Genomic DNA, 72,089 nt, shown 5'->3' with positions numbered 1-72,089 from the left:
GGGCTGTGGTTGTACCTGTCCTTTTCTGCATATCGCGGCACAGTTTTGTAGCCCATTTGGCATAATGCGGTGGCCCGGCTTATTGCCACCTGTTCGGCCCTGTTTCGTGGCTGGCCCACCGGGAAAAGTCCCAGTTCTCCCTAAGGCCAGTCTGCCCCTGGGCTCTGGTAACCCCAAGTTTTAGACAGGGAAAGAAATATAATAAAATTAGCATAGATGCCATTTAATTTAAAGCAGGGTTAAAGAATAAGAGAAGTGTTTTCAGTTCCAGCAGACCTTATTTGTACATGTAACAAAACGTCCTGGTTACTTTCGTAACCTCCGTTCCCTGATGGAGGGAACGAGATGATGTGTCGATGTAGTGACACTAGGGGTCACTCTTGGGAGCCCCAAACACCTCTGATCTTTGAAAAAAGGCCAATGGGAATTGGTGAGTGAAATTTGCATGCCACTCCCCCGGACATACGGGTATAAAAGGAGCTGGTATGCAACCACTCAATCAGGTTTTGTGCTGAGGAGCCGAGACAAAGTCCCGGTCATTTCAGCGGGTAGTTCATTATTGTGGCAGGAGGGACACAACATCTCGTTCCCTCCATCAGGGAATGGAGGTTACGAAAGTAACCAGGACGTTCCCTATCTGTCACTCACTCGATCTTGTGTCGATGTAGTGACACTAGGGGTCCCTATACGAAACGCCACAATAAGCTGAACTGTGTTACGTGGACTGGTGGTGCGAGACGGGCAGACCGCTGTGTGCCTCGTAGCCAGTGCTCCAGGCCATCACGTAACCTCCCCCAATGCTCTTGTGAGTGTCAAACGGTCCTTCAGGAACAAGTCGACTGCCCAAAAAATAGGGACAGGCTAGCCCAGTTGTGGCCTCTTTTCGTCTCTTTTCTCCCCAAAAAGAGTGGAATTTGTTGGGCCATAAGTGTCTATGTCGGGGGGGGGATGTCACTCCCAAGGGGAAGACACCGTGGAGGGGGGGGGGCTGTCGACTGCAAATCAGCTGGACCACCTGGGGGTGGAATCTCCACTCTCCCCTCAGTGTAACCTGTTGTGACAGCACATCCGCTGAGGTGTTGCGGTCACTCAGGATGTGATTGGCTCGCAGCGACTTGAGGTGCTGCTGACTCCAGAGGAGGAGACAGCGGGCGAGTTGTGACATGCAATGTGAGCATAAGCCACCTTGGCGGTTGATGTATGCCACTGTTGCTGTGTTGTCTGTCCGAACCAACACATGCTTTCCCTGGATCAACAACCGAAGCATCCGCAGAGCGAGCAGTACTGCCAATAACTCGAGGCAGTTGATGTGCCAACGTAGCCGCGGGCCAGTCCAGGTGCCGGCGGCTGCGTGCCCATTGCATACGCCACCCCAGCCTGTCTTGGAGGCATCCATCGTAACCACGACACACCTGGAGACCTGCTCTAGGGGAACCCCTGCCCATAGAAATGCTAGGTCATTCCAAGGGCTGAAGAGGCGGCGACAGATTGGCGTGATGACCACGCGATGTGTCCCGCGGTGCCATGCCCATCTCAGGACTCAAGTGTGAAGCCAGTGCTGAAGCGGTCTCATATGCATCAACCCATGCCATATGCCCCAGGAACCTCTGAAAGAGTTTCAGTGGAACTGCTGTCTTCTGCCTGAATGCCTTCAGACAGTTCAGCACTGACTGTGAGCGCTCATTCGTGAGGCGCACTGTCATCGAGACTGAGTCCAACTCCAAGCTGAGAAAAGAGGTGCTCTGAACCGGGGAGAGCTTGCGTAGTTTTTTAAATGATGTGTTATAGTAAACTGGTTTCGATGTCAGAACATACCAGTGTGTGCTTGCCTGAGCACCAGGTCCCTGTGTGTGCAGAGTAACTCTCGAGAGTGAACTAGGATCAGCCAGTCGTAGAGGTAGTTGAGTATGCGAATGCCCACTTCCCTTAGGCAGCAAGGGCTGCCTCTGCGACCTTCGTGAAGACACGAGGGGACAAGTATGGGCTGAAGGGGAGGACCTTGTACTGGTATGCCCGGCCCTCGAAAGCAAACCACAGGAAGGGTCTGTGTCGAGGTAAAACCGAGATGTGGAAGTACACGTCCTTCAGGTCTACTGCCACGAATCAATCTTGATGCCGGATGCTTGCTAGAATGTGTTTTTGCGTCAACATCTTGAACTGGAGTCTGGGCAAAGCCCAGTTCAGTACTCGCAGGTCCAAGACTGGCTGCAACCCACCGCCTTTCTTCGGTACGATGAAGTAGGGGCTGTAAAATCCCTTCTTCATCTCGGCCGGAGGGACAGGCTCTATCGAACCCTTCCGTAGAAGGGTAGCGATTTCTGCGCGCAAGGTAGTGGCGTTCTCGCCCTTCACCGAGGTGAAGCGGACGATGCTGAACCTGGGCGGACGCCTGGCGAACTGAATTGCATAGCCGAGTTGGACGGTCTAGATCAGCCATCGCGATGGGTTGGAAAGCGCGAGCCACGCATCCAAGCTCTGAACGAGGGGAACCAAGGGGACAAACTCATTGGACATACCGGCGGGTGGGGCCTCACGGCGGGGTGGAGCCTGAGGCGCCACATCGAGTGGGCTTGAGCTCCATGGCCGTGCTGAGTCGAGGGACATTGAAGCACTTACCTGGCTCCTGATACCCACCATGGGATCGGTCAGGGAGGGGGAGGAAGTATATCATCCCCACAGTCCGTCGGAACCATCCTGGTGTGGACGTGCTTGTGCCACAGCTGGGCGCGCAGGGGTGGAGGGGCCGCTGCTGGAGTGCCAAACCTGCCGAAATGGAATGGTGGATGGTGGTTGTGTTGACGGCCATGCACACCGGATATGTGACCCAGGGAACAATAAAACCGCTCTTTTGTTGAACTTTTGGGTACCGCAGCCTCTTGGACATGCGGTGAAATTAAATGAAAAGGAAACAAAAGATTCTCCTCCCGGCCCTCCACAGAGTGGTCTGTTCACCATCTCCAGAGCAGCGGGTCTCCTCGTCCTCGTCTCAGGGGCGCATTGAAGCCTTTCTCGGGTTCTTGGCAGCCGGCCGTGAGACGGGTGGCGTCTGCTTCTTGCGGTGGGCTCCACGCCGGGACCAGGCCATGGGGGCGGGCTGCGCCGGAGCTGGTGTTGTTGCTGCAGGAGGACGCCCTTAGCAATGAGCAGATGGGGTGCGGGGTCTTGAGTCACGCCGGGGCAGAATATGTTGAATGGCCTCCGTCTGCTGCTTCACCGCTGAGAACTGCTGGGAAAAGTCCTCGATGGTGTCGCCGAACCGTGCCTTGTCAGCCTCTCTCATCACAACCAGGTTATGCCAGAGGTGGCATTCCTGGACCACCAGGGTGAACATCACCTGCCCGAGAGACAGCGCTGTGACCTTCGTCGCCTGGAGACCAAGGTCGGTCGCCGAGCGCAGTTCCTGCATCAATCCCGGGTTGGAACTACCCTCGTGCAGTTCTTTCAGTGCCTTGACTTGGTGTACCTACAGGAGAGCCATGGCATGCAGGGCGGAGGTGGCTTGTCCAGCGGCGCCGTAGGCCTTAGCTGTCAGAGACGATGTGAACCTACAGGCCCTGGATGGGAGCACCTTATCCACCTGGGGGATCCCCAAATAGCCCCTGGCTGCCCCACCATTGAGGGTAGTGAGGGCGGGGGAGCTGAGAGACCGGGATCTGGTCGTGAAAGGTGCCCTCCACGATCTTGTCAGCTCCTCATGCACCTCCGGGAAGAAAGCAACCGGGGCCAGGCACGGCCGTGAGTGGCACTCCGAGCTGAGGAATCAATCATCGAGCCGCGAGGGTTCAGGGGAGAGTGGAGGGTTCCACTCTAACCCGACGCTCAAGGCTGCCCGGGCAAGCATGTCAGCCAGTTCTGCGTCGGCCTGCGACAGGCGACCATACCAGAGGGAGGAAGCCAAGCCAAAGCCTCCGCATCGGACTGAACGAGCCCGCTCTCTGATGCTGCGCTCGAGAGCTCATCGTCTTCGTGGGCCCCGAATAAGAGGTCGAACTCACCCTCTGAGATGAGCTGGCGGTCTCATCCGAGAGACCAACCGGGGCAAGCGAGCATGCTGAGGAATGGGAGGTCCGTGGGGGGATACCCAGAGGAGGTGCTCCCATTCAGGTCCCCAAATTGCCCTCAGCGCTAACCGCCGTGGCCTCATACCCGTAGGTAGAAGGACCGAGGCGGGGAGCCGATGGGGTGGCTTGCTTTCTTATGAAGGCAAGCCGCGACCACAACGTTGCCATGGTCATGTTCTCGCAATGAGGACAAGACCCATCCACGAACAATGTCTCCACGTGGGCAGCACCTAGACACATAAGACAACGATCGTGACCATCAGAAGCCGAGAGATAACGACCGCAACCAGGAATAACACACAAACGGAAAGGCATCTTTAAAAAGACGTTCCGTGTGTGCCGCTCTTTTAGTGAAGAAAATATACTCTTGTTGTTTGTTTGTTTCTGCCAAAATGCCCAGGTGCGTTCTCTGCACTGCACCGGTGCAGAGGGGGAGAAGCTGCTGAAATGCGCCGTAAGAATCCAGCAGAGGAGGTGAATGAAAATCGTGGAGAATTCAGCTCAATGAATAGAACCGCTCGGCTCTGAAGAGAAAATCTGAATGAGTGGTTGCATACCAGCTCCTTTTATACCCGTATGTCTGGTGGAGTGGCATGCAAATTCCACTTGCCAATTCCCATTGACCTTTTTTCAAAGATCAGAGGTGTTTGGGGCTCCCAAGAGTGACCCCTAGTGTCACTACATCCACACAACGTCGAGTGAGTGACAGATAGGGAAACCTTGTTAGCGAGACAGTCAAACACTTTTATTATACAAACATATTTTCCAAGACAAATAAATATTTTCCCAGACATTTAAGCATTTTTCTTTTTTTCCATGACTGGAAAACTGCTTTGCAAAATTCTAAGTTTTTCAGGACGTGTGGGAACCCTGTAACACTTATGGCTTCACTGCCACTAAAGCCTTAATCAAACTGATACAGATCATATGAGCATTTTGAAAGCTTGAATTTTTTTCAGTGTTTTATGTAATGCACTTCTGTTCACTGTACAGTACATGTATTCCTGACAACAACAAAAAAAGTTATTCCCCCTTTTAACCCTTCAAAAAGTCCTGCGAATAAAGAAAGCAATTCTAAGTAATGAGACTATAAACATCCGTGCTACTGTCACCAAAGCTGACAGGTTGAATTATTATTTCTTTTATCAAGTGTAGAATTGTGAGAATTGTACTGAGTGCATTTTTTTTTTCTTTCAAAGTGACAGATGTGCCCCTGGCTGCACTACCATTTACAATTGGCAGTATCTGTTTTTATAACACTATAAATTAATTTATTGTCACAATTGCATCTTAAATTGCTGAGAGCTAACATAACTTTGGTAGGCTATAAAACACCACAACTGATCCTTTCAGTAGCATGACACTTAATATACATAAAATACATTTATCTCCAAACAATGAATGATAATATTCGCGGCCAAATTATCAATTCATACTATTATTATAAAAGTTATTATCAGTAAATGCAGAATTGTGTTGTATTTTACTGATTCGTTTTTACTTCCTCATCAGCTTTCAAGCTAAAAGCTCTTAATTCAAGGGTTTCCCAGTCAAAAAAGGTTTAGGGGTTATTTCTTCCTCATTTGACAACATATTATTTAGGCAAATAAGTAACCGACATCATGAGCTCATGATGTAACTGGCATCATTAGTTCATGAGCTAATCTGATAAGCAAAGCACTTCAGCGAATCACTTGGGGCTTTGGTAAGTAAGGCAAATGTATTTTAAATCAAACGTTAGCACTGAAGCACCGAAGCTTTTTATGAAATTCTTTATTAGCTGATCCTTGCATAGGAGATAGGCAGCCACCTAGGGCAGCAATGCTTTCTGGGGCTTCACGACAGAGTACCTGCCTGCCCCCGCAACAGAGCTCGCAAGATCGTGATGGGAGAAGGGTGCCCCAATTAGTGCCACCCCGCCCCTGCGCAGAGCTTGCAAGATCGTGATAAAAGAACGGTGCCTCAAATCGTGCCATCCCGCCCCCGCACAGAGCTCGCAAGATCGCGATGGGAGAAAGATGCCCTGACAGGCTTCTCAGCCTTAAAGGCTCTATGTGGTTAGGTTTATGGGTGTTCATAATGTATTCTTACATTCTAAACAAACATAAAATAATCATGATCAACAGTAGGCCTAGGCTGCACCATGACTGAGGATCTTCTCAGTGGTCTTGCCATAATTAGTATCATCCATGTGACAGCTGGGCAGATATGACTAACTAAGTCATTGATGATTTTGCATCATTTAAACTAGGAGGGGAGGATTAAATTTTAAATTAGGGTTTATGTTTAATAGTGCAGAGTAACAGCAATCTGTAAGAATTCTGTCATTGTCTTTATTTACTGACCCTACAATTTAGTTGTGCAATTTAAGTTATGTACTGTATATATAATGCCAATGTTAATAGAATGTGGCATATATATATATATATATATATATATATATACATTTAATTATAGTAATTATACTTAACTATTGTCCTTAAGTATTATTTTTTTTAGGATTTGTACTTTTACTTAATTACATTTGTAAAGAAAATATTGTACTGTTTACTCCTTACAATTTTATTTAGACTTGAAAATTACTCGTTACATTTTTGCAGATCATTTTCTTTTGTCTTACTCGACTGAAGCCTTCTTTTCACTGCATCTGACAAACACAAGACAGACCGGAAGTCAGTCATTTCTAATAGTGTCATACGGTGGCTGCATGAAATTTCAACCATTTGCGGAAGTGGAATTTTGGATCCAATTTGAGCTTCGTATGCATTGAAATATTTGTGCAACTGGTCCATATATGACCAACCGACCGACCAGATATAATGTATTCATTCAATCTATCAGCACAAAGTAAGAAATACAGAAGTTTTTTTGTACTTATCTTTATTGTAAGTGTCTGCTTCTTTGGTAGATCGGGTGGTTATGAATGTAGGAGTCAGAAATTATTATTCACATTGCAAATACTGTACATCACATAAGGCTTTTGTAATTAAATGTGTACAAGTGTCATTTATTTCTACACTTGCAAATCCTTCATATTTAAACCATATCTATGAATTTCTACTCAGTGGCATATCCAGGACATTTTTACTGGGGTGTCCAAGATAGGGTGGCGATATCGGGAGAACCTTTATGAATGGCACATGATCAAAATATGTAAATAGTGTAAATTGCTTTGCTTCAACATCTACACATGTAGAATAAATGAATTCTTAAACTCATGTTAGCATTCACTGAATTGTTTGTATTCAATATCAGACTGTTGTTTTGACATTTGACAGTGTTCTATTCCTGTTCTATTTCAACCTATTACAGTTTCTGGGAATCTCTGGTTATTTTAACATAACATCCATTTTTAAATCAGTAATTGTTTAGGAAAAGTCAGTTACACATTTTTAAGAGCTATTCTCATTGTAGAGAATTAATCTGCGTATAACATCAGGTATAGTGTATAACCATAAAAAAGATAGTCGTAGTCAACTCATTGGAAGTTGGAGGTAGACGATAGCTCGTGTCAGCTTCGTGCTTCTGACCGACCATTATACTCCAGACCTGGCGCCCGCTGCCCGCGACCTGCGGCACCTGCCTGGCCACCCACGGCCTGCCCCTCCCCCCACTGATCAAAGATCAGCTCACACAGCTTCAGTCCCACCACTACTATAATGGTCAGAAATATAAAACTGACCCTGGGTCAGTGTGGCTCTAAATCAACAAATGACCTGAGATGTCATCTTTGATTGACAGGTGTTTCTATTGGTTCTTCGTTCTTGTGTTGATGAACAAGATGAATTACCAATCAGTTCTGGGGTGGCCACAGGGTGGCCAATGAGATTTCAGGGGTGGCCCAGGCCACCACAGGCCACCCCCTAAAATCGCCACTGTTTCTACTTCCTATTTGCTGAATTATTGTTGTTGTTGTTAGGCAAGTATTATTTATAATAACTATAAAAACAGTAATGATAAATATAATAATGATGATGTGATAATAATAATAATATTAATTAATGCTTAAATATTATACATATTATTGAATTTTATCGGAATCTATCTATTCACACACAATAAATTCATTGCAAACAAACCTCAGAAAACAATTTACAAAACCAACAACATTACTAACATTCTTCAAAGCTTCCTTTTAATTTTTCTTCCTACATGTCTCAAGTGACTGGCTGCTCTGACATCACAATTTGTGAGTGTAACAACTTCACAGCAGAAGGGAAGGAGAACACAGGGAAACAGGATTTCCAGGATCAGGTAAGACTTTTAATCGGCCACTTCAGTGCTTTACAACTTCACAAACGCATCAGCTTCACAGGCACGTAGTTACTTAAACACATCAGCTTTCATAGGCTGTAGTTACTTAAACATATCAGCTTCACAAATACAACAGAATGAACGTAACATCTTTAGGAGCACCGTGGCCTTCCTTTTGCCAAACTCGCTCTCACTGCTGCTGGTGGCATGGCTGTTTATATGCCGCTCTTCCCATGCTCACTAGAATTAGAGACAGGTGTTAAACATAATCTAGCTCAGGTGCAAGCACCTTTACCGCTTTCTCTCTCTCCGGACGGATGCTTGACCACGTCCCCGCTGCCACATATCCCCACTGCCCGACTCAGGCTGGGGAGGCATCCGGCCTGCCTACCACTACCCCCCCCATTTCTGGAGAGGAAGTCGGCAACAGCCATCTGTGCTCCCGGGCTGTGGACCACCTTGAATTTAAACGGCTGAAGAGCCAGATACCAACGGGTGATCCATGCATTGGTATCTTTCATGCGGTGGAGCCACTGGAGTGGGGCGTGATCTGAGCAGAGGGTGAAGGCCCACCCCAAAAGTTAGTACCGGAGAGTGAGGACCGCCCACTTGATGGCGAGACACTCCTTTTCCACGGTGCTGTACTTAGTCTCCCTCAACGAGAGCTTACAGTTAATATACAGCACTGGGTGCTCCTCCCCCTCCACCACCTGTGAGAGTACGGCCCCCAGCCCTCTGTCTGAAGCGTCTGTCTGCAAGACAAAAGGGAGAGAGAAATCGGGTGAATGTAAAAGCGTCCCCCTGCAAAGTGCGGCTTTCACTTGCATAAACACCTGTTGACACTGCTCCGTCCACTGGATCGGGTCTGGAGCTCCCTTTTTAGTGAGATCAGTCAGCGGGCTGGTGACGTCAGAATAATTAGGCATGAATCTCCTATAATAGCCAGCCAGCCCCAGGAACTGTCTCACCCCCTTTTTGGTCTTGGGCCTCGGGCAGGCCGCAATCACCGCAGTATTGTCAATTTGGGACGCACCTGCCAGTGGCCTAAGTGGAACCCCAGATACCGAACCTCCACCCGCCCAATCGCGCACTTCTTGGGGTTTGCTGTGAGTCCGGCCCGTCGCAGCAATCTCAGAACCGCCCTCAGATGTTGCATGTTCCGCTGCCAATCATTGCTGTAAATGATGATGTCATTGAAATAGGCAGCGGTGTAAGCCAAATGCGGTCTGAGGATTCGGTCCACGAGACGCTGAAACGTAGCCGGGGCTCCAAACAAACCGAATGGAAGCGTCACAAATTGGTGTAATCCGAACAGTGTGGAGAAAGCTGTTTTTTCACAGGAAATTGGTGTCAAGGGGATCTACCAATAAACCTTGGTCAAATCCAGTGTCGAATAAAATCGAGCAGTGCCCAACCAATCGAGCAACTCATCAATGCGAGGCATTGGGTATGCGTCAAATTTAGACACCGCATTGACTTTTCTATAATCCACACAGAATCATACAGACCCGTCGCTATTAGGAACTAGAACATCTGGGCTGGACCAATAGCTGTGGTATTCCTCTATTACCCCCATATCGAGCATAGCATCCAATTCTTCCCAGACAATTTTCTTTTTGTGCTCGGGCAATCGGTAGGGACGGCTACGTACCACCACCCCTGGCTCGGTCTCGATGTGGTGCTGTATGAGGTTCGTACGACCCGGTAGATGGGAAAACACATCTGCAAATTCCTTCTGTAACTTGGCAACCTCTGCGAGTTGATACGGTGAGAGGTGGTCTCCGCAAGTAACTGGGGTGAAATGATTGTGCTTTGTATTCACCTCTGGCCCGAGATCCACCCTCTCCGGGACTACAGTAGCCAACGTCACAGGGACCGCCTCGCTCCACAATTTCAGGAGGTTGAGGTGGTATATTTGATGTGTGCCCCCTCTATCGGTTCGCTTTACCTCATAATCGAGATCCCCTACTCGTCATGTGACCTCAAAGGGTCCTTGCCACTTGGCGAGTAATTTGGAGCTCAATGTGGGAAGTAATACAAGTACCTTATCTCCCGGTGCAAATTCCCGCAGCCGAGTTCCTGTCATACAGTCAGCGCTGTCGTTCTTGAGCTTGGAGCAAATTCTCCTGTGTTAGTTGCCCCAAGGTGTGGAGTTTTGCTCTAAGATCAAGAACGTATTGAATTTCATTCTTACTGTTTGAAGTTCCCTCCTCCCAAGCTTTGTGCATAACATCAAGCACAGCGCACGGGCGCCACCCGTATAGTAGCTTGCATGGGAAAAACCCCGTGGAGGCTTGTGGGACCTCTCATAATGTGAATAACAGGGGATCGAGCCATTTGTCCCAATTTCTAGCATCCTCGTGTACGAACTTACGAATCATATTTTTAAGGGTTTTATTTAATCGCTCCACCAGGCCATCTGTTTGTGGATGATAGACGCTGGTGCGGATTGATTTAATGCCCAATAATTCGTAAAGCTTGCGTAGTGTTCGTGACATGAAGGTTGTGCCCTGATCGGTGAGGACTTCTTTCGGAATGCCCACCCGGGAGATTATTTTGAAGAGTGCCTCCGCAACACTGCGTGCTGAGATGTTACGCAGAGGCACTGCTTCCGGATATCACATTGTATAGTCCACTAGGACCAATACAAAGCGATGTCCGTGTGCTGACCACTCTAATGGCCCAACGAGGTCCATTCCAATTCTCTTGTAGGGGATCTCAATCAGCGGAAGAGAGCGCAATGGCACTTTTGGGCTGGCCGGTGGATTCACCAGCTGGCATTCGCGGCATGCCGCACACCACCTGCGGACATCGCCGCCAAAGCCCCACCAATAAAAATGGGCTATTAGACAGTTCAGTGTTTTTCTTTCCCCTAGATGGCCCGCCATGGGATTATAATGAGCCGCCTGGAACACCATTTCCCGACGGCTCCGTGGTATTAAGAGCTGGGTTGTATCTTCCATTGTTTGAGCATCCTGCATCACTCTATACAACCGCTCATTTATAATTGTGAAATAAGGATATGAAAGGGCGACACCCGGCTGGAGTTGTTGACCATCGATCACTCTCAAAGGCATGCTTGAGAGTTTTGTCTCGTGACTGCTCCAAAGGGATATCCCCTTTGGGAAATCCCCCGAGGATGGGAGGGGCTGCAGCCTCTCCCACCCTCATATCATCCTGACGTGGAGCAGATGAAGACGGCCCTGGCTCCGCCTCCCCTCTAGAGCATCACACATCTCAAATCTCGTGGCTTTAGTGCAGGACCCATCTGCGCATATTCCCTTTAATACATTTCTAAACTCAGGCCAATTAGTCCCCAAAATCAGCGGATGGGTGAGACAGGAACTAACCGCAGCCTCCACTCTATGTTTTGTTCCCCGAAATTTAATAACAAGGGTCACCACAGGGAAGTTGTGAATATTCCCATGCACACACTTCACCCTCACTGTTTTAGCTGTGCCCAAAGCCTTGTGTTGAACCAAGCATTGGTGGATAGTGGTTTGATTACAACCCGTGTCCACCAATGCTTGGTGAGTACCCCCCTTGACACTTACCGGTATCTGGTACGCTCCGGCCCAATCGGGGGCAGTCTGCGGAGTGTCGGGGATCCAGACCACCGTTCCCAGCTCCATGACAGGGCACTGATCCCAGAAGTACATCTACACAACTACAGCAAACTAGACCAGGCGCTACGCCCGCACCTGTGTCGGCAGACACTTCCACCTGAGGGGGAGAGCGGCGGGGCACTGTTCCTGCTGTGGCCGACGGGAAACCCCGCGCACGTGGAACTGTCTTTGGTGGCGGGACTCCTCGCCTCTGTGGGGCAGGAACGGGCTCTGGGGAGAGAGCAGAGGGAGAGAGAAGAGGGGAGGGGGAAGAGATCGGGGAAAACATAGGGGAGGGGAGAGAGAGTGGGAGGGCTCTTCTGCCCTCTGGTACGCCGCCAAATGGTCCTCTGCCAGTCGAACGGCTTCCTCCAACGGCGCTGGGTGGTGGCACTGGACACACTCCGCCATTCCTCTTGGCAGTTGATGGATTAGCTGCTCCAGTACCACCTGGTCGACAACTCCCGCGACGTCGTGATCCCCCGCCAGCAGCCATTTCCGGCAGGTGTCTCGGAGCCGTTGGGTAAAAGCGAACAGGTGGTCGGTCTTCTCCAGCTTCATGGATCGGAAGAGCTGCCGGCACTGCTCTGGGCTATGACCAACCCGCTGCAGGATGGACTTCTTCAGGTCTTCGTAGGCCAGGAGGTTAGCCGCCTGCAGTTTTTGTGCCGCAAGCTGGGCTTCTCCGGACAACAACGGGAGGAGGTGGGCCACCCACTGATCTCGCTGCCAGCTCCAGATCTTGACGGCCCTCTCGAATAAGTCGAGCAAGGCTTCCGGGTCATCTTCCACCCCATCTTTAGAAGTGTGGGTGGGGGCAGGGGGCTGTGGTTGTCCGGGATCATGGCCGGGGCTCTCTCCTGTCTGAGGAGGCTCCGGATCGCATGCCGGTCCTCTGCTTGAGCTCGTAGGATCTCAAAAACCCGGCGGTCTTGGTCTTGACGCAGCTCAAGCAGGGATTATTGTTGCGACTGGTGTAGGCTGACGAGGGACTTGAGAATCTCGGCCAACTGTGAGAACTCCATGGAGCGTACTTCAGATCTCCCGGGTTTCGGCACCAGTGTAACAACTTCACAGAAGAAGGGAAGGAGAACACAGGGAAGCGGGTTTTCCAGGCTCAGGTAAGACTTTAATCGGCCACTTCAGTGCTTTACAACTTCACAAACTCATCAGCTTCACTGGCACGTAGTTACTTAAACACATCAGCTTTCATAGGCACGTAGTTACTTAAACACATCAGCTTCACAAATACAACAGAACGAACGTAACAGCTTCAGGAGCACCGTGGCCTTCCTTGTGCCAAACTCTCTCTCACTGCTGCTGGTGGAGTGGCAGTTTATATGCCGCTCTCCCCATGCTCACTAGAATTAGAGACAGGTGTTAAACATAATCTAGCTCAGGTGCAAGCGCCCTTACCGCTTTCTCTCTCTCCGGACAGATGCTTGACCACGCCCCCGCTGCCACAGTGAGTGTTTTCTCCCATGCAACAAATACAATACGTTTTGACAGTTCATCACGAAAAATGTATGGAGTTAGAATTGTTTCTAATACAGAGACAAATGGAAAGAGATTCACAAATAGAAAGTTGGTTCACAAATAAATTGAATGAGATCCACTAATAAAAAGAATGAGATTTACAAATATATGTGAGGAGTTTCACAGAAATAAAGTGAATTCACAAATAAATAAAATGTATTTACAAATATCTTTTTTAACTCACAAACACAACTTTGTTCAGCATTCATTTGTGAATCGCACGCATTTATTTGTGGATTGCTTGCTGTGCATTTGTGGATGGCAGCTCACATTTGTGAATTCTGAAACATTTCTTACGCGAGAGCTGTGGGCAATCCACAAATAGGTGGACTTCCCCCATCATCTACTCAAGCCAATCAGATAACAGCTACATTACTTGGACCAATCGTAGCATGTTCTATCTTCAACCAATCATGCTTCGTTTTACTATCAGGGTGGGACTAGGGTCACAGCACTCTCATGAGCATGGAATCAAGCACTTACAGATATGCTCCAAGGCTGCAAACATTTAAAGAAATGGACGCCATCAGAGGAATACTGTGACTTATGGTTCGTATAATTTTCTCTCAGTTATAAACATGTGTAGTGTCTTGTTAAATGCTGACAGCTTAAAATTGCCCATTTGTCTTCAAAACCTTTACTCTTAATGTTACATGGCAGATCCAAACAGACACATTACTAGACACTTCAAAAGATCAGTAGTACAGATAGTGCCTTTATAAAACATGAATCATATTAGATGATCTTAGGAGCACAAACCATAAAGTAATACCCTATATTACACAGTATACAAAATCTGCTATGCAAATAATTTGGTTTCACATGTTAATATATATATTAAACAAAATCACTGATGTAATATTTCAAAGGATTTATATTTATTGCACTTAGTGTTACGGCAGATCAGTCCAATGTTACGGACAAGAAATAATTATTTTAACCCTGTACAACAATGCATGTTTCACTTATTTACTCAGGAAGTATATGGGCTGTGAGATACAGGAGAACAACAACAACAATAATAATAATAATAATAATAATAATAATAATAATAATAATAAAAGAGTTGCGAGGATACCGGAGAACTGGTGCTCTCTGCTCCACATTACAAAAAGATGGAAACAGTTGTGGGACTTTTGTGCTACTGGTGGTAAGACATCACAAAGCTCCATGGCCCAATCTTGTTTGTGTAGCATGTTCTTTTCTATACAGTAATGGACTTGTTTTTAACGTGTAACTGTTATTTTTTCCAATCATTTGTGCAGAATGCTCTTACCCTGACTCAGAGTATCCATCCCAGACAACTGATACAACACCATGCCGTGGCAATGAGTATGTTCATGTACAAAAAACCCAAGCAAAATGCAAGCACTCCAGTTGTAATGTTCAATTCCATTGTTTGTGTGTGTAAATACATGCACTCAAATGTATTGTCTTTTGTAGTTACATGCATGACAACCTGTAGTTTGTAACCAAAAAATCATACCGTTTAGCCAACAGACTTGCTTTAAAGTGTTAGAAAAACAGACACCCTTTAAAACCTATTTACCTCAAAATGCCTTGATAGACCTCAATAAAAGATTTGTCAAATAAATGACAAAAAATATTTTGTCAAATGAGATGACTCATCATTTATACTCATATTCATGTTGTTCCAAACTCAAATGACTGACTTTCTTCTGTGGGAGGAACTCAAAAGGAGATGTCAGGAATTATGATGGGGACTGACAGCCTCGCTTTCATTTCAGCCTCATTAGCAGCATCTACATTTTACAATATATTCTCATATTCTACAGAAGAAACTAAATAGTACAGGTTTTAAAAAAACATGAGGGTGCGTAAATGACAGAATTTTCATTCAAGTCAACCCAAAGACAATGTTACGGTTTATTTAAATTTTGTATTGCACTTTCATTTCAATACATGTCATTGTAACTTAAAAGAAATGTGACATAACAGAAAAATAAAGAGTCTCATATTATACATTTTAAAAGGTGTCTTGTATTGGAGCAGGAACCACTGAGTTTTGAAACAGTTGAGTCAAGTGCTTAAAATTGATGGGCAGTACACAGGGGAAACATCTGAAAAAGATGCCAATAACCAATATATTCAATTATCACTGTCAGAACATGATGCTGTATTTTCTGAAGGGATCCTGTAATAGTACCTCCTAAAACATTCACACAAAAGTGCTAAAATGCAAAATTCTAATAAATATTACCTAACAACTGCTTTTATTAAATACATTAACATAATGTGAAACTAAATTATTGGCATAGCAGATCTTGTACACTGTGTAATATAGGGTACTCACTTATGGTTTGTGCTCCTAAGATTATCTAATATGATTCATGTTTTATAAAAGCACTATCTGTACTACTGATCTTTTGTAGTGTCTAGTAGTGTGTCTGTTTGGATCTGCCATGTAACATTAAGAGTAAAGGTTTTGATGACACATACATACATTTTCCATTATGAAGCTAGGAGTTTCAGTCAAGAAACTTGGTTAAAATTAAAATAACAGGCTCATACAGTCAACCAGGTTAGCTATAAAGGTAATGATCAGAACACTCTACAAATGGGCAATTTTTAGCTGTCGACATTTAACAAGACACTACGCATGTTTATAACTGAGAGAAAATGACACGAACCTTAAGTCACAGTATTCCTCTGATGGCATCCGTTTCTTTAAATGTTTGCGGCCTTGGAGTATATCTGCAAGTGCTTGATTCCATGCTCATGAGAGCGCTGTGACTCTAGTCCCACCCTGATAGTAAAATGAAGCATGATTGGTTGAAGATAGAACATGCTACGATTGGTCCGAGTAATGTAGCTGTTATCTGATTGGCTTGAGTACACGATGGGTGAAGTCCACCTATTTGTGGATTGGCCGCAGCTCTCGCGTAAGAAATGTTTCAGAATTCACAAATGTGAGCTGCCATCCACAAATGCACAGCAAGCAATCCACAAATAAATGTGTGCGATTCACAAATGAATGCTGAACAGAGTTGTGTTTTTGAGTTAAAAAATATATTTGTAAATATTTTTTTTATTTGCAATCTCAATTTATTTATTTGCGAATTCACTTTATTTTTGTGAAACTCCTAACATATATTTGTGGCTCTCATTCAATTTATTTGTGAACCAACTTTCTATTTGTGAATCTCTTTCCATTTGTCTCTGAATTAGAAACAGTTCTAACTCCATAAAAATGTTACTTTTTACTTTTTTAATACTTAAGTACAATTTAATGTAAATACTTTTCTACTTTCACTCAAGTATGTTTTTGGCTGGATACTTGGACCTTTAATTGAGTAAAATGTTCACACAGTATCCTTACTTTTACTTAAGTATTATTTCTGAGTACTTTTTTACACCCCTGTATACATACATACATACATATATCTATATCTATATCTATATCTATATCTATATATATATATATATATATATATATATATATATATATATATATATATATATATATATAGCTCTGGAAAAAAATTAAGAGACCACTCCAAATTATCAGTTTCTCTGGATTTACTATTTATAGGTAAGTGTTTGAGTAAAATTAACATTTGGTTTTATTATATAAACTACTAACAACATTTCTTCCAAATTCAAAATAAAATATTGTAATTTAGAGCATTTATTTGCAGAAAATGACATCAAACTAAAAAATAACAAAAAAGATGCCGTGTTGTCAGACCTCAAATAATGCAAAGAAAACAAGTTCATATTCATTTATAAACAATGCAATACTAATGTTTTAATGTTTAAAGTTCAGAAATTAATATTTGGTGGATCCTGATATTCAATAACAGCTTTCGTGCATCTTTACATGCTTTCCACCAGTCTTTCACATTACTGTTGGGTGATTTTATGCCACTACTGGCTCAGAAATTCAAGCAGGAATTTAACAGACACTGGAATGGAATGGCTGTCATACATGTAGAGATGCTGATTTAAGAACCATTTGGAGTGGTCTCTTAATTTTTTCCAGAGCTGTTTATAATGTATATATACAGTATGTATATAAACTGTATACTGTTTCTTTTGCAGAATACAAATTAAGATTTTTAGAAGAATATCTCGGCTCTGTAGGACCATAAAATGCAAGTGAATGGTGGCCAATCAATGGTGGGGGCACGTCGGATCTTGCCTAGGGCACCAAGTAAGCCAGAACCGCCACTGTTCACTGTAGAATGTTGAAGTTATGTAAATATGTGACACCTGCACAATCATAACAAAAAGCACAACCTTTATTCAACAACCCCAGAGGGCTTTATCCTGGGGGTCATTGCAAATGTTGCACATGCAAAATATTACATAAAATAACAAGTTACTAATTTTGAAATTGCTACAAACATGACTTACAACTATAAAGAATCAAAGTGGATTTAACAGTAGATTCATATAACTTTTCCAGCTGCTTAAACAAGTCTAATATATGGATTTCAAACCCAAATAAAGAGCACAGATAGAACAAAGTAATCAGCATCTATATGTTTATGAGTTGACATTGAGTTTCACTGGAGAGTATACAGTAATGTGGTAAGAAAAGTCTGTAACTTGGTTTGATGATATGTTATTTTCTTTATTATTTTTTAAAAATATATTTAAAAAAAATCTTGCTAATTGATACTTGCTAGTTGCTGGTAAGAGAGGTTCATAGATGGACATTAAAATAAGTATTTGTTACCTATTTGTTGGTTTAGGGTGATGATTTGTATAGTCTGTATGTCTGTCTGTACACATTTATTTGTAATAGAAGTTCTCACTTAAGTAAAAGGTATAGTCATTTGACTATCAGTGAAATTTTTCATTTGAATTCAATATAGAATTCCTTCATTCCACTTCAAAGATAAGGTAAATAAATATATACTATGCATTAAGAGTCCACTTTTAGTTTTATCTTCTAATTCATGATAGTTCCTAAAGTGTTACACTGTATGAACTTGTGAGAATTCTGCTGACTGAGCAAAGCATTTGGATATCAAAGTGACAGATCTGCCCCTGGCTGTCTCTAAATCTATCAAGAACAGGTGTTGTTGAAGTTGCATAACATACTAAAATTAACAGTTCTGTCACACTGCTTCAGTCTGTTACTAAATACAATTAAGTTTTATTTTACAAGACAACAAAACACGAAGTACAGAAAAGGATTACCCAGATTACCCATAAATGACCCACAGCGTGGCTCTGGGCTAAACTGTCATAAGACTGCAAATTAATTGATAATGTTCATCATAACTCAATGCCTGTGCGACTTTGCCTGTAGGTTGCCAAGTAAAAACTCGTTCGTTATGCTATTTTGAAATGCCTTGAAGCTAAAAGCACCCTCGGGACTAGACAACTCCCACCTATTGAGAGTATAAAACCAAGACCACCATCTGCCATGTTCATTCTGAATCTTGCATCCACCTGTCCATCAAATCATCTTCCTGAGTGACCGACAACATGAGCTTTGTGTTTCAATCAGGCTTCCAGTCAGGCTTCCAATCAGACTTCCAGGCCATCTCCAGCCTTGTGAGTGATCTCTCTGCTCATCACCTATTTCAGCTGTACTAGATTTTATGCTTTTGGGCATCTCTATGGAAGTGCATATTTAAAAGTCAGTTCAACATTGTCATCTTTGCAAAAACAGTATTGGAAAGTTGCGACTTCTGATAATATTTTTACTATGCTGAATGCACCCTATGTGAGTCTGTGGAATTTAATGTATGAAAAGTCTGTCGAACATTGTGAACTTTAATTTTGTTTTATATAATGCACATTCTGTCTGGCATTGGTAATGTGCAGCTTCTGATTATATTTTTATATGCAGAGTGTCCCCTATTTGATTTGTGGAATTTCATATTTGAAAAGCCAATTAAACATTGTAATTTTCTATGTCATAATGTACAGTACATAATGGATTTTAAATGTGTAGCGTCTGATTATATATATATATATATATATATCTATGTAGAGTGTCCCCTATGTGAGTCCTGTCTCTGGAGGACTACGAGCTGGAGAAGCCATCTTAATTCAGGGAGCTGTTCCCTCTGTGTGTGAAAGGTGAGAATTTTCTGTACAAGCCTGGAGATTTCCTTTAAACTGCAAAAGTGTTTAGGGGTCAATCCTTTAATATGTTTTGTTGTTGTTGTTGTTGTTTTGTTTTTTGTTTTTTGTTGTTGTTTTTTAGCTTTGTTGTGAGCCTGAAGTGTGGAGAGTCAGAAGGAGATGACATTGCCTTCCAAATAAAGCCTCAGTTTAGCAGTAACTGCATGGTCCTAAACAGCCGCCTAAAAGGGTTATGGGGAAATGAGAAGAAACTGGCCTTACCTTTAAAAAAGGGGAACAACTTTGATCTGATTATTGCCATAAACTCTGAAAACTATCAGGTGTGTTTTAGTGATCACTTGAATGAGTGCATCTTGTGCATATTATGTATGACATCTGAGCATAGATCCAAAAAAATGTTATTTTCTATATTAAGGTGTATCTGAATGGATGTGAAGTTGGGCAGTTTCAGCATAGTATACCACTGAAAGGTGTCACTGCACTACACATTGGAGGAGATGTTACTTTAACAAACGTAGTATTCATGGGGGTGAGTGATCCTCTTTAATTTCAGATGTTATTAGACAAGATTAAATTAATTTATTCTTTATTACTCAAACACAGGTGTTCATTTTAATTTGGAATTAGGCTATGATAGTGTAGATAAATGCTTAATCATGTTGATCATGTCCTCGTCCTCTCCCCTTATATGGAGAGATGAAATTACTTTCACTACAGTTGCCTGTGGTGTGACATGTTACAGTTCATCTAAAACTCTTAACACAGCATATAACACAGCATTTTTTTAATCATTATTTTACATGCAGTTGTTATGACCACAGTTGAGAGAGTACAAGGAAAATTTGTCATTTTAAAATTCATTCACACACATTTAAATGCACTGGTGGTGAAGGCTAGATGGTTAATAAAATGTGCGAAATATTTGTGTCAGTCTAAGAAACATTTGTAAAATGTTTAAAATAAGTTTTTAAACATCAACTAAAATTTAATAAATTCTGGGATTTAAAACTGGAAATAAACAGAAAGAATTAGGATTTCAACAATGATACTGACTTTAAAATATGATACAAATATATGTGTTACCCTATTGGAACTGCCTTTTTCCATTTTATTTGTGGAATTTACTACTTTGGTTTGCAGAACTGGACTGGTTCTTCTAACTTTGGGCAGGGTGAAATGATGACTATGAAGTCTTTTGGAAAACATTCTTCAGCACAAAAAGGAAGCTGGACATTTGAGTGTGGAAGTTTCCAAACAACACAGGCAACAAATTTAACTGGAACAAAAACTGTCCATCCAGAGATTAAACTTCCAGTCACCAATCTAGTCCAAAATCCTGTGAGTAGCAAACACTTTCCATTGACTCTAAGCAAGATACAGACAAGCAATTAAAGAAACAAAGCATTACATTTTTTATTTCACCAAAGCAAATCTGTCAAAACTTAGTTCATAACAAATAACCCTTGAAAGAAAAATTGCATTCTAAATGTCCCAATCCAATACGTTCAAAACCTGCTAAAAGCTTCTTCATAATATAAAACTGATCTCTATTTTGTTACACTCACTATAGGCTCTTCCCTATGTTGGTCCAGTTGCTGGGGGACTGAGAGCAGGAATGGCCTTGTACTTGCAGGGAGTTGTTCCTACTAATGCTGACCAGTAAGCAGTTATTTTGTTGACCGCATGTATGCAACCACATACACATTGAATGCATTACTAGAATTTAGTCAGGAAATGACTATATCCTCTAATACGGACTGAATATTAATCCATTTGAGATCAGAAATAAAGCACTTTTATAGTGGAAGAATTCATCAAGGGGTTGTATAGCAAAAAAAAATGTTTGCCGCTATTTGGATTCCGCCCTATAATGCCAATAATTCCATGCAGGTTCGCAATAAATTTCAAGACTGGAGAGTCTGACGAGGATGATATAGCTTTCCACTTCAGCCCCCGAATGGGCAGCAAGGTGGCCATGAACAGCTTCAGGAATGGAGGATGGCAGACTGAGGAATCTGCCTCTGAAAACCCCTTCACAAAGGGAGATGCTTTTGAAATGTTTATCGTCCCCAAACCTGAAGGATATCAGGTATGTGCTTTGTATCCCAAACTCAAAGGACTCCTAAATGTAAGCCAAGCAATTGTCTTCAAGCGGGCTCTTTCACCTTGATTCCTTAGGTGTATGTGAATGGCAAGGAGCACTACATGTTTAAGCACCGTATACCTCTGGAAAACGTGAAAGCATTAAATATCCTTGGACATGTTGCCGCAAAGCATTTTGGCTTCATAGAAGTAAGTTACATATTTTTAAGTTACAGCAATTTCGAATGGATGGTCATTTGTTGGAATCCAGTGAGAATACTGTGGAGAGTAAAAAGTTGTCTAAATACACTCTCTTTTCTCTCATTAGAAAGCTGTCTAAATACACTCTCTTTTCTCTCATTAGAACTGGAGCATACCTTCATTTACTAAGGAAGCCAAGACAACAGTCTCCAGTCTGGGCAGCTCACACTGGGGTCTTTCACCCACACAGTCAGAGGTCTTACACCCGGTACAAAATCCTGTGAGTGACAGACCATTTCAGTTACTTTTTAGTGTGCAAAAAAGTGTTTCTCCCAAAAGCAATTGTTATCCCATAGTTCCAGATATGTTAGGCCTTTTGAAACATTAATGAAACGTCCATTTCCCAATTCCATGAGTTAAAAACTACCACAAAGTTCTGGGTAACACAAGACTGATGCAATTTTGTTGCAAACACTGCAGATCCTTCCCTATGTGGGCACAGTTCCTGGAGGACTTAAAGCAGGAATGGCCTTGTACTTGCAGGGAGTTGTTCCAACTAATGCTGACCAGTAAGCAATTATTTTGTTGACTGCATTTATGCAACCATATAAACAATGAATGCTTTAATAGACTTTAGTCAGGAAAAGACTGCATCCTCTAATACGGACAGAATATTAACCTATTTGTGATCTGAAATGTAGTTATTTTATAGTGGAAGAATTCATGTTGGGGTTGTAAAGCTTAGAAAAATGTTTGTTGTTATATGGATTTGGTTGTCATAAAATGCCTCAACTTCCATGCAGGTTCGCAATAAATTTCAAGACTGGACAGTCTGACAAGGATGATATAGCTTTCCACTTCAACCCACGAATGGGAAGCAAAGTGGCCATGAACAGCTTCAGGAATGGAGGATGGCAGACTGAGGAATCTGCCTCTGAAAACCCCTTCAAAAAGGGAGATGCTTTTGAAATGTTTATCGTCCCCAAACCTGAAGGATATCAGGTATGTGCTTTGTATCCCAAACTCAAAGGACTCCTAAATGTAAGCCAAGCAACTGTCTTCAAGCGGGCTCTTTCACCTTGATTTCTTAGGTGTGTGTGAATGGCAAGGAGCACTACATGTTTAAGCACCGTATACCTCTGGAAAACGTGAAAGCATTAAATATCCTTGGACATGTTGCCGCAAAGCTTTTTGGCTTCATAGAAGTAAGTTACATATTTTTAAGTTACAGCAATTTCGAATGGATGGTCATTTGTTGGAATCCAGTGAGAATACTGTGGAGAGTAAAAAGTTGTCTAAATACACTCTCTTTTCTCTCATTAGAACTGGAGCATACCTTCATTTACTAAGGAAGCCAAGACAACAGTCACCAGTCTGGGCAGCTCACACTGGGGTCTTTCACCCACACAGTCAGAGGTCTTACAACCGGTCCAAAATCCTGTGAGTGACAGACCATTTCAGTTACTTTTTAGTGTGCAATAAAGTGTTTCTCCCAAAAGCAATTGTTATCCCATAGTTCCAGATATGTTAGGCCTTTTGAAACATTAATGAAACGTCCATTTCCCAATTCCATGAGTTAAAAACTACCACAAAGTTCTGGGTAACACAAGACTGATGCAATTTTGTTGCAAACACTGCAGATCCTTCCCTATGTGGGCACAATTCCTGGAGGACTTAGAGCAGGAATGGCCTTGTACTTGCAGGGAGTTGTTCCAACTAATGCTGACCAGTAAGCAATTATTTTGTTGACTGCATTTATGCAACCATATAAACAATGAATGCTTTAATAGACTTTAGTCAGGAAAAGACTGCATCCTCTAATACGGACAGAATATTAACCTATTTGTGATCTGAAATGTAGTTATTTTATAGTGGAAGAATTCATGTTGGGGTTGTAAAGCTTAGAAAAATGTTTGTTGTTATATGGATTCGGTTGTCATAAAATGCCTCAACTTCCATGCAGGTTCGCAATAAATTTCAAGACTGGACAGTCTGACAAGGATGATATAGCTTTCCACTTCAACCCACGAATGGGAAGCAAAGTGGCCATGAACAGCTTCAGGAATGGAGGATGGCAGACTGAGGAATCTGCCTCTGAAAACCCCTTCAAAAAGGGAGATGCTTTTGAAATGTTTATCGTCCCCAAACCTGAAGGATATCAGGTATGTGCTTTGTATCCCAAACTCAAAGGACTCCTAAATGTAAGCCAAGCAATTGTCTTCAAGCGGGCTCTTTCACCTTGATTTCTTAGGTGTGTGTGAATGGCAAGGAGCACTACATGTTTAAGCACCGTATACCTCTGGAAAACGTGAAAGCATTAAATATCCTTGGACATGTTGCCGCAAAGCTTTTTGGCTTCATAGAAGTAAGTTACATATTTTTAAGTTACAGCAATTTCGAATGGATGGTCATTTGTTGGAATCCAGTGAGAATACTGTGGAGAGTAAAAAGTTGTCTAAATACACTCTCTTTTCTCTCATTAGAACTGGAGCATACCTTCATTTACTAAGGAAGCCAAGACAACAGTCACCAGTCTGGGCAGCTCACACTGGGGTCTTTCACCCACACAGTCAGAGGTCTTACACCCGGTCCAAAATCCTGTGAGTGACAGACCATTTCAGTTACTTTTTAGTGTGCAATAAAGTGTTTCTCCCAAAAGCAATTGTTATCCCATAGTTCCAGATATGTTAGGCCTTTTGAAACATTAATGAAACGTCCATTTCCCAATTCCATGAGTTAAAAACTACCACAAAGTTCTGGGTAACACAAGACTGATGCAATTTTGTTGCAAACACTGCAGATCCTTCCCTATGTGGGCACAATTCCTGGAGGACTTAGAGCAGGAATGGCCTTGTACTTGCAGGGAGTTGTTCCAACTAATGCTGACCAGTAAGCAATTATTTTGTTGACTGCATTTATGCAACCATATAAACAATGAATGCTTTAATAGACTTTAGTCAGGAAAAGACTGCATCCTCTAATACGGACAGAATATTAACCTATTTGTGATCTGAAATGTAATTATTTTATAGTGGAAGAATTCATGTTGGGGTTGTAAAGCTTAGAAAAATGTTTGTTGTTATATGGATTCGGTTGTCATAAAATGCCTCAACTTCCATGCAGGTTCGCAATAAATTTCAAGACTGGACAGTCTGACAAGGATGATATAGCTTTCCACTTCAACCCACGAATGGGAAGCAAAGTGGCCATGAACAGCTTCAGGAATGGAGGATGGCAGACTGAGGAATCTGCCTCTGAAAACCCCTTCAAAAAGGGAGATGCTTTTGAAATGTTTATCGTCCCCAAACCTGAAGGATATCAGGTATGTGCTTTGTATCCCAAACTCAAAGGACTCCTAAATGTAAGCCAAGCAATTGTCTTCAAGCGGATTCTTTCACATCGATTCCTTAGGTATATGTGAATGGCAAGGAGCACTACATGTTTAAGCACCGTATACCTCTGGAAAATGTGAAAGCATTAAATATCCTTGGACATGTTGCCGCAAAGCTTTTTGGCTACATAGAAGTAAGTTATATATTTTTAAGTTACAGCAATTTCGAATGGATGGTCATTTGTTGGAATCCAGTGAGAATACTGTGGAGAGTAAAAAGTTGTCTAAATACAATCTCATTTCTCTCATTAGAAAGCTGTCTAAATACACTCTCTTTTCTCTCATTAGAACTGGAGCATACCTTCATTTACTAAGGAAGCCAAGACAACAGTCTCCAGTCTGGGCAGCTCACACTGGGGTCTTTCACCCACACAGTCAGAGGTCTTACACCCGGTACAAAATCCTGTGAGTGACAGACCATTTCAGTTACTTTTTATTGTGCAATAAAGTGTTTCTCCCAAAAGCAATTGTTACCCCACAGTTCCAGATATGTTAGGCCTTTTGAAACATTAATGAAATGTCCATTTCCCAATTCCATGAGTTAAAAACTACCACAAAGTTCTGGGTAACACAAGACTGATGCAATTTTGTTGCGTACACTGCAGATCCTTCCCTATGTGGGCACAATTCCTGGAGGACTTAGAGCAGGAATGGCCTTGTACTTGCAGGGAGTTGTTTCAACTAATGCTGACCTGTAAGCAAATATTTTGTTGACTGCATTTATGCAACCATATAAACAATGAATGCTTTACTAGGCTTTAGTCAGGAAAAAACTGTATCCTCTAATACGGACAGAATATTAACCTATTTGTGATCTGATATGTAGTTATTTTATAGTGGAAGAATTCATGTTGGGGTTGTAAAGCTTAGAAAATGTTTTGTTGTTATATGGATTTGGTTGTCATAAAATGCCTCAACTTCCATGCAGGTTCGCAATAAATTTCAAGACTGGACAGTCTGACAAGGATGATATAGCTTTCCACTTCAACCCCCGAATGGGCAGCAAGGTGGCCATGAACAGCTTCAGGAATGGAGCATGGCAGACTGAGGAATCTGCCTCTGAAAACCCCTTCAAAAAGGGAGATGCTTTTGAAATGTTTATCGTCCCCAAACCTGAAGGATATCAGGTATGTGCTTTGTATCCCAAACTCAAAGGACTCCTAAATGTAAGCCAAGCAATTGTCTTCAAGCGGACTCTTTCACATCGATTCCTTAGGTATATGTGAATGGCAAGGAGCACTACATGTTTAAGCACCGTATACCTCTGGAAAAAGTGACATCATTAAATATCCTTGGACATGTTGCCGCAAAGCTTTTTGGCTTCATAGAAGTAAGTTACATATTTTTAAGTTACAGCAATTTCGAATGGATTATCATTTGTCGGAATCCAGTGAGACTACTTTGGAGAGTAAAAAGCTGTCTAAATACACTCTCTTTTCTCTCATTAGAACTGGAGCATACCTTCATTTACTAAGGAAGCCAAGACAACAGTCACCAGTCTGGGCAGCTCACACTGGGGTCTTTCACCCACACAGTCAGAGGTCTTACACCCGGTCCAAAATCCTGTGAGTGACAGACCATTTCAGTTACTTTTTAATGTGCAATAAAGTGTTTCTCCCAAAAGCAATTGTTATCCCATAGTTCCAGATATGTTAGGCCTTTTGAAACATTAATGAAACGTCCATTTCCCAATTCCATGAGTTAAAAACTACCACAAAGTTCTGGGTAACACAAGACTGATGCAATTTTGTTGCAAACACTGCAGATCCTTCCCTATGTGGGCACAATTCCTGGAGGACTTAGAGCAGGAATGGCCTTGTACTTGCAGGGAGTTGTTTCAACTAATGCTGACCTGTAAGCAAATATTTTGTTGACTGCATTTATGCAACCATATAAACAATGAATGCTTTACTAGGCTTTAGTCAGGAAAAAACTGTATCCTCTAATACGGACAGAATATTAACCTATTTGTGATCTGATATGTAGTTATTTTATAGTGGAAGAATTCATGTTGGGGTTGTAAAGCTTAGAAAATGTTTTGTTGTTATATGGATTTGGTTGTCATAAAATGCCTCAACTTCCATGCAGGTTCGCAATAAATTTCAAGACTGGACAGTCTGACAAGGATGATATAGCTTTCCACTTCAACCCCCGAATGGGCAGCAAGGTGGCCATGAACAGCTTCAGGAATGGAGCATGGCAGACTGAGGAATCTGCCTCTGAAAACCCCTTCAAAAAGGGAGATGCTTTTGAAATGTTTATCGTCCCCAAACCTGAAGGATATCAGGTATGTGCTTTGTATCCCAAACTCAAAGGACTCCTAAATGTAAGCCAAGCAATTGTCTTCAAGCGGACTCTTTCACATCGATTCCTTAGGTATATGTGAATGGCAAGGAGCACTACATGTTTAAGCACCGTATACCTCTGGAAAAAGTGACATCATTAAATATCCTTGGACATGTTGCCGCAAAGCTTTTTGGCTTCATAGAAGTAAGTTACATATTTTTAAGTTACAGCAATTTCGAATGGATTATCATTTGTCGGAATCCAGTGAGACTACTTTGGAGAGTAAAAAGCTGTCTAAATACACTCTCTTTTCTCTCATTAGAACTGGAGCATACCTTCATTTACTAAGGAAGCCAAGACAACAGTCACCAGTCTGGGCAGCTCACACTGGGGTCTTTCACCCACACAGTCAGAGGTCTTACACCCGGTCCAAAATCCTGTGAGTGACAGACCATTTCAGTTACTTTTTAATGTGCAATAAAGTGTTTCTCCCAAAAGCAATTGTTATCCCATAGTTCCAGATATGTTAGGCCTTTTGAAACATTAATGAAACGTCCATTTCCCAATTCCATGAGTTAAAAACTACCACAAAGTTCTGGGTAACACAAGACTGATGCAATTTTGTTGCAAACACTGCAGATCCTTCCCTATGTGGGCACAATTCCTGGAGGACTTAGAGCAGGAATGGCCTTGTACTTGCAGGGAGTTGTTTCAACTAATGCTGACCTGTAAGCAAATATTTTGTTGACTGCATTTATGCAACCATATAAACAATGAATGCTTTACTAGGCTTTAGTCAGGAAAAAACTGTATCCTCTAATACGGACAGAATATTAACCTATTTGTGATCTGATATGTAGTTATTTTATAGTGGAAGAATTCATGTTGGGGTTGTAAAGCTTAGAAAATGTTTTGTTGTTATATGGATTTGGTTGTCATAAAATGCCTCAACTTCCATGCAGGTTCGCAATAAATTTCAAGACTGGACAGTCTGACAAGGATGATATAGCTTTCCACTTCAACCCCCGAATGGGCAGCAAGGTGGCCATGAACAGCTTCAGGAATGGAGCATGGCAGACTGAGGAATCTGCCTCTGAAAACCCCTTCAAAAAGGGAGATGCTTTTGAAATGTTTATCGTCCCCAAACCTGAAGGATATCAGGTATGTGCTTTGTATCCCAAACTCAAAGGACTCCTAAATGTAAGCCAAGCAATTGTCTTCAAGCGGACTCTTTCACATCGATTCCTTAGGTATATGTGAATGGCAAGGAGCACTACATGTTTAAGCACCGTATACCTCTGGAAAAAGTGACATCATTAAATATCCTTGGACATATTGCCGCAAAGCTTTTTGGCTTCATAGAAGTAAGTTACATATTTTTAAGTTACAGCAATTTCGAATGGATGATCATTTGTCGGAATCCAGTGAGACTATTTTGGAGAGTAAAAAGTTGTCTAAATACACTCTCTTTTCTCTCATTAGAACTGGAGCATACCTTCATTTACTAAGGAAGCCAAGACAACAGTCACCAGTCTGGGCAGCTCACACTGGGGTCTTTCACCCACACAGTCAGAGGTCTTACACCCGGTCCAAAATCCTGTGAGTGACAGACCATTTCAGTTAGTTTTTAGTGTGCAATAAAGTGTTTCTCCCAAAAGCAATTGTTATCCCATAGTTCCAGATATGTTAGGCCTTTTGAAACATTAATGAAACGTCCATTTCCCAATTCCATGAGTTAAAAACTACCACAAAGTTCTGGGTAACACAAGACTGATGCAATTTTGTTGCAAACACTGCAGATCCTTCCCTATGTGGGCACAATTCCTGGAGGACTTAGAGCAGGAATGGCCTTGTACTTGCAGGGAGTTGTTCCAACTAATGCTGACCAGTAAGCAATTATTTTGTTGACTGCATTTATGCAACCATATAAACAATGAATGCTTTAATAGACTTTAGTCAGGAAAAGACTGCATCCTCTAATACGGACAGAATATTAACCTATTTGTGATCTGAAATGTAGTTATTTTATAGTGGAAGAATTCATGTTGGGGTTGTAAAGCTTAGAAAAATGTTTGTTGTTATATGGATTCGGTTGTCATAAAATGCCTCAACTTCCATGCAGGTTCGCAATAAATTTCAAGACTGGACAGTCTGACAAGGATGATATAGCTTTCCACTTCAACCCACGAATGGGAAGCAAAGTGGCCATGAACAGCTTCAGGAATGGAGGATGGCAGACTGAGGAATCTGCCTCTGAAAACCCCTTCAAAAAGGGAGATGCTTTTGAAATGTTTATCGTCCCCAAACCTGAAGGATATCAGGTATGTGCTTTGTATCCCAAACTCAAAGGACTCCTAAATGTAAGCCAAGCAATTGTCTTCAAGCGGATTCTTTCACATCGATTCCTTAGGTATATGTGAATGGCAAGGAGCACTACATGTTTAAGCACCGTATACCTCTGGAAAATGTGAAAGCATTAAATATCCTTGGACATGTTGCCGCAAAGCTTTTTGGCTACATAGAAGTAAGTTATATATTTTTAAGTTACAGCAATTTCGAATGGATGGTCATTTGTTGGAATCCAGTGAGAATACTGTGGAGAGTAAAAAGTTGTCTAAATACAATCTCTTTTCTCTCATTAGAAAGCTGTCTAAATACACTCTCTTTTCTCTCATTAGAACTGGAGCATACCTTCATTTACTAAGGAAGCCAAGACAACAGTCTCCAGTCTGGGCAGCTCACACTGGGGTCTTTCACCCACACAGTCAGAGGTCTTACACCCGGTCCAAAATCCTGTGAGTGACAGACCATTTCAGTTACTTTTTATTGTGCAATAAAGTGTTTCTCCCAAAAGCAATTGTTACCCCACAGTTCCAGATATGTTAGGCCTTTTGAAACATTAATGAAATGTCCATTTCCCAATTCCATGAGTTAAAAACTACCACAAAGTTCTGGGTAACACAAGACTGATGCAATTTTGTTGCAAACACTGCAGATCCTTCCCTATGTGGGCACAATTCCTGGAGGACTTAGAGCAGGAATGGCCTTGTACTTGCAGGGAGTTGTTCCAACTAATGCTGACCTGTAAGCAAATATTTTGTTGACTGCATTTATGCAACCATATAAACAATGAATGCTTTACTAGGCTTTAGTCAGGAAAAAACTGTATCCTCTAATATGGACAGAATATTAACCTATTTGTGATCTGATATGTAGTTATTTTATAGTGGAAGAATTCATGTTGGGGTTGTAAAGCTTAGAAAATGTTTTGTTGTTATATGGATTTGGTTGTCATAAAATGCCTCAACTTCCATGCAGGTTCGCAATAAATTTCAAGACTGGACAGTCTGACAAGGATGATATAGCTTTCCACTTCAACCCCCGAATGGGCAGCAAGGTGGCCATGAACAGCTTCAGGAATGGAGCATGGCAGACTGAGGAATCTGCCTCTGAAAACCCCTTCAAAAAGGGAGATGCTTTTGAAATGTTTATCGTCCCCAAACCTGAAGGATATCAGGTATGTGCTTTGTATCCCAAACTCAAAGGACTCCTAAATGTAAGCCAAGCAATTGTCTTCAAGCGGACTCTTTCACATCGATTCCTTAGGTATATGTGAATGGCAAGGAGCACTACATGTTTAAGCACCGTATACCTCTGGAAAAAGTGACATCATTAAATATCCTTGGACATGTTGCCGCAAAGCTTTTTGGCTTCATAGAAGTAAGTTACATATTTTTAAGTTACAGCAATTTCGAATGGATTATCATTTGTCGGAATCCAGTGAGACTACTTTGGAGAGTAAAAAGCTGTCTAAATACACTCTCTTTTCTCTCATTAGAACTGGAGCATACCTTCATTTACTAAGGAAGCCAAGACAACAGTCACCAGTCTGGGCAGCTCACACTGGGGTCTTTCACCCACACAGTCAGAGGTCTTACACCCGGTCCAAAATCCTGTGAGTGACAGACCATTTCAGTTACTTTTTAATGTGCAATAAAGTGTTTCTCCCAAAAGCAATTGTTATCCCATAGTTCCAGATATGTTAGGCCTTTTGAAACATTAATGAAACGTCCATTTCCCAATTCCATGAGTTAAAAACTACCACAAAGTTCTGGGTAACACAAGACTGATGCAATTTTGTTGCAAACACTGCAGATCCTTCCCTATGTGGGCACAATTCCTGGAGGACTTAGAGCAGGAATGGCCTTGTACTTGCAGGGAGTTGTTCCAACTAATGCTGACCAGTAAGCAATTATTTTGTTGACTGCATTTATGCAACCATATAAACAATGAATGCTTTAATAGACTTTAGTCAGGAAAAGACTGCATCCTCTAATACGGACAGAATATTAACCTATTTGTGATCTGAAATGTAGTTATTTTATAGTGGAAGAATTCATGTTGGGGTTGTAAAGCTTAGAAAAATGTTTGTTATTATATGGATTCGGTTGTCATAAAATGCCTCAACTTCCATGCAGGTTCGCAATAAATTTCAAGACTGGACAGTCTGACAAGGATGATATAGCTTTCCACTTCAGCCCCCGAATGGGCAGCAAGGTGGCCATGAACAGCTTCAGGAATGGAGGATGGCAGACTGAGGAATCTGCCTCTGAAAACCCCTTCAAAAAGGGAGATGCTTTTGAAATGTTTATCGTCCCCAAACCTGAAGGATATCAGGTATGTGCTTTGTATCCCAAACACAAAGGACTCCTAAATGTAAGCCAAGCAATTGTCTTCAAGCTGACTCTTTCACATCGATTCCTTAGGTATATGTGAATGGCAAGGAGCACTACATGTTTAAGCACCGTATACCTCTGGAAAACGTGAAAGCATTAAATATCCTTGGACATATTGCCGCAAAGCTTTTTGGCTTCATAGAAGTAAGTTACATATTTTTAAGTTACAGCAATTTCGAATGGATGATCATTTGTCGGAATCCAGTGAGACTATTTTGGAGAGTAAAAAGCTGTCTAAATACACTCTCTTTTCTCTCATTAGAACTGGAGCATACCTTCATTTACTAAGGAAGCCAAAACAACAGTCACCAGTCTGGGCAGCTCACACTGGGGTCTTTCACCCACACAGTCAGAGGTCTTACACCCGGTCCAAAATCCTGTGAGTGACAGACCATTTCAGTTACTTTTTAGTGTGCAATAAAGTGTTTCTCCCAAAAGCAATTGTTATCCCATAGTTCCAGATATGTTAGGCCTTTTGAAACATTAATGAAACGTCCATTTCCCAATTCCATGAGTTAAAAACTACCACAAAGTTCTGGGTAACACAAGACTGATGCAATTTTGTTGCGCACACTGCAGATCCTTCCCTATGTGGGCACAATTCCTGGAGGACTTAGAGCAGGAATGGCCTTGTACTTGCAGGGAGTTGTTCCAACTAATGCTGACCAGTAAGCAATTATTTTGTTGACTGCATTTATGCAACCATATAAACAATGAATGCTTTAATAGACTTTAGTCAGGAAAAGACTGCATCCTCTAATACGGACAGAATATTAACCTATTTGTGATCTGAAATGTAGTTATTTTATAGTGGAAGAATTCATGTTGGGGTTGTAAAGCTTAGAAAAATGTTTGTTGTTATATGGATTCGGTTGTCATAAAATGCCTCAACTTCCATGCAGGTTCGCAATAAATTTCAAGACTGGACAGTCTGACAAGGATGATATAGCTTTCCACTTCAACCCACGAATGGGCAGCAAAGTGGCCATGAACAGCTTCAGGAATGGAGGATGGCAGACTGAGGAATCTGCCTCTGAAAACCCCTTCAAAAAGGGAGATGCTTTTGAAATGTTTATCGTCCCCAAACCTGAAGGATATCAGGTATGTGCTTTGTATCCCAAACTCAAAGGACTCCTAAATGTAAGCCAAGCAATTGTCTTCAAGTGGACTCTTTCACATCGATTCCTTAGGTATATGTGAATGGCAAGGAGCACTACATGTTTAAGCACCGTATACCTCTGGAAAACGTGAAAGCATTAAATATCCTTGGACATGTTGCCGCAAAGCTTTTTGGCTTCATAGAAGTAAGTTACATATTTTTAAGTTACAGCAATTTCGAATGGATGGTCATTTGTTGGAATCCAGTGAGAATACTGTGGAGAGTAAAAAGTTGTCTAAATACACTCTCTTTTCTCTCATTAGAAAGCTGTCTAAATACACTCTCTTTTCTCTCATTAGAACTGGAGCATACCTTCATTTACTAATGAAGCCAAGACAACAGTCACCAGTCTTGGCAGCTCACACTGGGGTCTTTCACCCACACAGTCAGAGGTCTTACACCCGGTCCAAAATCCTGTGAGTGACAGACCATTTCAGTTACTTTTTAGTGTGCAATAAAGTGTTTCTCCCAAAAGCAATTGTTATCCCATAGTTCCAGATATGTTAGGCCTTTTGAAAAATTAATGAAACGTCCATTTCCCAATTCCATGAGTTAAAAACTACCACAAAGTTCTGGGTAACACAAGACTGATGCAATTTTGTTGCAAACACTGCAGATCCTTCCGTATGTGGGCACAATTCCTGGAGGACTTAGAGCAGGAATGGCCTTGTACTTGCAGGGAGTTGTTCCAACTAATGCTGACCAGTAAGCAATTATTTTGTTGACTGCATTTATGCAACCATATAAACAATGAATGCTTTAATAGACTTTAGTCAGGAAAAGACTGCATCCTCTAATACGGACAGAATATTAACCTATTTGTGATCTGAAATGTAGTTATTTTATAGTGGAAGAATTCATGTTGGGGTTGTAAAGCTTAGAAAAATGTTTGTTGTTATATGGATTCGGTTGTCATAAAATGCCTCAACTTCCATGCAGGTTCGCAATAAATTTCAAGACTGGACAGTCTGACAAGGATGATATAGCTTTCCACTTCAACCCACGAATGGGCAGCAAAGTGGCCATGAACAGCTTCAGGAATGGAGGATGGCAGACTGAGGAATCTGCCTCTGAAAACCCCTTCAAAAAGGGAGATGCTTTTGAAATGTTTATCGTCCCCAAACCTGAAGGATATCAGGTATGTGCTTTGTATCCAAAACTCAAAGGACTCCTAAATGTAAGCCAAGCAATTGTCTTCAAGCGGGCTTTTTCACCTTGATTCCTTAGGTGTATGTGAATGGCAAGGAGCACTACATGTTTAAGCACCGTATACCTCTGGAAAACGTGAAAGCATTAAATATCCTTGGACATGTTGCCGCAAAGCTTTTTGGCTTCATAGAAGTAAGTTACATATTTTTAAGTTACAGCAATTTCGAATGGATGGTCATTTGTTGGAATCCAGTGAGAATACTGTGGAGAGTAAAAAGTTGTCTAAATACACTCTCTTTTCTCTCATTAGAAAGCTGTCTAAATACACTCTCTTTTCTCTCATTAGAACTGGAGCATACCTTCATTTACTAAGGAAGCCAAGACAACAGTCACCAGTCTGGGCAGCTCACACTGGGGTCTTTCACCCACACAGTCAGAGGTCTTACACCCGGTCCAAAATCCTGTGAGTGACAGACCATTTCAGTTACTTTTTAGTGTGCAATAAAGTGTTTCTCCCAAAAGCAATTCTTACCCCGTAGTTCCAGATATGTTAGGCCTTTTGAAACATTAATGAAACGTCCCTTTCCCAATTCCATGAGTTAAAAACTACCACAAAGTTGTGGGTAACACAAGACTGATGCAATTTTGTTGCAAACACTGCAGATCCTTCCCTATGTGGGCACAATTCCTGGAGGACTTAGAGCAGGAATGGCCATGTACTTGCAGGGAGTTGTTCCAACTAATGCTGACCAGTAAGCAATTATTTTGTTGACTGCATTTATGCAACCATATAAACAATGAATGCTTTAATAGACTTTAGTCAGGAAAAGACTGCATCCTCTAATACGGACAGAATATTAACCTATTTGTGATCTGAAATGTAGTTATTTTATAGTGGAAGAATTCATGTTGGGGTTGTAAAGCTTAGAAAAATGTTTGTTGTTATATGGATAGGGTGGTCATAAAATGCCTCAACTTCCATGCAGGTTCGCAATAAATTTCAAGACTGGACAATCTGACAAGGATGATATAGCTTTCCACTTCAACCCCCGAATGGGCAGCAAGGTGGCCATGAACAGCTTCAGGAATGGAGGATGGCAGACTGAGGAATCTGCCTCTGAAAACCCCTTCAAAAAGGGAGATGCTTTTGAAATGTTTATCGTCCCCAAACCTGAAGGATATCAGGTATGTGCTTTGTATCCCAAACTCAAAGGACTCCTAAATGTAAGCCAAGCAATTGTCTTCAAGCGGATTCTTTCACATCGATTCCTTAGGTATTTGTGAATGGCAAGGAGCACTACATGTTTAAGCACCGTATACCTCTGGAAAAAGTGACATCATTAAATATCCTTGGACATATTGCCGCAAAGCTTTTTGGCTTCATAGAAGTAAGTTACATATTTTTAAGTTACAGCAATTTTGAATTGATGATCATTTGTCGGAACTCATTGAGAATACTGTGGAGAGTAAAATGTTGTCTAAATACATTCTCTTTTCTCTCATTAGAAAGCTGTCTAAACACACTCTCTTTCCTCACATTAGAACTGGAGAATACCTTCATTTACTAAGGAAGCCAAGACAACAATCACCAGTCTGAGCAGCTCACACTGGGGTCTTTCACCCACACAGTCAGAGGTCTTACACCCGGTCCAAAATCCTGTGAGTGACAGATCATTTCAGTTACTTTTTAGTGTATAATAAAGTGTTTCTCCCAAAAGCAATTGTTACCCCATAGTTTCAGATATGTTAGGCCTTTTGAAACATTACTGAAAAGCCACATTTCCCAATTCCATGAGTTAAAAACTACCACAAAGTTCTGGATAACACAAGACTGATGCAATTTTGTTGCACACACTGCAGATCCTTCCCTATGTGGGCACAATTCCTGGAGGACTTAGAGCAGGAATGGCCTTGTACTTGCAGGGAGTTGTTCCAACTAATGCTGACCAGTAAGCAATTATGTTTGTTGACTGCATTTATGCAACCATATAAACAATGAATGCTTTAATAGACTTTAGTCAGGAAAAGACTGTATCCTCTAATATGAAAAGAATATTAACCTATTTGTGATCTGAAATGTAGTTATTTTATAGTGGAAGAATTCATGTTGGGGTTGTAAAGCTTAGAAAAATGTTTGTTGTTATATGGATTCGGTTGTCATAAAATGCCTCAACTTCCATGCAGGTTCGCAATAAATTTCCAGACTGGACAGTCTGACAAGGATGATATAGCTTTCCACTTCAACCCCCGAATTGGCAGCAAGGTGGCCATGAACAGCTTCAGGAATGGAGGATGGCAGACTGAGGAATCTGCCTCTGAAAACCCCTTCAAAAAGGGAGATGCTTTTGAAATGTTTATCGTCCCCAAACCTGAAGGATATCAGGTATGTGCTTTGTATCCCAAACTCAAAGGACTCCTAAATGTAAGCCAAGCAACTGTCTTCAAGCGGACTCTTTCACATCGATTCCTTAGGTATATGTGAATGGCAAGGAGCACTACATGTTTAAGCACCGTATACCTCTGGAAAACGTGAAAGCATTAAATATCCTTGGACATATTGCCGCAAAGCTTTTTGGCTTCATAGAAGTAAGTTACATATTTTTAAGTTACAGCAATTTCGAATGGATGATCATTTGTCGGAATCCAGTGAGACTATTTTGTAGAGTAAAAAGCTGTCTAAATACACTCTCTTTTCTCTCATTAGAACTGGAGCATACCTTCATTTAATAAGGAAGCCAAGACAACAGTCACCAGTCTGGGCAGCTCACACTGGGGTCTTTCACCCACACAGTCAGAGGTCTTACACCCGGTCCAAAATCCTGTGAGTGACAGACCATTTCAGTTACTTTTTAGTGTGCAATAAAGTGTTTCTCCCAAAAGCAATTGTTATCCCATAGTTCCAGATATGTTAGGCCTTTTGAAACATTAATGAAACGTCCATTTCCCAATTCCATGAGTTAAAAACTACCACAAAGTTCTGGGTAACACAAGACTGATGCAATTTTGTTGCAAACACTGCAGATCCTTCCCTATGTGGGCACAATTCCTGGAGGACTTAGAGCAGGAATGGCCTTGTACTTGCAGGGAGTTGTTCCAACTAATGCTGACCAGTAAGCAATTATTTTGTTGACTGCATTTATGCAACCATATAAACAATGAATGCTTTAATAGACTTTAGTCAGGAAAAGACTGCATCCTCTAATACGGACAGAATATTAACCTATTTGTGATCTGAAATGTAGTTATTTTATAGTAGAAGAATTCATGTTGGGGTTGTAAAGCTTAGAAAAATTTTGTTGTTATATGGATTTGGTTGTCATAAAATGCCTCAACTTCCATGCAGGTTCGCAATAAATTTCAAGACTGGACAGTCTGACAAGGATGATATAGCTTTCCACTTCAACCCACGAATGGGAAGCAAAGTGGCCATGAACAGCTTCAGGAATGGAGGATGGCAGACTGAGGAATCTGCCTCTGAAAACCCCTTCAAAAAGGGAGATGCTTTTGAAATGTTTATCGTCCCCAAACCTGAAGGATATCAGGTATGTGCTTTGTATCCCAAACTCAAAGGACTCCTAAATGTAAGCCAAGCAATTGTCTTCAAGTGGACTCTTTCACATCGATTCCTTAGGTATATGTGAATGGCAAGGAGCACTACATGTTTAAGCACCGTATACCTCTGGAAAACGTGAAAGCATTAAATATCCTTGGACATGTTGCCGCAAAGCTTTTTGGCTTCATAGAAGTAAGTTACATATTTTTAAGTTACAGCAATTTCGAATGGATTATCATTTGTCGGAATCCAGTGAGACTACTTTGGAGAGTAAAAAGCTGTCTAAATACACTCTCTTTTCTCTCATTAGAACTGGAGCATACCTTCATTTACTAAGGAAGCCAAGACAACAGTCACCAGTCTTGGCAGCTCACACTGGGGTCTTTCACCCACACAGTCAGAGGTCTTACACCCGGTCCAAAATCCTGTGAGTGACAGACCATTTCAGTTACTTTTTAGTGTGCAATAAAGTGTTTCTCCCAAAAGCAATTCTTACCCCGTAGTTCCAGATATGTTAGGCCTTTTGAAACATTAATGAAACGTCCCTTTCCCAATTCCATGAGTTAAAAACTACCACAAAGTTGTGGGTAACACAAGACTGATGCAATTTTGTTGCAAACACTGCAGATCCTTCCCTATGTGGGCACAATTCCTGGAGGACTTAGAGCAGGAATGGCCTTGTACTTGCAGGGAGTTGTTCCAACTAATGCTGACCAGTAAGCAATTATGTTTTTGACTGCATTTATACAACCATATAAACAATGAATGCTTTAATAGACTTTAGTCAGGAAAAGACTGCATCCTCTAATACGGACAGAATATTAACCTATTTGTGATCTGAAATGTAGTTATTTTATAGTAGAAGAATTCATGTTGGGGTTGTAAAGCTTAGAAAAATTTTGTTGTTATATGGATTTGGTTGTCATAAAATGCCTCAACTTCCATGCAGGTTCGCAATAAATTTCAAGACTGGACAGTCTGACAAGGATGATATAGCTTTCCACTTCAACCCACGAATGGGAAGCAAAGTGGCCATGAACAGCTTCAGGAATGGAGGATGGCAGACTGAGGAATCTGCCTCTGAAAACCCCTTCAAAAAGGGAGATGCTTTTGAAATGTTTATCGTCCCCAAACCTGAAGGATATCAGGTATGTGCTTTGTATCCCAAACTCAAAGGACTCCTAAATGTAAGCCAAGCAATTGTCTTCAAGTGGACTCTTTCACATCGATTCCTTAGGTATATGTGAATGGCAAGGAGCACTACATGTTTAAGCACCGTATACCTCTGGAAAACGTGAAAGCATTAAATATCCTTGGACATGTTGCCGCAAAGCTTTTTGGCTTCATAGAAGTAAGTTACATATTTTTAAGTTACAGCAATTTCGAATGGATTATCATTTGTCGGAATCCAGTGAGACTACTTTGGAGAGTAAAAAGCTGTCTAAATACACTCTCTTTTCTCTCATTAGAACTGGAGCATACCTTCATTTACTAAGGAAGCCAAGACAACAGTCACCAGTCTGGGCAGATCACACTGGGGTCTTTCACCCACACAGTCAGAGGTCTTACACCCGGTCCAAAATCCTGTGAGTGACAGACCATTTCAGTTACTTTTTAGTGTGCAATAAAGTGTTTCTCCCAAAAGCAATTCTTACCCCGTAGTTCCAGATATGTTAGGCCTTTTGAAACATTAATGAAACGTCCCTTTCCCAATTCCATGAGTTAAAAACTACCACAAAGTTGTGGGTAACACAAGACTGATGCAATTTTGTTGCAAACACTGCAGATCCTTCCCTATGTGGGCACAATTCCTGGAGGACTTAGAGCAGGAATGGCCTTGTACTTGCAGGGAGTTGTTCCAACTAATGCTGACCAGTAAGCAATTATGTTTTTGACTGCATTTATACAACCATATAAACAATGAATGCTTTACTAGGCTTTAGTCAGGAAAAAACTGTATCCTCTAATACGGACAGAATATTAACCTATTTGTGATCTGAAATGTAGTTATTTTATAGTGGAAGAATTCATGTTGGGGTTGTAAAGCTTAGAAAAATGTTTGTTGTTATATGGATAGGGTGGTCATAAAATGCCTCAACTTCCATGCAGGTTCGCAATAAATTTCAAGACTGGACAATCTGACAAGGATGATATAGCTTTCCACTTCAACCCCCGAATGGGCAGCAAGATGGCCATGAACAGCTTCAGGAATGGAGGATGGCAGACTGAGGAATCTGCCTCTGAAAACCCCTTCAAAAAGGGAGATGCTTTTGAAATGTTTATCGTCCCCAAACCTGAAGGATATCAGGTATGTGCTTTGTATCCCAAACTCAAAGGACTCCTAAATGTAAGCCAAGCAATTGTCTTCAAGCGGACTCTTTCACATCGATTCCTTAGGTATTTGTGAATGGCAAGGAGCACTACATGTTTAAGCACCGTATACCTCTGGAAAAAGTGACATCATTAAATATCCTTGGACATATTGCCGCAAAGCTGTTTGGCTTCATAGAAGTAAGTTACATATTTTTAAGTTACAGCAATTTTGAATTGATGATCATTTGTCGGAACTCATTGAGAATACTGTGGAGAGTAAAATGTTGTCTAAATACATTCTTTTTCTCTCATTAGAAAGCTGTCTAAACACACTCTCTTTCCTCACATTAGAACTGGAGAATACCTTCATTTACTAAGGAAGCCAAGACAACAATCACCAGTCTGAGCAGCTCACACTGGGGTCTTTCACCCACACAGTCAGAGGTCTTACACCCGGTCCAAAATCCTGTGAGTGACAGATCATTTCAGTTACATTTTAGTGTATAATAAAGTGTTTCTCTCAAAAACAATTGTTACCCCATAGTTTCAGATATGTTAGGCCTTTTGAAACATTACTGAAAAGCCACATTTCCCAATTCCATGAGTTAAAAACTACCACAAAGTTCTGGATAACACAAAACTGATGCAATTTTGTTGCGCACACTGCAGATCCTTCCCTATGTGGGCACAATTCCTGGAGGACTTAGAGCAGGAATGGCCTTGTACTTGCAGGGAGTTGTTCCAACTAATGCTGACCAGTAAGCAATTATGTTTTTGACTGCATTTATGCAACCATATAAACAATGAATGCTTTAATAGACTTTAGTCAGGAAAAGACTGTATCCTCTAATATGAAAAGAATATTAACATATTTGTGATCTGAAATGTAGTTATTTTATAGTGGAAGAATTCATGTTGGGGTTGTAAAGCTTAGAAAAATGTTTGTTGTTATATGGATTCGGTTGTCATAAAATGCCTCAACTTCCATGCAGGTTCGCAATAAATTTCCAGACTGGACAGTCTGACAAGGATGATATAGCTTTCCACTTCAACCCCCGAATGGGCAGCAAGGTGGCCATGAACAGCTTCAGGAATGGAGGATGGCAGACTGAGGAATCTGCCTCTGAAAACCCCTTCAAAAAGGGAGATGCTTTTGAAATGTTTATCGTCCCCAAACCTGAAGGATATCAGGTATGTGCTTTGTATCCCAAACTCAAAGGACTCCTAAATGTAAGCCAAGCAATTGTCTTCAAGCGGACTCTTTCACCTCGATTCCTTAGGTATATGTGAATGGCAAGGAGCACTACATGTTTAAGCACCGTGTACCTCTGGAAAAAGTGTCAGCATTACATATAAATGGAAATGTTGCCTTAAACTTTTTTGGCTTCATAGAAGTAAGTCAAATTTTCTTCAGTTATGGCAATAATGTAGCGTGAATAATAATATGTCGTAATTCAGTTTGAATATTGTGGTGAGTAAAAACTGACTAAATACACTCTCTTTTCTCTCATTAGAACTGGAGCATATCTTCATTTACTAAGGAAGCCAAGACAACAATCACCAGTCTGGGCAGCACACACTGGAGTCTTTCCACTATACAGTCAGAGATCTTACATCCAGTCCATAGTCCTGTGAGCAACAGCTAATTTCAGTGACTGTTCAGTGTGAAATAAATGTTATATGAAAACGGTCAAAAATAGTACTGATGCAAGGGATAAAAATTGTACGAAATTTTCCTTATCGACAATCATTAGGGTTAATGAATGAAAATCGATTAATCATAAATAATTAAAATAATAAACTGTAAGGCGTACCACTTACAACACACATGTTTTTTAAAATTATGTACAGGTTATCTATGGCATGTTTAACAAATGTGGTCTTACTCCAGCAATTTCGGCATTACAAACACCATCCATGTGAGGTAACAGATCAGACCATTTATATTTGTGAATCAGTGTCACATAAAACAGACTGAGAAGTTATTGTAAAAGCACATTCATGTACAAAAGCAACTAAAAAAAACTAAAACTTTACTGTGCAAATGCAATGAGTTCAGCATTTATGTGTGGATTAGATTGTGAATATGAAATTACATGTATTCAAACATAAGCACTTTGATATGTTTGATTGACAAAACCTTTCCAAATACATAGTGCCGCATGTTACTATGACACACAGGAAATTCAAATAACGATTAAAATATGTTCGTCAGGAGCTGGCTAGATGTTCAATATAAAGTTAAGATGCTTGCACACCTTCGAATGATTCAGTAGGTCTGACACAGAAGTGGACAGGAAATTAACTTTTGGAAGGCTGAGTTTACCTTGCACAGAAATGTTTTTGCCCTGTGTCTCCTTAAAAGTAAAATTATATTTGTAAAATCCAGTGGTCAAATTCTGAGTGAGACACTCCATCTTCAGTGTTATAGCTACCTGGCCAGTGGCTAGTATCAGGCCAGTGTGTGCAATTCCACAACCCTCCGAAAACACAGACTTACCAAATGTATCAGCAGGAGGCTGATTGAGAATGAAAAACATAAAATAAATAAATAAAATAAAATAAAATAAAATAGGGGAATCAATAAATTATTAACTGTTTATTGCCGTTTTCTGAATAACATGTATTCATATAATCCATATTAAGGTAACTATAATCTGATTATTAGTATTTTAAAATGTAATTTACTCTAATTACAAGTACTTATATTACGTAACCCAGATTACATGTAATCAGTTGCTACCCAGCACTGCCTCTACACTGGTGACGGTGAATGCACCTCATGCTCTCCCAGCAAGAACTTTATCGGTGTGGATGACATATGCAGATTAACAATGTTTGTTGTCATGTTGTACTTTAACACACTATCACAGTTTATGCAGTAAATATAATGTTCATTTATAGACAGGGCTCGACAATAAGGACTACCCGATGGCCTGGGGCCAGTTTGAGAGAGATTCAGGCCAGGTGCTTTAACGGTCACTTGACTGATCGAACCAGAGCAGCATTTCTAACATAAGTGCAAACAAACAACAAGTGAGAGCACGAAAATTAAAAGAAATTACTGAGTGAACCAAGTCTTTTAACCAAGCACTCAGAGACAAGCGAGCGTAATTATATTTAGCTCCCAAAAATGTGCGTGTATAAAATACTCTATGCTAGAGATGCACGATTATGACTAAAATCAAAAATCAAACTGTCGATTATTGCCCTTGATATTGTAATCCTGATTATTAATGTCCATTAAACTGAATTTCAATGATGGATATGAGTTGCACTCCTGTTTCTTTTAAGTATTAAATATTGTGATAATGTTTGTTAGTTTAGGCCTAATAAAAGTTCTTTTAAATGTATCTCTATGGTATGGAAGAAATATATATAGGTTCTTTCTGAACTATTGACAAAACCAGTTTTTACTTGATTCAACATGCCTGTGTGACATGTAACAGGTAGATAAACAGAAATCCCCACATTTTTAACCTCTAAAGCCTGAAAATTGTGGCATAAAATCAAAAACTACCATCAGAAATGCAATATGTGTCTTTACCTCTTAAATTATTGGTCCACATACAGTAAATAATATGACAATTTTAATTTTCAAACTTATTAACAGCCCATTTAAATTGACCAAGTTACTTACTGCATTCAGTAAACGCTGTGGTGGCGATACGGGTGCCCATGCACCCTTTTCACAGATGTGTTATGCGTTTCCACTTTAACAACGTAAATGTAGCAAACTTTTTTATATTTGCAATTTTACAAATATTTAGTGTAAGTTTATAACATTGAACTTTGAAATATATTACCCTGGAATAAGTCTTAAAAATCGAGTTACCATAGCAGTGATGAGGCTTCTAACACAGCTGTTGATGGAGTGACAGAAAATGTAGCCTATTTCCCTCTTCTTACTGCTGTTACTTAGTGCTCTATATTTTAATCGTCCTTTGAAAACCTGTGAAAGCGTAATCGTTGATATTTTCTTTTGCTGCTGGAGCAAACATGTGAGCAATAATTACATTTGTTGTGATCTCCCATTCACCACCATTCAAGTTTACCCAACTATGATTCTATTTCACCCAACTGTGATTCTACTTCCGCTCTGCAAACCTGGATATGTGAAAAGGGTCCATTCATCCCTTTAGATATTCAATGGTGGTCTTGTTCATATAAGATCACCGTTAGATCATATTTGGCCTCAAATTTGGCCTGGAAATTAAAACCAGCCATTTGCGATCAGAGTTTGTGCGATTTGTGAAAATGTAAAATCTGCTAATAGCAGCAGCGTGGCAAATGGGTCTTATTTGAGCAAACATGTTAACAATGTTGGTGATTCGTGAAACATGCCATTCATGCCATTTTCCTTAAGTTGGCTACACCTCCAAAACAAGTAAAGCTGAATTACTTTATTGCTATTTTATACAAATCAAATTTGCATTGGCATAATTATTAACAAGAAAAAATGAAACTGTTATTAAATTTTTAATAATTTGTACACATAAATCGAGCAACAAGACGGACGCTCCCATTACAGTGACTTCTGTCTCTCATGGAAGGTTTATACTGTTTGAGCCCCACAGTTCAGCGCAAGCTCACTGACACTCCACACAGAGTTCTGCACTCTCACGAATGCTCTCATTAAAAATTAAACTGTCTAATCAGAACAAATCAATTATGTGCACCGCGTCAATGCCTTACTTAGAACAGGAGCATTGACGCATTGCTCATTTGCAGTGTATTTACCATCTACGTTGCAAGCAAGCAGCACAACATGCAATGAATCCAAAATAATTCCCAAGTACATTTTGCTTTTGTTCGACAGCTTCTTTTTGAGTGTGAGGTTATGTTTCTTCAGTTTTAATTTCCGTGTGCCACTGCAAATAAAGGTGATACAAAAAGCAAGCATCTGGGCATCAGACTGTTTAAAACTTGCACTTTAGTATCAGTTGTCGTTATTCATATGACGGAGGGCTAATTTAAGTGTCTCTGATCGGCCATTGCCATTTCATTGCTCAACGGACATGTCTGTCATTGGTTATAATACTCAATCGCTGCAAAAATACACTGTAAATAGAAACCATTCAGAATGAATGCTGTAACATTACATAATTGTGGCAGCCGTAATCATAATCGCGATTAGTTTTTCGATTAATTGTGCAGCCCTACTCGACGCACTAAGGCACGGTCAAGTGTGCGCACAAGACTGTGCATACACCGAGCACGCTGTCCTAGAACTGTCCTCGCTCTTTTCCAAGTGTCTTAGCAGCAGCGATTACCAGTGTGTGGAAAATAGCAGGAAAAACCCCACTTCATGAATTTCGTAGCTGGAATGCATGTCTTGCGCAACATTTTAAGTATCCCCGCACATTCCATGTTCAGAATGTGCAAAATTCCCAAATTTTTTCACTTTAACATGTTGGATAAAATCAGTAATCCACACATTGGAACATAAACAAATCAGCAGTTTCCTCCTATAGGACTCCATGTCTCTCCATTCATCTCTCGCATCTCTCTCCATGCAGTGTAGGGTTACAGAAGGCATAAATCATATCTTGAAAATTATAAATGTGATAAAATTTTGGGGGACACTGTCTTAAAAATGTATAAGAAATATTTAGCTTTGGACACATTTATTTAAAGTCATGAAGGTAAAAACAGCTATTTGTCATTTTTGTGTTGGGGCAAGTGAAAATTTTCTGAAAAATCTGAACCATTGGTCCAACCAGTCCAGTAGAAAAAAATCTTTAGCATTGAACCCTGTAGAGAAACGTTCCATGATTACATTGAACCCACTTGATCTTACAAGCCTTCTTTCTTATTGCATGATGCTGATAGGACACAAGCAGCATTGCGCCCTCTAGCGGTGGATTACTGTATAGACATCCTTTTCTGGATCTGCTGGCATGAACTGAACGCATTTGTGTTGAAATTGATTAATCAACTATGAAAATCTAAATCGATCAAATTATTAACAACAAATAATCGATCATTGATTTTTCATTAACATCCCTAACATATATCTTTTTCCCTCACTGCAGACCCTTCCCTATGTGGGCCCAATTGCCGGGGGTCTGAGAGCAGGGATGGCCTTGTACATGCAGGGAGTTGTTGCTCATAATGCAGACCGGTAAGCAATTCTTTTGTTGCCAATGTGTATGCAACCATATACAAAATGAATGTGTTGTCAGGACCGTCAGGACTTCTCAGTGTAGTCAGAAAAAGACTGTATTCTCTAATATGCACTGAATATTAAACAGTTTATGATCTGAAATGTAGTTCTTTTATGGTGGAAGAATTCATCATGGGGCTGGAAAGAATGTTTACTATTATTTGGATTCAGTTGATTTCACATGCCTCGACTTCCACGCAGGTTTTCAATAAATTTCAAGACTGGACAGTCTGACAAGGATGATATTGCTTTCCACTTCAACCCCCGAATGGGCAACAAGGTGATCATGAACAGCTTCAGGAAGGGAGGATGGCAGACTGAGGAATATGCCTCTGAAAACCCCTTCAAAAAGGGAGAAGCATTTGATATACTCATTGTCATCACATCTGATGGATACAAGGTGTGTATTGAACATTCGTACATGGACAAGCAGTTCACAAAAATCAAATGGGCCTTTCTGCAAAGGACCCTTTTAACGTTTCAGGTTTTGGAATGTGGCAGTAAACTATAGCGGGGTGAAATTCTCTAATACATATTATTTTTGCGTTGCCATTTTGCCTTAACAGCAAAAGAAAAAAAATCCACTATTACTTTTCCATGACTTTCCTAAACATGGAAAAAATAGAGAGAGGGATTACGGCAGTCAGAAGAGAAAAAGAAGCCAAATTTACTGTCAGTCCCTCAGCAATTCTTTTTTAAAACACCATCGCAGCAGAGTTGACTTTTTTTTATGCCAGGGTAATATAAAACAAAGAATAATGTTATAAATTTACATTAAATAATAAAAAATGGAAAATATATATAACAAAAAGCTAAATTTTCACTGGGGCTTTGTATCGCCAACATCACTATGCAATACACATCACGATACAGAGGTTACCATACGACGTTTTACATTTACATTTACATTTATGCATTTGGCAGGCGCTTTTATCCAAAGAGACTTACAGTGCACTTATAACAGGGACAATCCCCCTGGAGCAACCTGGAGTTAAGTGCCTTGCTCAAGGACACAATGGTGATGGCTGTGGGGATTGAACCAGCAACAAGTTATGTGCTTTAGCCCACTACGCCACCACCACTGCCCTAATATACATTAATATACGTTAATTTTGAACTGAATTTCTCCAGAGCATCCTTTAGTATAACAGCTGTTTATTGTAATCTGTACAACAGTATAGGCAAAACCTTATATTTTGCACCATTCAAAACATAATAAGGTCCATAAAGAAAAGAAAAATAAATTGATTTATTTGTTTTGTGTTTTGTGCCACCCTAACTATAATTTAAAATATTTTGGTTCAAAATCAAATGCTCTTTTATATACAATAAAGTGTGCAACATATAAGGCAAAGCCATGAAATTCTATGTAGTTTCTCTAAAAAAGATTTCTTGACTTGTTATCTGTTTGCAAACTGACTCGGTAGGGGTGTAACGATCCATCAATCTGGATCGATGCATCGATCAATTAACCAATGATGCAATGACATCGATACAATGAGTAAAGCATGTATACTTGCTCTGCAGCAGCAGCATAGCAGATCTAGTCCACCAAGACCGATATCCAATCAATATGTCATAGATCAGGGTTAGGTTAGGTTATGCATAGATCTTAAAATAATGCAACACAACCTCAGATATACCTAGTCTGAACGTGTGAGACAATGTCCCATTTTAGAGATATGCAGTGACAAGTTACTGTAATGATGGGGTTGCTCTTGACATTCATGCATTCCAGGTAATGGCAACTCCGTCTGCAGAAGAGACTGAAAGTTAGATGTCTCGCTCAGCATCAGCATACAATTGGGGCATAGGGATGGGCATTTTGGTCATTTTGTCTACTTGAGTACTCTGACTAATTACTCGAGGTACTTGAGGGCCAATGACATGTGCATAATTGTATATTTAATAACATGTCTGACAAACGTCTTTGGCTGCTGCATTACATCTTGTTCCAGTGTATCGTCTATTCATTATAGGGTGTTATAAAATAATCTGTTATAAAATGTACAAAAGATTGCATAATCAAAATATGATGCATCATATTTTGTCATTATGTGAAGATTCGCTGCCCAACTTTACTGTAGTAATCTTAGTAAGTGTTACTGTTTTTTTAGTGACTGTCTGAACCGTCTATTTTCAGATCACAGTTGGCTTAACAGGAGACACCATAACCATTGCGTTTTTAATATGCGTGTTAAGTTGAAGTTTTGAAGACGCTGCATTCTGTTCCATTTAGCTGCACTCTGTCTAGCTGTTTGAAAGACTTGCCTGCTTCAGTGCGTTGAGTCCACTGCCACATGCCTGGTGTGTGTGTGCGTGTGTGTATGTGTGTGTGTATCCTGTGGGGAAAGCCGCGATGTTCCATATTGTTGTTGTATTGGTGATTCATTAAGCATTCCTCTCTGAGAGTCAGAATTTCAACCTTTCAACTGGGGAAAGTGCAACGGAATGACACTTTATGTCGGACTTCTAACTTGGAAACTTGTGTGGAAATCTTCAACTCCCATTTGTCGAGATGCAGGTGTGTGTTACGTCCACCCAGTACAGGGAGGTTTACAGTCAGTGACAAACATTCACTTTTATTAAATAATATCCATTAACGAGTCAAAGTTCTTACATTAAATTATAATAAAATGTGCTTAGCAAACATTTTGCAGAGACAGGTGTTCAAAACATGGTTAATAACACTCTGTTTTGATTTTTGTAACAATAGCATTGCAGCATCGTATATCAGTTTGGTTGCTATGAGACGTCTCTGATAATCAATGTACCCCTCAAAATCACAATCTCATAATCAATCATATTATGAGATCTCAAACCTCATAATCAATCTCAAAATTTAAAATAAGCTCCCTCTTCCCTCCTCCCCATTTGTGTTTAGTTGTCAGGAAATTGTCATTGAATTTCGAATTAAGTGAAAAGTCACATAATGCATGATCACCATTGATCAATGTTTTCATGATTGATCATTGCTGCCACGTCCGAGTACTCGAGTACTCGTGCCCATCCCTACTGGGACATTGCCATTTTAGTTAAGAACTGACATGTGGGTATTGTGTAGCTTTGCTCACCCTCTTGAAGTAATTGTCTGAAGACCTTATTCTCTACAAAGCTCTATGGCTGTAAATCCTGGCAGTGGCATATGAAACACATCAATACATTTGTAACCTTGTGGAGCCATGGGTAGAAGTTTCAAGATATAAACATAAGGCAGTATTGGTGGATGTTGAGAAGCTGAGTGCGGTCTGCTACCTGTTGTGTCCATGGGTTGGTCTGGATGGTGTCTTGACATATGTAGATGGAGGTTTGTGGTGTATCCGAAGTACTTCACTTTAGTTTTGCAGGATTTGCATATCACGTGAATCATATCTAACTCCTGACTGCCTGGTATTGGCAAAAATCCTAAATGTACCCACATTTTAGATTTTTATTTTCCTGATGGTAGCGGTAGCGGTCTCTCATCCATTCTAAATGTGGTGGTCTACTACTGCTCACTTGATTGAAACCACTAATTTGTGTCACATGATTGAAATGGCTATCCTCAAACTTTAAAAGTGCTACCTAAAGTGGCTTCAAGGCGTCAACGCCTCGCTTGATGCCAGTACCACGTACCACTTTGCCCTCCATATGACAAGCGTTGTATATAGCACCACGGAGGGAAAATTTTATGAGTTTACCAGGCAAGAAAGCAGGAGGTATACACAGTAAACATTTAAAACATGTATTTCGACTTAGAAGAAAAAAATTCCTGGCGATTCCTGGCTTTAGTAGATTATTAATTGCAAAGTAGTAAGAGGGCTCATTTATGTTAAGTTCTTAGAATGTTCTTGATGAATTAAAATTAGGTCAAGAACTGAGGTCTTTGAGTATTCAGAAACAATAAGTTCAATATTTATGAATAAAAAATGAGACATTCAATATGTTTTCATTAAGTTTTACAAATACTTTCTGTTGCTTTGTACACTAAAAGACATTCTTAGTAAGGCACAAACATGTATGAAAGTAACTTTGGTGTAAAGTTCGATCTGTTTGTAAGACAGACTTTCCGTATTGCAAGTTAATCATTGGTTGAAGCTTTGAAAGGTCTGCAGCAATGGGGCCAAAGTAAAAAATTTTTTTACTTTGAGTGCCGCATTACAACGTTTTACTGGGGTAATGCTGGAACTGACGCTTCACTCCATAGAGTTCAATGTATTAGGCAATGCTCTCTCGAGTCAAGTAGAAGCCCCTTAATCGATACAGATGAAGCAAGGAGAACGTGGCGATATATCATTGTATACATTTTTCGTATACATTTCTGGAACACAGCACTAATTTATGCGGCTAAATTAAGTCTGAAATGCATTATCACAGTCTGTTAAAAGGGTCCATTGATAAATGCCGATATGCCACTATTAAATGGTTAGTTGGTTCACCCAAAAATGAAACTTCTCTCATCATTTACTCACCCTCATGCCATCCCAGATGTGTTTGACTTTCTTTCTTCAGAAGAACACAAACAAACCTTTTTAGAAGAATATCTCAGCTCTGTACAGTATGTCCATACAATGCAAGTGGATGGTGATCAGTACTTTAACGCTCCAAAAAGCACAGACCGTAAAAGTAATCCATACAACTCCAGTGGTTAAATTAATGTTTTCTAAAGCGATATGATTGTTTTTGGTGAGAAACACATCAATATTCAAGTCCTTTTCACTATAATTGTTTACTTCTGCTCACTCTCCAATGCGTGTTCATGAGGGGAATCAGTTCACGCTGCCTCTTACACAACGTAAGTGCATGTTCACACAGTAAATGGTGTGATACAACCGGAAGTGCAGCTCGATTTGTTTACAATAGGGATGCAAATTTTAACCAAGTAACCACCAGTATTAACCATTTATTAACCATCAGCCGATAAGCCATGAATCAAACAAGTGGCTAATTACAGACATGACAATATTTTTTGTCAACAAGTTTATATTGGCTGAAACAAATCAGGCTAACATGACAGATGTTCATATTTGGCTATAGTTATTACATCAACATTTGAATAAACAACTGTATATGTCCATCTTATGTTTTTGAAAGGATCGCTTGCACACCCTATTAACCTACAAGGCGATAACCTTTGGCAGTTTAATAATGGAAGAATAAACACAGCTAGCCTACTCAAAAATTCTGCTGCTGTGTCTTCAACAAACAGTTTATATACATGGGCAGTGATCAGTTTGGTATGCAGCCAATTGACAGGAAGCCCGGAGACTGAAACCTGCTCCGAAGGCACTGAAGTCCCACGCGCATCGCACACCCGTCTCCCGACCCGTACAACATAGGCGGGGGCTATAAACATATGCCCTTAAATGTCGACACTTGCAGATGTTTGTTTTGTTTTTATATGGTACCGCATTGTACTCGTGCTACTACTAAACTTTAACATCCTATTTTACAATTTGCATCGGAACATGTCTTTACAGACGAAACGGTCCCACAGCGCATGCTTCATATTTCCTTGTTATTCAGACTAAGAGGAAGACAGTGATTTATGTGTTAACAGTGCCCTTGTGTGTACATAACATTCCCTACATGATAAACCCAACAAATAACTTCTCTGTTATTTCTTCAGTTGACCTCTCGGTTAATTTTTAACCAATATTAATAGTCAATAAAATTGTTAATGCTGGTTAATGGGTTACACGGTTAATCATCTACATCCCTAGTTTACTAAAGAACGCGGTTCACAAGCTTCATTGTTTACTGTATTTGAACATGCCAGCACGCTTACATTACAGGCAGCATAAGCGTAAGACGAGAGGCAGCATGTACTGATTCTCCTCATGAACGCGCATTGGAGAGTGACCGGAAGTAAACAATTTTAGTGAAAAGGACTTAAACATTGATCTGTTTCTCACCCAAAGCGATCGTATTGCTGTAGAAGACATTAAATTAACCACTGGAGTCGAATGGATTACTTTTACTATGATTGTCTGCACTTTTTGGAGCTTTAAATGCTGATCACCATCCACTAAAAGAAATCTTTATGTTCTGCTGAAGAAAGAAAGTCATACACATCTGGGATGGCATTAGGTTAAGTACATGATGAGAGAATTTTCATTTTTGGGTGAACTATCTCTTTAAGGAAACATTTGAAATGTTAGTGCTACTAATACATTAAAATGTACTTTAATATGTTTTAAAAACCTGTTTTTGAATTGCCAGGTACATGTGAAAGGCCAACAACACTGCATGTTCAAGCACCGCATTCCTTTGGAAAAAGTTACTACACTTCATATCCTTGGGAATGTCTCCATCAGCTTCTTTGGTTTTATCATGGTGAGTAATATCAGGCTGTTTGTCCCCTGTAGTATATAAACAATATACTGCAAATACACATATAAAATGATTTTTAAAAAAAAAATATATATATTTTTTTTAAACTTAAAAACTTAGTATCACCTCTCATCATCTCTTTTCTTCTGTTTTCACAGGATAAGTGAATGAAGAGTTATTTTGGTGTCTTCCCCCAGTGTTTTAAAGCACTCTTAAAGAAAGTTCTGAAGTTTGGGAATGATGAAAAAAGTTAAAATAATGCATGTCCTCATTTTAATATGCACAAATTAAGCATATAATTGGTCTCAATCAATAGCAATGACAATACTGTTACTGCTGTTATAAAAATGACCAATTAAAATAAAATAAAAGTGATTTTCTTAAACCACATTGCTCTACATTGCAAGTTTTGTTTCCTTAATACAAACAGATTTAAGAGGTTCTGTCTCCATATGGCTATATAGACACCTGTCATGTAAGCATGCAACATTGTTTCATTGCATATATTAAAGAAATGGTTTAAAGAAAAGCGAACTGAAATTGAATAACACAGCAGGTGATTTTGTACTTATATGGCACAGAATCCTAAAAATAAACATTATGATTTAGAGAGAAAACAACACTAAAATTAAACCTGTCAAGTTTCATTTCATAGTTCTGAAGAGCCTCATGAGCACAAGTTTCACAAGGTTTGTGTCAATAATGTATAAAAAATAAGTATGCTAATCAGGCTGAAACAAAGACAAGATTCTGTAACATCTCACAGGGACAAAGACTAATTAAGGTTTAGAAACCCTCAAACTATTTCACAGTCAGTCTATAGAAAAAAAAATGACCACAAGGTGGAACTCTTTGTACAGTAATATAGTCACATTACACCTTTGTTATCAGTGGGCTTTTGTCTGAATGCAGTAATGATCTGAATACAATGTGCTTATTGTTATTACTAGACAGTGTGCAACTATCATTACCAAAATAGAGAAAGAAGGATTCATAGTCTCCCAGTAACATGTAGAAAAGGACTAAATGTCATGTTAGAGAGATGGTAATCAATCCTGTGGACAGATGAGTCCAAATTTAAAGTATTTGGGTCCCCCCCTTGAGTATTTGTTCTCTTTTTCTTTCTCTACTCAAACATTGAAAGTACTGTAGACAGGGAGTTTTTTTATTTTTTTTTTTTTACATCTAAGGAGGCAAAGTTATATAATTTTATTACAAGGCTCTTTGGAATACTCATTTCTGATTGGTCAATGGCGGCATCTAGTGGTCTGATATTGCTCAGTAAAAACCACACATACACATATCAGACTGCTCATCCAGGTATTTCGAGCCATCGTTCCTGCTTCTCGGATTTCTGTGCGATCACTACAAGTAAGCTAATAAAATCATTTAAATTCAAAACAAAGTTTTATACATTAATTTGGCAAGTAGTCTTGTTATAAGAAGCATAATAAGCAGTCAGACGGTCATTAATTACAAAATAAACACAAACAGAACTCGGAGGTGGATTTCAGTTCAGCAAACTATTTCTCACATAATAACATAATTTAAACACAAATCAATATTTTATGTTAATTTATTTCTTTTTTGGTTAGTAGCCATGTAATAAGCGGGATAATATACAGGCAGCCAGTTGTTATCGCAAAATAAACCCCTTGAGGCTGATACACCCTGTCGGGGTTTATTTTGCAATAGCAACTGGCTGACTGTACATTATCCCTTACATATACTGTAGCTATGATTACCTGTGGCATTCGGCAGCGTCCAAAACCCAGCTGTGCTGATATTTAGTACAACTGCACTCTTTCTTGTGTGTGTGATATTGCTTTTATACAACAGTTCTATAAACAATTAATTAATATCTACTAACAAATATAGTTTCAAAAGAAACCAAAGCATCAAGCTTTGAGTGTAACCAAGCCACACACAGAAAGAAAGCTACGCCAACGCTCAGACTTTTTTTTTTTTTTTTTTTTTTAAACTACTCCTCGACACTCTCGAGAGAAAACACAGATGCATTGACTTGCATCTTTAAAAAAAAAAACTTGGTCACCGCTCCGCAGCACTACTGAGCACTACTCACATGGCCGGAGTGGCAATAGGGAAGATCGGGAGAATTCCCACTGTGCCGGTCATATATTGGGCTGGTTAGGTCCGCATGTTGATTGACAAAGTTGCATCATATGTCGCATAACAATTGCCAACAGTCCGTAACATCCGGTATTTAAAAGATCAGAATTGCGTTCCGTATTATAGCGGACGCAGTCTGTATTTTATCATCTCACACCCAAACAAATGAGAGAGTAGCCTGTGAGAGACCAAACTGATGTGGCGTCGCTTCACTTGACAGCGCGGGAAGGATCACGGAAGATCCATCGAGAACAGATAGGCTACTAATAGCTGAATGGATAAACGTGCTTCAGGTAGCCTACAAGATCATCACAAGTTTAATACTGACTGCAGTCTCACAATCTCAATCAATTAATCTCTGGAACCCTCTTCCCTAACAGTGCAGAATGATAATAGCAAAATTATTTTCTTGTCACAAAATAACAGAATACTTAAAGTAAATGAATACAGATGCAACAGCACGACACGGTACGAAAATAATGGGACTTTACAGCTCTCAAAAGATTAAACTCAACGAAACAAACTGCACAGAGTGCCTTCAATGTTATATAATGCGATTAAAAACCCTCTTAAAGTGACAGTAACAATTTTGCCTTTGTCCTGAACATTTACATTCCAAGTAAAAGAAAAGTACAAATGTGTTATTTTTAGTCTTTTATTTCACTCTTATCATTGTAAAATGGCACGTTTTTGAATGGCATATAAAAATGTAAAAACAATCACTCAACCTTAATTGTTTCACTGGATCTGTTGCTATTTTAATTATCTAAAATACAAAGCACTGACCATTTAAAGTGTGAGCCTGCACATCTTGAAAGAGTTATAAACATTTACAGTCCTATAGTGTTATTATGTGCCTAGACAGCCTTTAAAATAAACTTAGTTTACCCAAAAATGAAATTTCTCTCATCATTTACTCACCCTCATGCCATCCCAGATGTGTATGGCTTTCTGTGTTCTGCTGAACACAAATTAAGCTTTTAAGAATTTCTCAGTTCTGTTGGTCCTTTCAATGCAAGTGAATGGTGATCAGAACTCAGAAGGTACAAAAATCTCATAAATGCAGCATAAAAGTAATCCATACAACTCCAGTGGTTTAATCTATGTATTCAGAAGCGATATGATAGGTGTGGGTGAGAAACAGATCAATATTTAAGTTTTTTTTTTTAATATAAATTCTCCTCCCTATCCAGTAGGGGGCGATATGCTTGCGTAAATAACCAAAAACAGAAGAAGAACTCTTAAGAGAGAAGAGTGCTTATGAAAGTGAAAGTGGAGATTTATAGTAAAAAATGACTTAATTATTGATCTGTTTCTCACCGTTTCTCATTTACTTGCATTGAATGGACCAACAGTTCTTCTAAACATCTTCATTCATGTTCTGCAAAAGAAAGTCATACACATCTGGGATGGCATGAGGGTGAGGAAATGATCAAATATCCCTTTAACATTCACTTATTTTTACAACACATACAATGATGTCTTATGACAAAGTGAAAATCTTAGTGAATGCCATATGTGGTATAATGACATGGAGAGCTTAAATAATTTTCAAGTAATTACATATATTGCACATTTTTGCTGTGACCTTTTTTTATTGTTATCATCTTCACCTCCAATCCCCCTTTTGGGTGTGGGCTGACTTGGACATGACATCCCGGGCTGAATATGAATCCCACTCCGGCCCTGACTACTCACATACTCTGGTCTGGATCAGCGCAAACACAGACAAACAGAGTGATACAGTGAAAGGTTCCTATGGTTTATACTAAATATCACCCCTCTAAAAACAAGTGCTCTGCAAATCAAATTTAAGGACAGAAACAATATAATGAATCATCACAATCGAAATCACAAAACTCAATCCATCTTACTGCTCATGCTCGCTATCCAGCATTCTGTTCTCCCAAGCTTTCTCTAATGTGCTAATATCCATGAACTGTAAGAACTGAGATATCAGTGCAACACAGCTAAGAGAGTGGATCATTAGTAATCAGTTTTTTTAAGAAAGATCTCTGCTGATAGAGGGACAGATAAAGGGTGAAGGAAAGTACATTGATTAGAGAAAGTGGAAAAACACTGTAATATAATTGTGAGGGAATTACAGGCAAATCACTGCCATATAGATTTGGTCCACTTAGGAAGTACAGTAGCAGTGACTGTGACATAGCTATGAGTATGATGTAACTATACTGCAGTAAATCCTGGACCCCGTGCAAGTCTTATTATGAAATATGTTGTCTGCATCCTCAATGCCCTAAGTCCCTGCAAACTTTTTTGCCTCATAAATTAGCCTCAAGTGGTTCGATATCTGCCTTGCTTGCAGTCTTAAAAATTGTGTTTAGCAACTACAGGCCTGCCTGAGTCACTCCACTGAACAGTCACTGGTAGGAGTTGGATTTACAGAGTTCTGTGAGTATATGCTGAGTGTGGTGTATGACCCCTGTGAATGTAAATTAGAATGTCTACAGCTACCTGTTACCACCCAGTCAATGAACACCACTTTTGCTAGTTCTTAAGTGGAGAAAATTACCTCTTCTCTATTTACAGTAAGTGCCAGCATTCATATTACAGTGGCTCCAAAAAGTATTTGGACACTTACTGTATAAGTCATATTAAAAATGTATGAATGTCTTTGTATTATGTAACAAACTAGATCATTAAAGTTTTTCAAGACTTTGATGTTGGCCTGATCTCATTAATACACAGTACGTAGCTATTTGTATGTTAATACTTGTAACATTTAAATGTACATGTTTGTACATTTGGAAAGACTAAAACGTACAATATGGGCATTTGAAAGAATCTAAAATGTAAACATGTTTACGTATTTACAGCTTTAGAAATGTAAAATATTGACGAACCCATTACAAATATATTTGAATACATGAATCGATTATAAATATATTTGTACATTTTTACTGTTTTAGATCCATTAACCCTACCCCAACCTCTAAACTTAACCACATTTCAACAATATAAAAACATGTAACAAGTAGATTAATGTACAGAAGCAATCATTTTTGTTACAATATGCTAATTTATATATATTTTACAGCCGCTAATCCCACACCTACTCCTAAACCTAACCATAACCATTTATTAAGCATATAAAACACATAACAGGTAGGTAAATGTGGCAGGTCACTGCTTTCCCTATCGAAGGAGGAAGCGGGAACCGGATGAATAATCACAAAGAGTTTAATTAGACACAGACACTTCCAACTGAAACACAACATAAAAGTGCTTTCCAGCACAGAGTCGCCGGCACACACACAGCTCCTTGTGACGCTCACACTGTTGGCCTTCCTGACCCAACGCAGAATGCACACGATACACGGCTGCGTGCATCTCTCTCTCGAACTGGCGTCTCCAGCTCCTCTTTATCCCTCTGCTGGCTGATTGAGGCAACTCAGCGCCAGGCACCCATCCTTACGGCCCAGCCACGCCCTCCTCCTCGTCACATACCCCAACACCCGATTCAGGCCAGGGAGCCATCCGGCCTGACTTATACACCCCCCCCCCCCCCATTCCTGGAGGGGAGATGTTGCCCTTCCGGCTTTTCTGCCGCCGGACGGTCTTCCCCGCCTCCTGGGATCATGAGCAGGACAAGGGGAGGGAGAAAGAGAGAGCGGAAGAGCCTGAGAGAGAGAGGGGAGAGAGAAAAGAAAAAGGGAAAAGGGGGGGGGGTTGGGGGGATGAATCCAGTTCCCGATCACACTGCCAGTCAGTCTTCAACCAGCTGCACAGTGGTCCTCAGCGACGCCGGCCGATGGCACTGGACCCCTCAGCCATCCCTTTCAGCCACCGGCTGGCACACTGCTCCAGCGCCACCGAGTCGAGCACTCCCTCCGCGTCGCAATCCTGCTTCAGTGGCGAGGGCCCTCTGATGGCGCGTCTTCTTCCAACTCCCAGGTTTTGGCACCACTGTGTCAGATCACTGCTTTCCCTATCGAAGGAGGAACCGGGTGAACAATCATGAAGTCTTTAAATTAGACACAGACACTTCTAACTGAAACACAACATAAAAGTGCTTTCCAGCACAGAGTCGCCGGCACACACAGACACACAGCTCCGTGTGATGCTCACACTGTTGGCCTTCCTGGTCCAACGCAGAATGCACACGATACTCGGCTGCGTGCATCTCTCTCTCAAACTGGTGTCTCCGGCTCCTCTTTATCCCTCTGCCAGCTGATTGAGGCAACTCAGTGCCAGGCGTCCGTCCTTATGGCCCGGCTATGCCCTCCTCCTCATCACAATAAATTTAATCACAATAATTTATTCAGAAAAATTCAGTACAAAAGTAGTCCAAAGGGCGATGCACTGCATCCAATGTGCTACCTGATGGCATACAATAGCATTGTTTGAGGTGAAGAGTAGAATTTAAATTATTAATTGCTGTAAATCTTCTCCTGATGCACTCCATAACAGTACAGTCATTTCTCATTCAGACATATACATCGCAGAAAACGGCATGAGACACTTGAGAGCCAATGAGCATTCATCATCACTGCCATAAAACCGTAATGCTTGAGGCAGCAATTTTTGAATTTTGAAAACTAAACCAACAGGCTGATGGTTACAGTGGGCGCGATGGCGCTGTGGCGGATGGAGACAGAGATCGTTGAATAAACAGCTTGAATTTGGGTCTGTTCTTCACAGAAAACAGTCTGAAGATTTGGATTACAGCTAACAAATGTATGGATTAATTTTATTATTGTTTTATGGTGCTTTTTGTGGTTTATTTTGTTCTTTGGCATATTCTGAAAACTCCTTTTGTATCCCATGGCAAACAAAAATAAAATTAAATGCTTAATAAATGATTAAACGATTACAGTTTTTTATTCATTTTAACATTTTAATGTTCAGTCTTGGTTAAAGTGAAAATGTCATATTATAATGTCAACTGCATTAAATAAATGTGATGGCATTTAACTAATCTCATTGATTATAAATTAAATGTAATTAACTGATTAATTCTATGAATTATTAAATATTAATCAACTCAAATAGTACACGTAAACATTTGTATGTTTCTATAGGTGTTAATACGTAAAATTATGACGTTTAGATGCTGTCAATATTATACGTTTCGGAGTCTATGCAAACGTATGAGAATGTACATTTGCTAGGACCAAACTTTACGTAAGAATACATACGAATTCTCATGAGATCACATTGGCTTGAAAAAGCCTGGCATGACAGTTTAATGTTTTAAGTTTAAAGATTTTACTGGCCCAACTGTCAGAAAAACACAGAGAAAAGACAGATAAAATGTCAGACAGACAGACAATCATTTGTTACGGGAATACCGTAAGTCTGATCAGTTAGAAAAGTCTTAGCAACAGGCAAAACAGTCTGTAGGACTGTACCAAGTTTGGTGGATGTAGCTTGAAATCTCTAGAAGTAATTAAGTGGTGGTCACCCTCCACTTCATGCTCCATTCACTCCCATTCAAATGCAGCCGAACGCAGGAGACTGGAAAAACAAGCTCATGCAAAGAAATTTCGCAGTTCATTGTGTACAAAAGTTTAAGTCTGCTGAACAAGAAAACGTGTGACCAATAGAACATCGAAATGTCAAACACTGACTTCTTGGCTCAATTCAAAGGAAACATATTTTAAAGCTGCATGTGTAAATATTTTTGGGAAGGTGAGTAGATGGTATATTTGAACAGTTTTAATATAATTTCATTTGTTTTTATTTGTTTAAACCAGATCCCCTCATGGGTGACATCATATCCTGGTCCGTTGCACTGCCTGATAAAATTCTGCATGCTCAAAGCCTAGTGTGACCACCCCTTTACAATTGGAAATTTTGGTCTTGGATTAGGGATTCAGGAAAACCCCTAAACCAAATCTGTAGAATAACATAAATCTCAAACCAAAAATTTTCAAGCAAAACATTTTTAATTTGTTACGATTCAAATACAATAAAAATAGATATGTTGTTCAAAATAACTATAAGGAACGTATGGCCTACTTGGACACTTTCTAGTTGTCAATCTTTTGGTAAAATGTCCATAGTTAATGTAATGAACTACATCAGTAGTTACTCTGCTAGGACATTTTTTAGGGTACAAACTGGTAATAATATAAATGTGGTTTATGAGGACATTTCTAGCATCCCCATAATTCAAATCGCTTAAAAAAACATACTAAACAATGTTTTTTTGAAAATGTAAAAATGCAGAAAGTTTTTTGTTAGGGTTAGGTTTAGGGGTAGGGTTAGGGAACAGAATCTATAGTTCATACAGTATAAAAAACATTATGTCTATGGAGAGTCCTTATAAGGATAGCCGTGCGCCACAGTGTGTGTGTGTCTGTGTGAGTGTGTGTGTTGAAATATTTCAAAATTATATGTTGCTTGCAAACAAATAATTTTTTTTCAGTATACTCACATACTATTATTGAAAGACCTTCAATGGAGCAACATGCTTTTTACCCCTTTATTGTTGTAATTACCTCATCTACCACAAGAGACATACTGCAACTTACTAGTAACATTCAATCTCAATGTGCCCTTTTAAAATGTACACTGGCGGCCAAAGGTTTGGAATAATGTACAGATTTTGCTCTTATGGAAAGAAATGGCATTCAACTGATCACAATTTATAATCATGACATTTATAATGTGAAAATTTACCATTACAATTTGAAAAAAAAAACTTAAACTACTCCAAAGAGTTCTCATCAGAAAATCCTCCACATGCAGCAATGACAGCTTTGCAGATCCTTGGCATTCTAGCGGTCAGTTTGTCCAGATGCTCAGGTGACATTTCACCCCACGCTTCCTGTAGCACTTGCCATAGATGTGGCTGTCTTGTCGGGCACTTCTCACACACCTTACGGTCTAGCTGATCCCACAAAAGCTCAATGGGGTTAAGATCCATAACACTCTTTTCCAATTATCTGTTGTCCAATGTCTGTGTTTCTTTGCCCACTCTAACCTTTTCTATTCATTTTTCTGTTTCAAAAGTGGCTTTTTCTTTGCAATTCTTCCCATAAGACCTGCACCCCTGAGTCTTCTCTATACTGTTGTACATGAAACTGGTGTTAAGCGGGTAGAATTTAATGAAGCTGTCAGCTGAGGACATGTGAGTCGTCTATTTCTCAAACTAGAGACTCTGATGTACTTATCCTCTTGTTTAGTTGTACATCTGGCCTTCCACATCTCTTTCTGTTCTTATTAGAGCCAGTTGTCCTTTGTCTTTGAAGACTGTAGTGTACACCTTTGTATTTTCAATTATACAATTATTATACAATTGCAATTTCAAGCATTGTATAGACTTCATTCCTCAAATCAATGATTGATTGACGAGTTTCTAGAGAAAGTTGTTTATTTTTTTGCCATTTTTGACCTAATATTAACATGCCAGTCTATTGCATACTGTGGCAACTCAAAAACAAACACAAAGACAATCTTAAGCTTCATTTAATGAACCAAATAGCTTTCAACTGTGTTTCATATAATGGCAAGTGATTTTCTAGTACCAAATTAGCAATTTAGCATGATTACTCAAGGATAAGGTGTTGGAGTGATGGCTGCTAGAAATGGGACCCGTCTAGATTTGATCAAAAATGACTTTTTTCAAATAGTGATGGTGCTGTTTTTTACATCAGTAAAGTCCTGACTATAATTTGTGATCAGTTGAATGCTACTTTGGTGAATTAAAGTACCAAAATCTGTACATTATTCCAAACTTTTGGCCACCAGTGTATGTATTTTATAGACAAAAATGGGAAAGTAGTGTTAACACACACCATATTTTACTCAAAATCGAAAACCACTATTCTAAAATCCCATCTGAGGGGAACTGGGATGCTTTTTAAACAGTATTGAAGGAGTTCCCATCTATGCTGGGCACTTATTGGCTGCTTTTCTTTATTATTTGGTCCAAGTCATCAATTCCAAAAATGATTATTTGTATTTTTTTTATTTTTTTTTTTGTAATTACATTTTCGTTTTATAATGAAATAAATTAATATGGTGGCTCAATTATATTTTTGTCTACAAAACTAATTTCAAACATTTAAGCATACACCTTCAGATCAAAAGATTTTTAAGATCATGAGAAACATTTCAGTCAAGTGTTTCAAAACTTTTGACCGGTATTTTCCATATGCACAAAAAGCTTATTTCTCTAAAATTTTGTGCACAAATTTGTTTACATCCCTGTTAGTGAGCATTTCTCCTTTTCCCAGATAATCCATCCACCTGACAGGTGTGGCATATCAAGAAGCTGATTAAACAGCGTGATCATTACACAGGTGCACCTTGTGCTGGGGACAGTAAAAGACCACTAAAAAATTTGCAGTTTTGTCACACAACACAATGCCACAGATGTCTCAGGTTTTGAAGGAGCGTGCAATTGGCATGCTAACTGCAGGAATGCCCACCAGAGCTGTTGCCAGAGAATTGAATGTTCATTTCTCTACCATAAGCCGCCTCCAACGTCGTTTTACGACCGCAGACCACGTATAACCACGGCAGCCCAGTACCTCCACATCCGGCTTCTTCACCTGTGGGATCGTCTGAGACCAGCCACTCGGACAGCTGATGAAAATGTGGGTTTGCACAACCGAAGAATTTCTGCACAAACGGTCAGAAACCGTCTCAAGGAAGCTCATCTGCGTGCTCGTCGTCCTCACCAGGGTCTTGACCTGACTGCAGTTCGGCGTTGTAACTGACTTCAATGGGCAAATGCTCCCCTTCAATGGCCACTGGCACGCTGGAGAAGTGTGCTCTTCACGGATGAATCCTGGTTTCAGCTGTACCGGGCAGATGGCAGACAGCGTGTATAGCGTCATGTGGGCGAGCGGTTTGCTGATGTCAACGTTGTGAACAGAGTGCCCCATGGTGGCAGTGGGGTTATGGTACAGTGCATCCGGAAAGTATTCATAGCGCTTCACTTTTTCCACATTTTGTTATGTTACAGCCTTATTCCAAAATTGATTAAATTCATTATTTTCCTCAAAATTCTACAAACAATACCCCATAATGACAACGTGAAAGAAGTTTGTTTGAAATCTTTGCAAATTTATTAAAAATAAAAACGAAAAAAATCACATGTACATAAGTATTCACAGCCTTTGCCATGACACTCAAAATTGAGCTCAGCTGTATCCTGTTTCCACTGATCATCCTTGAGATGTTTCTGCAACTTGATTGGAGTCCACCTGTGGTAAATTCAGCTGATTGGACATGATTTGGAAAGGCACACACCTGTCTATATAAGGTCCCACAGTTAACAGTGCATGTCAGAGCACAAACCAAGCCATGAAGTCCAAGGAATTGTCTGTAGACCTCCGAGACAGGATTATATCGAGGCACAGATCTGGGGAAGGGTACAGAAAAATTTCTGTAGCATTGAAGGTCCCAATGAGCACAGTGGCCTCCATCAACCATAAATGGAAGAAGTTTGGAACCACTAGGACTCTTCCTAGAGCTGGCCGCCTGGCCAAACTGAGCGATCGGGGGAGAAGGGCCTTAGTCAGGGAGGTGACCAAGAACCCGATGGTCACTCTGACAGAGCTCCAGCATTCCTTTGTGGAGAGAGGAGAACCTTCCAGAAGAACAACCATCTCTGCAGCACTCCACCAATCAGGCCTGTATGGAAGAGTGACCAGACGGAAGCCACTCCTCAGGAAAAGGCACATGACAGCCTGCCTGGAGTTTGCCAAAAGGCACCTGAAGGACTCTCAGACCATGAGAAACAAAGATTGAACTCTTTGGCCTGAATGGCAAGCGTCATGTCTGGAGGAAACCAGGCACCGCTCATCACCTGGCCAATACCATCCCTACAGTGAAGCATGGTGGTGGCAGCATCATGCTGTGGGGATGTTTTTCAGCGGCAGGAACTGGGAGACTAGTCAGAATCGAGGGAAAGATGAATACAGCAATGTACAGAGACATCCTTGATGAAAACCTGCTCCAGAGCGCACTGGACCTCAGACTGGGGTGAAGGTTCATCTTCCAACAGGACAACGACCCTAAGCACACAGCCAAGATAACAAAGGAGTGGCTCCGGGACAACTCTGTGAATGTCCTTGAGTGGCCCAGCCAGAGCCCAGACTTGAACCCGATTGAACATCTCTGGAGAGATCTGAAAATGGCTGTGTACCAACACTCCCCATCCAACCTGATGGAGCTTGAGAGGTCCTGCAAAGAAGAATGGGAGAAACTGCCCAAAATAGGTGTGCCAAGCTTGTAATATCATACTCAAAAAGACTTGAGGCTGTAATTGGTGCCAAAGGTGCTTCAACAAAGTATTGAGCAAAGGCTGTGAATACTTATGTACATGTGATTTTTTTTCGTTTTTTATTTTTAATAAATTTGCAAAGATTTCAAACAAACTTCTTTCAGGTTGTCATTATGGGGTATTCTTTGTAGAATTTTGAGGAAATTAATTAATTTAATCCATTTTGGAATAAGGTTGTAACATAACAAAATGTGGAAAAAGTGAAGCACTGTGAATACTTTCCGGATGCACTGTATGTGCAGGAATAAGCTACGGACAATGAACACAATTGCATTTTATCGATGGCATTTTGAATACACAAAGATACCGTGACGAGATCCTGAGGCCCATTGTCGTGCCAGTCATCCGCTACCATCACCTCATGTTTCAGCATGATAATGCACAGCCCCATGTCTCAAGGATCTGTACACAATTCCAGGAAGCTGAAAATGACCCAGTTCTTCCATGGCCTGCATACTCACCAGACATGTCACCCATTGAGCATGTTTGGGACATGTACGACAGAGTGTTCCAGTTCCTGCCAATATCCAGCAACTTCGCACAGCCATTGAAGAGGAGCAGGACAACATTCCACAGGCCACAATCAACAGCCTGATCAACTCTATGAGAAGGATATGTGTCGCACTGCATGAGGCAAATGGTGGTCACACCAGATACTGACTGGTTTACTGATCCACGCCTCTACCTTTTTTTTTTTAAGGTATCTGTGACCAACAGATGCATATCTGTATTCCCAGTCATGTGAAATCCATAGATTAGGGCCTAATGAATTTATTTCAATTGACTGATTTCCTTAAATGAACTGTAACTCAGTAAAATCTTTGAAATTGTTGCATGTTGCGTATATTTTTGTTCAGTGTGTGTGTGTGTGTGTGTGTGTGTGTGTGTGTGTGTGATATATATATATATATATATATATATATATATATATATAGATATAGATATAGATATATATACAGGGTTGCGGAGTAGCGGAATACATGTAATGGGATTACGTATTTAAAATACAAAATATAAGTAACTGTATTCCAATACAGTTACAATTTAAATAATTGATAATTAGAATATATTTACATTAAAAAAGTATTTTGATTACTGAAGAGATTACTTTGCATTTTATTGTCATTTGTTTCATTTAATATTTAGTCCTTTCAGATGGAAAACATTTATACATATAAATGATGCGATCCAAAATGCATATGAACAGCGGTGAAACACTTTCTTTTGATGTGTTACATTCATACGAGCAGACAGAGAAGTAAGTTTGGAGCAGAAGAAATAGAAATAAACCTTGTGTAAATTGTCAGCTTTATGCTAAGCTAAAATGCTATTTCTAGCCATTTTACATGCACATGTTACCAGGCACGTTCATATTTATTTATCAAGAAAATTCATGTTGGTATCATTGGTATCGGATCGAGAAAATAAGTGGTATCGCCAATCCCTACTTGTTGTGTAAACTTTGTGGAGGAGTGTCAAGACTGCAACCAGGACAGTCTGTGTCAGCACCTGATTTCATTCATTCTGCCAGTGCAACAGTGTGTGATTAAACGATGGCAAAAAGCGATAAATGGTAAAACTATATGCACTCAAAACCAATGAGTTTATGAAAATCATAGTTAATGATAATAATATGTCAACATTTATTGCCAGCCTGTAATATAAATCACCATAATGTAGTATTTTTGCATAGCTAAAATAGCTGGAAGTGGCTTATACCGGAAGATGTCCACATTCAATGTTGCTAATGGTGGCGCCCTTGCTGAAAATAAGGTGGATATCACACAAAATTGGAAAGCTTTCTCAGTCCAGTCAGACCAAATCTGACTGGCTGACTTCTACAGGATTTTCCCGTGTGTTTTCTGTGCAATCGCTCGTGGAGACTCGTGCGCCATTATATAAATTATTTATTTTTCCATGCTGGTCTTTTATTATGGTATGAGCTGTCTATGATAACCCCACCACTAAACATCACATAATGACAAACCCAGCTATGACTGGTTGCTTTACATGTCAGTTAGATGGATTTTCCTGCCTAAGTGGGCAGTTCTTTGCCAATGTTAGCTGCGATAGACCCCAGACCTTTTCTAAGTCAAAAGTCTGGCTACGTGAGACTACATGCAAAGAGGGCGTTTACATAGAAGCCTTCAAAGGCACAGCAGAAAAAAAACAGTCTGATTAAGGGTATAAAACGGTCATTACTAAATTACTTTTAAAAAAGGAAAGGAAAGGGAAAAAAAAGATTAACATTATAAGTTGACCTCAGAAAAAAAGAAGTAGGGCCTAAATGATAAGCATGTATGATGTATCTTCTTAAAATGTGTAGACTGATGTTATGGTAATATATTGTTTAAAAAATACATGTACAGCATGTATACCAGTCAAGCTTGTCAAGTGGGTCACTGCTACGATTGGGTTACTTTTAAGTCCCCTGCACATGTCATGGTATTTAATGTTAAATTTCAACTGATTACAACTGAATACGCTTGTTAAAGAATAGCAACTTTTTTAATGTTACACTCCTGAGGCCTAAAAGTCACATTTCAAATACTTATAATCATTTATAGTGCACTAGTGTTGCTTCCTCATGTCCCACGTTTAACATCTTTGACAAATTAAACGTAATACATTTTCAGATTTAATTTTTTTCCCCGACACAATGAAGTGTTTATTAAATTCACTCACAAACATGTTTTAATTTATGGTGATTTTAAAACTGAGGGGTTTTTCATGTGTCCCAGGCTTGTTGTATTGTCCCTGACCCTTTATTGATTAATTGAATATCTATGTTATGAATTGATGTCACACACTCACCATTCAGCAAAATAATGTTAGAGTTATTTGAAGTGTGATAACTCTTCTGTTTTATTCAAGTTTTGCTTTATTTTGTGATGTTAGTCACTCAGACCTTATTCACGCTAGCACCATCTTTGATTTTTAATGGGAATGACAACGAGGCTGTGAGGGATAGACTTACAGTCTCTTCTATGGCACGAACAGTATAAAGCTTTTCACAACTCATGTTGTCTGGAGTTCTTTGTATACTGAATGTTCTTGGACAGATATTTTATCATTGTTTTGATCCAAAGGTGGTATATGCACTGTACACTTAACAGGATGGACATCTGAATTTTTAAGTAATTTTGCATGACCTGTATGACTTATAAAATCTTTAAGGCAGAGGCTATTTGCACTTAGTGCAAACAGCGATATATGCTAAGTGTACTGTACATATAGCAACCAAAAGCATCTTCTTTGCACTAAGTGCAAATAGCGTTTGATGCTATTTGCACTCATAATTAAATACTAGCATACAGTATAGGGGCATTACTACAGCATGTTTATTGTTTTTATTTAGCGTTCCAAAGACACCCTACACCTTTCCGTACAAAAATTAACCATGGTTTTACTACATTAACCATAGTATCACCATGACAGCCTGAATGTCAATACAGTACAATACTGTACATTCTATATATATACTTTTTTCATATATATTTTAATTTTTATTGAATAATGTGTATCTATATAGTATCTATATAGTAAAAAACAAAAAAAAACAAAAAACAAAAACAGCATATTGTATACTGTGCAATGTATGTTATTATTGTATATTGTTGAGTGTAATTGTGTATAACAGATGTTTAAATTGTGTTGTGTTAATTTGATGTTTTAAGTTGTGTAATTATGTATAACAGATGTTTAAACTGTGCTGTGTTAATTTGATGTTTTAAGTCGAGTTTAATTATGTATAACAGATGTTTAAATTGTGTTGTGTTAATTTGATGTTTATTGTAGATTGGCGTATGTCTCATCACTGTCACGACTGCTATGTTGATCGGAACTGCACCCAAGAATTTCACACACCATTGCACTTGTGTATATGGCTGTGTGACAATAAAGTGATTTGATTTGATTTGATTTGATTTGATTTGGTATTTTGTAGTAAAATTGCACAAAAATATAATAAAATAAAATATTAGCACCACATTAGTAACACCTTGGTTAATTGCATTAAAACTCTGGCTTCCTCCCAAAAATGTGGTTGCTAAAATATGACTATAGTAAAACCATGGATAATTTTACCCGGATCAAACATTGCTCTAATCTTCCTGACCTTCACAGTGACCAAATCACTGTGAGGAAATCAACTTTTATATTAATTTTTATTTATTATTATAGTAGTATTTACCCCAATGTTTTTTTTTTTATTATTATTTTTTTTTATCTGTATATAATTTGGAATGAAATGAAACTCTCAGCCAAACTGCAGCTAATAGACTCCCATCCTGTGGGATGTTACTTTATGCATGTCTGCAGTAAATTCATTGCAGGTTCCTGTAATAGGTTACCATGGTAATTAAGTGATCCAGTAAAACAAATAATGAAAAATGGATGGACTTACAGTTTAAGCTAACAGAGTGACTTTTACACAGTTTTGTTTCAAAGGGATAGCTCCCAAAAATTTTATTCTGTCACCCTGTACTCATCCTCATGTTGTTTCCATCCTGTATGACTTTCTTTCCTCCATGGAATTCAAAATAAGATGGTATCTTAAGGAGGGACTTGGTCACTATTCCCTTTCATTATATGGAAAAAAGAGCAGCATCAGTATTGCACAGGATTTCTCTTGTGTTTCAGGGAAGAGAGAAAGCCATACACTCAGAAACAAATATTTTAACCTTTTTTATTATTATTATTTACAGGGGATTTTTTCCCCTTTTTCACCCAATTTGGAATGCCCAATTCCCAATGCGCTTTTTCCCACACAAGTCCTCGTGGTCGCGTAGTGACTTGACTCAATCCGGGTGGCGGATGACGAATCCCAGCTGCCTCCGCATCTGAGACCGTCAACACATATTGAGCGCGTTGCCACGGTGACATAGCGCGTGTGGAGGCTTCACGCCATCCACTGCGGCATCCACGCTCAACTCATCACGCGCCCCACCGAGAACGAACCACATTATAGCGACCACGAGGAGGTTACCCCATGCGACTCTACCCTCCCTAGCAACCAGGCCAATTTGGTTGCTTAAGAGACCTGGCTGGAGTCACTCAGCATGCCCTGGGATTCGAACTAGCAAACTAGTGAACTCCAGGGGTGGTAGCCAGCATCATTTACCACTGAGTTACCCAGGCCCCTCGTATTTCAATTTTTTAACAAAATTCATTCAAATTAAATTGTTTAATGTTTACTGTAACAAAATGAAATGTATAAAACTTAAAATATTTAGTCTTTCAAGAGTACTCAATTAAATGTAATGGAATTTTGTTATAGAATTGAAATGCTTAAATCTTAAAATAACAATAATTTGAGTGTACCGATTTTGAAACAAAATAAGGTTAAGTGAATGACAACAGAATATTAATTTTGAAATGAGCTAACCCTTTAAGTTGGCAGCCAAGTGGTTAATACCCTGTAAACAAAGGTTGCAGGTACATAGATTAGGGAGTTTACTGCTGAATTGTGCAGTTATGAAGAAAACTCTATTACCATAGTACCACGAGGCATCATATTTCACTTAAGGAGTTCTAATACCACTGCAGTGTAGGTCTCTCTGGATAGAAAGTATTGTAAATGAGAACTGAGAAAATCTTATAAAGATCTCTATTAAAGATTCTATAATAATTGCAAGAACAATTCTCTCATTGATCCAGTTTCTCTGATGAAAGTCAATGATTAGAATGCATCTAAACAGATATGAACAGTAAGTGGTGAGTTAAAATTTGTGGGTATGTAAGAATCACAAGCTTACTTCCACGCAAATAGCTAAAAATGAAATTTTTTCAATAAATACATTCAATAAAATCAGTCAAATTAGTAAGCATAAATGCCCTCTCTCTTGTTTAAGCACCAGTGAGAGAGTTTTCTCCAGCTGGAGCATGCAGTCACACAGAGGGGAAACAATCAGACGCAAATTGTGGTCTTACAACAGGTGCAGCCTGTTTCCTTGTGTGTGTGTGTGTGTGTGTGTGTGTGTGTGTGTGTGTGTGTGTGTGTGTGTGTGTGTGTGTGTGTGTGTTTGTGTGTGTTTTTAATTAACTCTATCTCTCTGTCTGCCAGCTCTGCACAGCTGGGGTCTTAGATTTATATGTGTACACATGTGTAAGTGTACTGCACAGAAACACACATACTGTACTCCCTCAAGCACACATAGCACTTCAATAACAATTTTGTTGCACAGCAGGGGTGTCTGAAATACTCTCAAGATGAGAAAATCCTGCTAGCTGCAGTGAAGGAAAAAATGCCCTAACTTTCACAAAATGAAAATGTAAGTATTTGCTCATGCAATGGACATAGCACAGAGAAAAAAGCCTTTAGCAGTTGTAAAAGAACGGGCATAGCTTATCAGTAAGATTTCATGCCATACTACACAGATTATGAGATCCAATGACATGACAATGTTCACTGTTCATAAAATTCCAAATATTTTATTATTCAATTTTATTAAGAATTATAACTTAATTATAACTATGTATAATGTTGCTAGGTTGTTAGATGATATAGAGTCCAGGTACTGTATGTCTGGTGCCGCAAATAGCATATTTATTGCATGACCATTGAATAAAAATGTGATTTCATCGCTTTTATTGCACACACACCTGCAATTAAGTAACTCAAAGCTCTTCCTGTCAAGCATTGCTCTACATTAAATCTGTGTGTGGATGCCGCTAGACTTTTTGTGTCAAGAGTCCTTGACTTTTGTTTCAGACATTCAGACAATTCTATAATTTTAGAATAGGGAACAATCTACTTCTTCCTTCCGCTATTATTCATCTGACATACAATGTGTGTGTGCGTGCGTGTGTGTTTGTGTGCGTGCTTTT

The 72,089-nt window shown here is 40.0% G+C and overlaps 1 protein-coding gene across 50 annotated transcripts; it reads left to right on the top strand.

Moving 5' to 3' along the window:
• The first annotated feature begins 18,872 nt into the window (after positions 1-18,872).
• lgals4 (galectin 4) lies at positions 18,873-53,258 on the top strand. Of its 50 annotated transcripts, none has more exons than XM_051656911.1 (57): positions 18,873-18,985; positions 19,428-19,516; positions 19,644-19,842; positions 19,938-20,051; positions 20,663-20,860; positions 21,093-21,181; positions 22,609-22,807; positions 24,057-24,170; positions 24,289-24,405; positions 24,606-24,694; positions 24,929-25,127; positions 28,733-28,846; positions 28,965-29,081; positions 29,282-29,370; positions 29,605-29,803; positions 31,089-31,202; positions 31,321-31,437; positions 31,638-31,726; positions 31,961-32,159; positions 32,249-32,362; positions 32,481-32,597; positions 32,798-32,886; positions 33,121-33,319; positions 33,409-33,522; positions 33,677-33,793; positions 33,994-34,082; positions 34,317-34,515; positions 34,605-34,718; positions 34,873-34,989; positions 35,190-35,278; positions 35,513-35,711; positions 35,801-35,914; positions 36,069-36,185; positions 36,387-36,475; positions 36,711-36,909; positions 36,999-37,112; positions 37,231-37,347; positions 37,548-37,636; positions 37,870-38,068; positions 38,158-38,271; positions 38,390-38,506; positions 38,707-38,795; positions 39,029-39,227; positions 39,317-39,430; positions 39,549-39,665; positions 39,866-39,954; positions 40,189-40,387; positions 40,477-40,590; positions 40,744-40,860; positions 41,062-41,150; positions 41,385-41,583; positions 41,673-41,786; positions 41,907-42,023; positions 46,428-46,516; positions 46,760-46,958; positions 52,760-52,873; positions 53,029-53,258. In XM_051656911.1, exons 1-57 carry the CDS (start codon positions 18,917-18,919, stop codon positions 53,035-53,037), a joined length of 7,308 nt encoding a protein of 2,435 aa, XP_051512871.1. In that variant the 5' UTR covers positions 18,873-18,916; the 3' UTR covers positions 53,038-53,258. The 50 variants fall into 50 exon arrangements, with proteins under 50 accessions (XP_051512871.1, XP_051512878.1, XP_051512873.1 ...); XM_051656918.1 differs by lacking the exons at positions 31,089-31,202; positions 31,321-31,437 and adding exons at positions 29,893-30,006; positions 30,161-30,277; XM_051656913.1 differs by lacking the exon at positions 28,733-28,846 and adding an exon at positions 27,573-27,686.
• The last annotated feature ends 18,831 nt before the right edge of the window (positions 53,259-72,089 follow it).

The sequence above is a fragment of the Myxocyprinus asiaticus genome, chromosome 26 (genome assembly GCF_019703515.2).
Source record: "Myxocyprinus asiaticus isolate MX2 ecotype Aquarium Trade chromosome 26, UBuf_Myxa_2, whole genome shotgun sequence".
Taxonomy (NCBI): domain Eukaryota; kingdom Metazoa; phylum Chordata; class Actinopteri; order Cypriniformes; family Catostomidae; genus Myxocyprinus; species Myxocyprinus asiaticus.
Note: the sequence above shows the minus strand (reverse complement) of the source record. Positions and strands in the feature narration are given on the sequence as shown.

What these genes read in the sequence shown, in the direction of transcription:
- lgals4 (XM_051656911.1), top strand. Translation starts at nt 18,917, where the DNA reads ATGAGCTTTGTGTTTCAATCAGGCTTCCAGTCAGGCTTCCAATCAGAC. An exon ending in TAAACTCTGAAAACTATCAG is followed by an intron (nt 19,843 to 19,937) that starts GTGTGTTTTAGT and finishes TTCTATATTAAG; the next exon opens with GTGTATCTGAATGGATGTGA. An exon ending in GTTCCTACTAATGCTGACCA is followed by an intron (nt 21,182 to 22,608) that starts GTAAGCAGTTAT and finishes ACTTCCATGCAG; the next exon opens with GTTCGCAATAAATTTCAAGA.